The 71,021-nt window shown below is 47.5% G+C and overlaps 3 protein-coding genes across 3 annotated transcripts; 1 reads left to right on the plus strand and 2 right to left on the minus strand.

Moving 5' to 3' along the window:
* The first annotated feature begins 7,204 nt into the window (after window positions 1-7,204).
* Window positions 7,205-22,740, plus strand: LOC8041216. The gene is made up of 5 exons (XM_029982491.2): window positions 7,205-7,301; window positions 17,902-18,040; window positions 18,987-19,132; window positions 20,434-20,563; window positions 22,384-22,740. Exons 1-5 carry the CDS (start codon window positions 7,268-7,270, stop codon window positions 22,622-22,624), a joined length of 690 nt encoding a protein of 229 aa, XP_029838351.2. The 5' UTR covers window positions 7,205-7,267; the 3' UTR covers window positions 22,625-22,740.
* Window positions 22,741-26,113: 3,373 nt separating this feature from the next.
* LOC8041212 lies at window positions 26,114-34,608 on the minus strand. Its single transcript, XM_042288604.1, has 6 exons — window positions 34,569-34,608; window positions 31,902-31,930; window positions 30,082-30,136; window positions 27,455-27,495; window positions 26,714-26,801; window positions 26,114-26,233 (listed from the first exon to the last, which is right to left on the minus strand). Exons 1-6 carry the CDS (start codon window positions 34,606-34,608, stop codon window positions 26,127-26,129), a joined length of 360 nt encoding a protein of 119 aa, XP_042144538.1. The 3' UTR covers window positions 26,114-26,126.
* A 3,543-nt stretch (window positions 34,609-38,151) lies between these two features.
* On the minus strand, window positions 38,152-43,206 carry LOC121047796. The gene is made up of 5 exons (XM_042288605.1): window positions 43,158-43,206; window positions 42,385-42,520; window positions 41,085-41,230; window positions 39,819-39,951; window positions 38,152-38,410 (listed from the first exon to the last, which is right to left on the minus strand). The coding sequence occupies exons 1-5, from the start codon at window positions 43,204-43,206 to the stop codon at window positions 38,152-38,154; spliced, it is 723 nt and encodes a 240-aa protein (XP_042144539.1).
* Between the last annotated feature and the right edge of the window lie 27,815 nt (window positions 43,207-71,021).

The raw sequence follows: 71,021 nt of genomic DNA on the forward strand, positions 1-71,021 counted from the left end.
TCTTGATTAAAGCATTCACTTGTCTTCATTTGTCGTTGGCGACCTTCCGCAAACAGTCGTGACAATCGACACCAAGCTTTTTCCGAGTTAGAATACCCGAATCGTTCCTTTTTTGAGTCGTTCGAGGAATTCTAGGTGAGCGCCACGGAACTTCATGCCGATTTCGAGGATGTTTATAACCTCGTATCAGAATGATCAAGGGAAGGCGTTTTTTTGGAGGACAATAAGGCACGCCGATTATCACAGAACGTGATAACAAGTCTCTCGTCTGCCGGAATGGCTTGCCGCGGAACGTGGTGTCCTACTTCGTGTTGAGAGGTCTTACTTTGGTTAGTCCTCGAACATGAGTGGGTATCCATCCTGATGCAGGGCCGTAGACCTCGGCGTCTTGAAGTACCACCTCACGCACCAAGTTTTCGCGAGCAAAACCAACCACAGCAAATTCCCTTTCGCAACCCGACCGCCCGGCGCAAGCAAGCAAGCCGCGCCCGCGACCACTACGAGCAATCGAGGGACCGGAACTGCGGGAACGAGGAGTGGCCGCCAAGGGCTTTTCTGAAGGTCGAGCGGCGAAGCGAGCCACGGGAGGAACGGGAGGAAGGGTAGAAGGGTGGGAAGGGAGGCAACAGAAGGCACAACCGGGCGAGGAGGATGCGTTTGTCTCCGAGACATGTTCCTCAGTGGGACTGCTTGCTGCGTTTCAACTCCAGCGACAGACAAGGACTCGTCCGTCGTCGATCGTTTGTCGGCGCGTGTCGGCGAATGTCGCGGGCATTGGTCGTTGTAGTGGGACAGCATCGGCGACACGGAACTTTGTGGTGTCGTCGGACAAAAATCGGTGTTTGTCGCTCTAGTGGGACGAGGCTATTAGTACCACGCGGGCTCTGCAAGCGTGGTACCAGTACCAGCCGCTTTGAGAACAGCCGCCGAGCGAAGAATCAAGGCGAGCACCAACGAACGAGGAGAATGCGCGAAGGCACCAGGGGCGCTGGGAGCGCCGAGAATGCGCACGTCAGTTCCGCTACGCCTGCTCTCAGAAGGACTCGCTCGCGCCGGCGGCTTCCGGCCGAGGATTCGCTCTTAATTCAAAGAAATACAATAATTCGGGCCCCATCCGTCTTATTGAATGTCGTTTTTAGGTACGGTACCATCCCGTGAAGCCCGCTCGGGCAATAATTGTGAGATTTCAAATATCGGTTCAGCATCCCTTTAATGAGGGCAAATAGTTCTGCTTGGTTCTGCTGAACATTCATTTCGATCTGGCTGTTATATTAATGACTCACCATCAACCTATTAGCACGTCAAGCAAAGCGATAGTTTAGAGGGACTACTAAACTAACCGACGGCAGCATTCCGCGAACGCATCACTCTTCAGCTGTCCGGGATCCAAGACATATGACGGTACATAAGCCTTGCTTTTTTATGGTGAGTAAAAAAAAATGTTTTGCGAACGAATGTTGGTACATATTTATACTAAGGCGTTTAATCTCGTACACTATGCACGCCAACTCGTGAGCAGCGATTACTTTGCGGAGAAAGGGGGTTATCCTCAATAAAGTCTTCGTTCCGGGTGAACATCTGAGACATTGTACTGTTTTTTGTTCACAGTGCGCCGACAGTATGCCGACAGCATTGAGGTTTCTACATATCCCCGCTGGCCAAAAATTCAACGGTGACGAGAAGCTTAGCTTCTCGTCACCGGTGAATCGGTTGGGCAAACGGAAGAGAGGGCCAGCAGTTGAGATCAGCAGGAATCGCAGAAACGTGCGTCGCAAGGAACGAAAACGAGACTACAGCACCGGCGTTGCCAGACTGGAAGAAACACGGGAAGTTATGCGTTGTTTATGGCGAAACATATTGAAGGAAATGTTTCTTACATTTTCGAATATTCGTCGACAAACTCTAGCATAGTAGCTAAAATTTCTTCGTACCATCGGAAGCAAATAAATTGGTCTTCAAGTACAACATTACTACATTTTGACTTAAAATACCATACTAGATCGATGACAACCACCGCAAAAAGAGGATAAAAAAAATGACTGGCTTGTTTCACCGATAGATGGCGCATCTTATTGCCCAATCAAAAATCATTATTGTTGTTCTATATCCAGCCGTTTATTACAGTACCTAGGTACTTTTCCCTTCCTAGGCACCGTGGTTTACCAAATTGGGTTTACCATAGCTTCGAGAAAACCGGCCCAGAGCTGTGTGCGCGACTGCCGAGCGCGTGCTGACGGCGAGGTTCCAGTTTTTTACAGAGTGGATTCCGCACCATCAAGATTGCCTGTCTTCGTAGCCTATTAAGGTTAGCTCGTTCCGAGCATGCGCTTTGAACAGCGTCCTCGAACGTGGCGTACAATTAATAGGAGCATAAGTTCATCTGCTTCTTTTGCTTGTGTTGTGGTGACGCCAGACTGCCGAGCTCTGATTGGCTCTGATTGAAATATAGTGGGTGTAGACCTCAAAGAAAGCCGCCTTGAGGTCTACCCGCTATCCTTTCAATCAAGGTCGATCAAAATTGGGCGTCCTGACGTCAGCACCACGCCCCGCCAAAGAAGCAGACGAACCTGCGCTTCGCATACATACCTTACACCGCGGTATACGGACGCAGCCGACGGTACGAACCGATGGGCCAGTCAAACAACATCAAAAGCGTAACGTCACGATGTTCGCCATGTTCCTATTTGTGTTCTATATTATCGAAAAATCAGTCATGCGCATGAAAGATACCGGTGAGTTGTGCCGATAGTACTTGTGTTGGCAGTTGTGTGTGTTCACGTCTTCGACTGCGCCCTAATGCAAAGGATGAAACAGCAAACATACAACCTCGTTCTGGACAGTTGATTTTCTTTTTCGTAATTTTAATAAATGAATTGAAACAAAGGTGGTAGTCTAATGTATACATAAAAAATGAAAGCCGTTACAACTCCCTCTAACGCCGGATTAGAGCGCAGCTTTTGAGGAGGAGGAGGAGAAGGTACTGAGAGAGGGCTACGCCCCTTCTCCTCTCCTGATCGCCCCCCTTTAGGGAAAAAGTTTCCGCTAAATTTAGCGGAAAACATTCTCCGCTGAATTTAGCGGAAACATTTTCCGCCAGATTTAGCGGGAAGTTTTCCGCTAGATCTAGCGGGGAATTGTTTTCGTAAATTTAGTGGGGAAGTTTTTGCGCTAAATTTAGTGGGAAATTTTTTCCGCTAAATTTAGCGGGGAAAATTTTCCGATAAATTTAGCGGGGAATTTTTTACGCTAGATTTAGCGGGAAAATTTATTCGCTAAATCTAGCGGGGAATTTTTTTCGCTAAAGTTTGCGGGAGAAAATTCCCACTAATTTTAGAGGGGAATTTTTCCGCTAAATTTCGCGTGGACAATTTTCCGCTAAATTTAGCGGGGAAAATTTTCCGCTAGATTTAGCGGGAATTTTTTACGTTAGCTTAGCGGGGACAATTTATTTATTTATTTATTTATTTCAAGATTGTTAACCCCTCTTGGGGTCATTACAGGAGAGGGTAAAAAAAATGTACGATAATAAACAAGAGCAGCAAAACTAGAAGACCGCATACATTAAAGGAGAGTGTAAAAATGCACAGAAATAAACAGCAGCAGGAAAGTTTGCCGCTAAATTTAGTTGGAAAAATTTTCTGCTAAATTTAGCGGGGAATTTTTCCGCCAATTTTAGCGGGGAATTTTTTCCGCTATATATAGCGGGGAGAATTTTCCGCTAAATTTAGCGGGGAAATTTACCCAGCATGCACCGCGCTGTTACGCCGACGCCGACGCTGCTCAAGCTGGAAACGGGCGCCTAAGAGCTGCGCTCTAAAAGACTTGTGCAACTTTCATACTCTCAATAGTGAAATAAGTATGCATACTCCAGTCATGTATGGTGTTCCTTCTCATATATAATACATCATACAAAAAGAAGCTTTCGCTGCAGACATGTTGACAAAAGTACACTCTCAATCGTTTCAATCATGTTAGCAGCATGTTTGCGACGTACATACGCGCATGCTTCAAGCAGGTGTACAGACACTTTTGTTTGACCAATGTTACAAGACTGACATACAATGGAGAAACACGCCCGAGATGGGGTCTGTAGGCTGCCTTTCCAGTGGTCTATAGTCACTTTACACACGCGCCAAATTACAGCCGCCATTGCTGACCATCTCTTGTCTTACCGAAATGCCGAGCAACTGAAACGGTGGTTGACGATCCTCTACAAAGGCCGATGCTTTAGAAAAGGACACAGTTGAATCTAATGTGGCAATAACCTGGCCTGCTATGGTAATGATGAAGTGAAATAGACGAAATAAGAGGAAACAAATACTGAAGGTCAGTTATGGCGGCGTCCATGCACAGCTGCTGCAAAGCGTCTATAAGCAGCGTGATCTCGGTTTTTACCCGACACAGGTGCATGCGGAAGAAACCGCTATCTTTGCTCGCTCGGCGCGTGCTACGCGAGGAACTTCACCTCTGGTCACGGTGCCGCTAGTATAGGAAGTATTCACTGGACGACATATTTGTGGGTGCTGTTTAGAGCGCATGCTCAGAACGAGCTCACATCAATGGGCTGCTAAGACCGGCCCTCTTGATGGTGCGGAATGCACGTTGCAAAAGAACTGTGGAAGCAGCCATCAGCACGCGCTCAGCGTTTGCGCACACAGCTATTGACGACGTGCGCGATCGAAAGCGTCACGGTGGTCGGCCTTCCACGATTGGCCGAATGCTGACTATGACGTCAGCAAAGGAGTTCTCATGGACGGAAATAAGAGGAACGCGAGGACTTCAATTTTGACAGTGTTGACAGTGTTGGTTCAAGAACGCTATGATTTCAAGCTTCCGCCGTGCTATACAAACAGCATCGAACTTGCTGTTCGCAAGGTAATGACGTCACGAGAGGTAACCATACGAGGGCGCCACCGAAACATCTCGCCGCTAATGGCCGCCAGTGAATACTCCCTATATATGCAGCTAAAGCGCCCGCTCAGCCAGCACGTGCTTTAGCTGCGACTAGCGGCGAGCTTCCTCGAGCCGCACGCGCCGTGTGAGCAAAATAGCGGTGATAGCTTTCAGCGCACCAAGAGGTGCAATGCCGAAGCCTCTGGAGCGCCGAGCGAAGGGCGTAAACACATCGGAGTAGGCCACGCACCCTCGCCCTTAAGCTCACTTCCAGGCGGCGCAGCCTGTACCACGAGCCACGTGCTCATCTGTTCGCATTTCGTAATTCCCCGATAGTGCATGATGGGGATAAACAACGCAAAAAAAGTTTTGATAGGAATAGACAGCTGAAGTTTCCCCTGAACTCCGAATCCATCGCAGAAGTGTTCCTTCGTGTGCGCATTGAGGCATCCATAAATAATACCACTACCCTAAACAGAAGGACATTGAAACACCCAAGGATGCTACGAGTGCGACTTCATTTGCACATTGAGGCAGCATAGGTAAGGAATGTCGTCACCGTAAAAAGCATGACTTTGAGGCACCCTAGGGTACTACTAGTGTGCCTTCGTGTGCACATTGAGTTAAAGTTAAAGAATGCCATTACCATAAACGAAATAACACTGAGGCACTCTAGGGGAGTGCGAGTGTGCCTTGTGGGCAACCTGGGGATCCAAAGCGTTGGCTCAGGTTGCCCGTCTGCCAAATCGTCAATGGTCATTTTCCCCGTGAGGGGGCCAAGGGCGGTTGGCCACGCGAGCGACGCTCCGCCGCTGATAAAAGACCGTCGCAGCATACGTCTGGGGGCTTGGGATCACTGCGCGGAAGATGAAATAAATAACTGCGTGTTGTTGAAGCAGTGCGTTGTGTCATCCTTCGAGATGGATAGCAGCAAGAGAATTCCTATAGCCTCCACGTGCACAGTGAATCACCTAAATAAAGTATGCCGTCGCCATAAACAGAAGGGAATTGAAACACCTGTTAAGTTTCGAGGTTTTTTTGTTTGTTTTTTGTGTGTGTGTGTGCTTGTTGTGCACGTTCTGTGGGTGATTTCTTTTTTCTGTGCCGAAGGGCGCGGGGTAAAAATTTTATTTGTGGCAGATTCCCTATGAAGCGAACGAGCTCTCTTCTATGGGTCTTTTGACGAGGGCATTTCTTGCGGAGTATCATTGTATTACAAGCCGTGCATGACGCAGTCGGCTGTTGTTTCTTTTCTTTTGTACTTTCGGCACGCATTGCATAGACTTTTATACTTGAACGCAGCACGCCATAAGGCACTGGTGTCTTCTCACGTAGGCACTCGAAATGCACCTGGGTCTGGGCATGTACTCTACCGTGGTGTAGAACACGTGAGCGCAACCCACCTTGAGGCAGCGGACCTTACTCAAGTCCGTACTCAGGATGTTCTGTGTCCGGTCACGTAGTCCGCGAGTGCTCGCTGCTGTGGACTGGGGTGCGTAGGTCCTTACATCTGTAGCCTCTGGGCCTGAGTGTGTGCTGCTTAGAAAGGATGAGGATCCTTCGCTCGCTTATAAATGAGTGCGAGAACCTTCAAGGCGATACGGCTCTGGAACCAAAAATGGCTCAGGGTTTATGCTTTTAACGCAAGTTTTTCTTCTTCTGTGTCTTGTTTGACGTTCTAAGTAAACGTGACTACACTGTTCACTAAATGTCTTTCCAGTCGTAACGTGTTCAGAAGGACCGAATTTTTTTTTTTTTCGTACAACTTGCGACGATTTTAACCATCCTTCGGTTATCATCATCTGAACCTGAAGAAGAAGGAGTTCGCCCCAAAAAGGTGACTACACCCTAAGTAAGAAATGTCATCATCTAACAGAAGGACATTGAGGCAATTCTAGGACACTAACAGCTAGGCAGTCTTGCGGTGCTCATTGAGGCACCATAGTAAAAGAATGCCATCACCCTAAGCAGAAGTACATTGCCTTATAGGTCTGACTTGCTTGCAGTCTTCCCTTCGGTGCACACGCCTGCAAACGCAGGAAATCGAAGGTGAGCGGAGAGAGCCTCCCTCGCCTTCTTGTTAGCATGCAGCTCGCAACAAAGCCACCGTCGCGTCACCGGAGCGCCGACGGTGAACACACACACACTGGGGACCCCCAAGCGTGCCGTCGCCGAAGGGCCCAGCGAAGGTCGGGACCTTGCGCACTTCGAACACGAGACGTCATGCTCGGAGACTCCTCTCCCACCCTCTCGCTTACCTGGCGGTCAAGTAGGCGCGGGGGGTAGCTATATAAGGCGTCGCGACGTTTCTTACCGCCACTCGTGTCTTCTTTCTTGATCTACATCGAGCTCAAAAGGTTTACCAGCAGCCAAGATGATGCGAGTCGCGTGTTTTCTGCTCCTCGCAGGTAAGTGTTGCCGGCGACTGAATCCAAGAGCGCAGAAGGCCGGGGTGGCCCTGAGGCAGTGGCGGCATACTGGGTGACTTCGGAGATAGGCCGGATTATTTTGGGAGGGGAGGGATCGACTCGGACGGAATGTCTAAATAACCGGTTAGAAGCTCACAAAAAAGAGCGCGACTGTTTACCCAAGAGCTGTTCTTTTTCCCTTTGTTTTATCTAGATTTTTTTTTCTTCTAAATGTTAGTTTCTCACTCCTCAGTTGCAGACAGGGAACGTTCTCGGTATCTCCGGAAAGTTTTCGAAGAAACTTATATGAGATAAAAGTGATATTAAAAATAGCTAGTCGCAGATGGTGCTTGACAAAATGAAATATTTATCGCTTGTAGAGGCGAATGACGAAAGTGAACAAACAAATGCAAAAAGGGGATTGTTGTTGTTTTTTTTTTCTGATTGCCACGATTTTTCTTCGTTGATTCAAGAACGTTCAAAGACCTGATATGGTCAAAAAAATAGTAAGGTTGAACTTTAGGGCAACAAATAAATGATACATATCATGTTTACTGGCAAGTTTCACCTACTAGAGTATGTGTTTTCCCCTTGCACTTTATATCTACCAATCGCTCACTGAGGTCGCATTTCGCCTAACCCCGCGATATCACTTGTCTGTAGCGGATGGGTACCGAAGTGGCCGCAGGTTTTTATATTTGATAATAATTCCTTACAGCTGATGAAACGCGAGGTATTTGAGCCTCTTATTATGCGTCCGTTGTCAATGAGGTTACGGCAATAGCCAATAAGAACGCCAAAGAACAAAACACGAAGCAAGAAGTGCGGTCAGAATAAACCACGTCTTTTAAGCTACTTTTGACTATAGATAAAACAAAGAAATTAGAAAGTATACGTTGCGTGTTGCATCTTGCCTAACCACAGTTCCTTTACGCAGATATGCATTTTAAACAAATGGTCAGAGCAAGCGAAACGAATATATGGGGTATAGCTAGCAAACAACCACAGGTAATCTGCTACGCTCCACGCGAGGAACCGAGGGTTAAATTACTAAAGCAGAGGTTAAGGAAAAAATAATTGTATTGTGGGCATGTCTAGAAAACGGGAAATTAGTCGGCTTCAATGGGCGTCTAGTATCGCCCCTATGCATGAGAAATTTAGCTAGTGCACTACTACCACTGCTAGCCTGGGTCTCGAACATGCATCACGCAGCAGACGTGCAAGGGACACAACTTTACTGCAAGGTGCCTACGTTTCATGCTATATATATAGGGTTCCGTGTTTTCGGATAAATCCGTTAAAATACGAAAAGTCACTCGCCAATTACATTATGTCAATACCGATTTATCCCAAAAGCTCTGAATATTGATGTCATAATGGCAAAATGAACATAAAAACACAAAACCGGGATATGAATAAGCGTTTGTTTGTTTTTCCAAAAAAAAACAAGTGGGATCGAATGACCACCAGCATAATTCGTTCACATCACGAGCAAGTCATGTATAAGAACGAAGAAGGACCGAGATACACTGCTAAATTTCCGCGAAGAGGGACCATTTTGGATTCGAAAGTCTTGAAGCGCTGGAAGACAGCGAGGGAGAAAGACATGAGACAACCGCCATCGCGTTGTGTGTTACAAATTCGAAACCGGCAGCTCTCCTAATTTTTATTTTTTCTGCGGAAAATACGTTAGCGTGCCAACCAAGTTCAGTGCGACGAACATCGGCCACACATCCCAGCAAGGCCGAAGTGCTGGATTTGTTACATCACTTACAAGGGGTCAGCGCACCGGGCACGGGTTCGACACTATACTCCGTTTCATCTTATGTTGTACCGCAGCGAAGGCTAGAAGCGCGAGCTCATAGCATTGGCGGCTGCCCTTAGTGCGCGAGAGCTTGTGCCACCGAGATGCGCCCTTGAGCGAGGAGCTCGCGCTTGTAGCCTTTCCTGCGGTACATCATAAGGTGAAACAGAGTATAGTGCTACGCCAGCATTCGGCAGGGACTCGCATTTAATCGGCGAGAACACGGGTCCCGACTGAACGCCTACGCTATGCGCTATGCGACTCCAATTCACAATAGGCGGCGCCACTCGTTTTCCAAAATGGCGGGTTTAGTAAGGGTCGGAGGTGCGTGCCGCTGCTGAACCTGTCTAGTGTGCGGGGTTTACTGTGTGACACAAATTATTTCTGGTAATACTAGAAAGCAGGGGTGTTATGAGCGCAGGTCACCTCTTTATCCTGAAAGCAAAAACGGTATTTAGCGCAATATTTAGGCCAGGAGGTACGTTTTAATTCCGAGCGAAACCGAAACTAACCTTTATTTTGGATTTCATTTCTTGGTATAGATTTAATTTCAGATTCTTTCATAACTCAAAATGTGTCTCACACCGTAATTATTTAGTTAAAGAAGTTGTTCGCGGAAGATTTTCTCCTTTTAAAGGGCTCTTGATTTTTTTTTTCATGCTAGGCGTTGAAATCGCATGTCAGGACATTACAAAAAAAAAATTTCACTATTAAAATGCGTAGCTTTTTCCTTTTTTTTTTTTTTTTTAAATAGAAATACAGAGGCTCAATTCAAAGTTCCCGCCAGTGCACTGTGACGTAACAGCGTACCGCAAGGTGTCGGGGCGGTACACTGTTATGAGCGAACACAAGCGCTGTGTGCTTTCGTTAGCTTTGCGTGTTCCACGCTGCGCGTGCGCGGAACCCAAAATTGCGGTCTTGAATCGGAGCATGGCAACGACGCGCACGCGCAACGTGGAGCACGCCCCCTATAACGCAAACACACAGCGCTTGCGTTTGCTTTTATACGCAATACTCAAACTCTCTACTAAGGTACAATCTCATACCGGCTGCAGCACGCAGCACCACGTTGGGACAGTGAAGAGTGTTGTTTTCATTCGGAAATGACATTTGGCGAGCAATGATCGCGAGCAGTTCCGCCGTGCCCGCTGAGCAGAAGAATCGATAGGACACTCTCTAGAGCGCTTCCCGTTTCCGCCGCGGGAGGGCGAGCGTCGAGGTGGAGACGCGAATAGGGTTCTTGTACGAGACGATGATGCAACGCCACTTCCAGTTCGAAAATCTCACCGGAACCAGGCGGACTTCATGTTGGAGACATTCGTCACTGTTACACTATGTTTAGTGCCCTTTTGGGTCGTGCTCGCGCTGTAGTTTGTCCGCTCACTCGAGGTTTAAAATGGACAGTTGCGCCGTAATTGATTGTTCCAGCCGTGAAAATCGGCGACAAAATGAGGCGACAGTCAGCAGTATTGGTTTCTTTTAAAATTACTGCGATCATTAGGAACCAGGACAAGGCGGCGGTCAAGGGATCGGTTCGGAGTCATCAAGAATGGCTCCGACGAATACGCCGTCCCAATCTCGACCTAAAAGCTTCGTACCAACCAAGGCTTTGTGAGCTGCACTTCGTGTAAGGTGAGGAAACTCTTTGCGATTGACTAAGACAAGGAAACCAGACGAAATTACTTGTGCGGCAGTTCTTGTCTCTTCTGTGCAGCTGGTCAAAAAGGTTGGAGGACCGGCTACAGTGCTTACAAGTTTTGCACAGTATCCCTCAATGATTTCACGTATAGGTAGCGGCAGTAAATTTCTCGTCAGTCACCGTAAATAATTAGCAGAGGACGGAATTCTCGCCGTCCGACGGCACCGTACGCGTGCAATCAAGTGTCGTCCAAGGATGCTAAACACAAGTCACGCTTATTCTGACCAGTGCTCCATCGTCTGCTCGACCCCCCCCCCCCCCCTTTTTTTTTTTTTTTTGATGATCAAACGCGAGGGATGTAAGCGCCAGAACTCTACACTGCTGCCACAATAAGACACCGAATGCCTCCAATATAGCGCCAAGGCACTGATGGCCGACGACAATGTTGGTTTCGATCTTGAGGCTAACCGGAAGTGACATCAGGTACAATGAGCCTATACTTCCTATTTACACTTTAGCTCCAGACGTAGCCGACGCTATTCGAGCTGAAGGCACCAATATCGAACCACGTGAAAAGCGCAAGTCACTGCGTCCTTTTTTTTTCTTAAATGATTGGTTCAGCGATGATATTACACGTAAACACTAGACGAACGCCACGTCGCTGCACGTTTGGAGCTGTTTGATTGGTTGCTTCGGTTCATGGCGTCGGCTGCGAATGTAGTTCGTCTGCTTCTTCCGTAGCCGTCAGAACGCCGAGTTATGATTGGCTCCGATTGGAACGATAGTGGGCAGCTAGCACTGAGGTTTATCCACTATCCTTCCAATCAGAGCTACCCTTAGCGAAAACTAATACGTTTGAAATATACCACATTCTAATTTGAGTGTATTTGAAATACAGTTCATAATTTTAAGTACACGAAAAATAGACCGAAAATATAAACTTCTCTTTTTTTTACTTAGTACTAAAATATACTTCTGAAAATCATTTTAAAATACATTTACTGAAACTACATTTGAAGTTCCCTACATGCGTTTTGAAATATGTAAATACTAAATTAATAGGCACAAAATACCTTTCACATATATTTTTGAAATATTTATTTAATTCATGCAAAATATACTCCAACCCTAAAAAAATGGAGCAATCAAAAATACGTGCAGAATACTCCTAAAATACCTGAAAATCATAAATACTGTTGTGTGATACTCTAAGTACCTTCTGACTGCAATACTTTGGTAGTTTGACTTAAACTACCAAAATATAGAAAAGCTCGCCTTCTAGAAGTTCGCTTCAAGCAGATATGGAGTACACTGAAGCGCCTAAATACAACATTTGATTAGTTTGTCAACTGAATTGCGGAGCATCGCACTGATAAATCAGCCCAGTTTATGTTATTGTTTCCTTTTTTCTATCAAGAAAACACCTGATCAGTTCCTTATACACCAATCCCAAACGGGGTTCGGGAACTACAACCACAACATTTGCTGATGCTGGAAAGCTTCAGCAGGTGCTGTGAACAGACACGTTTGGCGTAGTTTTGTTAGCACAATGTTAGTTCACTGAACGTGTATACTCACCATTGTACGTGATGCGAATAGTGACTTTAATATAGTGATATTAACTACCATATCAAATAGTCAACTACTAAAATGGAAAGGCAAAACAACTACTGTAAAATATTTTTTTTTCGCGGGCTCAATATTTCGCGATTTAGGTCAAAGTTGGAGTTTTGGAATAATTCGCAAATTCTAATTTTCGCGACGCGCTGGGATCGCATTATAGATTTTAATGTTTTCACATTTTGCCGGAATTGTTCACGGGACCTATTTCTCGGAAACGTAGGCGATTCGCGAACTTTGCGAGAATTAGGTCCTCACGAAAATAAAGTTGTTTACAGTATTTTAAAGGGAAGATACTGCCTTGATTCGCTCCGTCCTGAGTGGTGCTACGCGGAGAAGCAATAACATGTATATTATGAGCCGTTTGTGTGGATATTGTTTTAGGGACTGAGCCGAATTGTTATTAGTCGTACCAATGCTTTTTAGTAAGAGATATCGTCCATGACCTTCAAAACACTGTTTCCCCTTTGACAGACTCCCGAGGAGAAGATCGAATACTTGGAACCTTAATAAGCGCAGAGGTGGTCACCGAAAAAATGATTACCTTCAATATGTAGGCTATATAAGGCTCTAGAGCAGTCAACGGGACTGTGAATGAGCTGTTCAGTGCGTCATGGTGTTTGTGTCTGTGTTCGTTTCTAATGTAGCTTTGTGAGATGTATTTAGTAGTGCCTTCAAACACCACAGGGACGCCATTTGCTGACAAAATCGAAAATAAAAAAAAAATTGTGTAACCGGTTTTTAATGCACAAATTGCATCTTGAGTGTGAAGGGATAATATTTTTGGTATTTTAAAATATTTTTTGATTCATATTTATAATGTATTTTGAATACCTTACGCGCGTATTTCGAATGCGGCCAAAATAATACAGAATAAATACAAAATGAATATTCGTACAAAATACATTTCAACTTCGTTTGAAGTACGGCCTCTTTTTGCTAAGGGTAATCATAGCTCGGCGTCGTTTTCACGTCACCGCTTCAAGAAAGCAGACAAACTTTCGCTCCGCGTAGTCGCGGAGAACTCGAGAAACGCAGGGTATGGCTTATAACATTCACGCACGTTGCGTCGCGATTGGTTGTTCGGTTTTCTCATCGGGCAATACCGCAGTCTTATTGGCTGCGGAGCGAGAAAACGAGATGCTCCGAATTCTTCGCGCCCTATTTTTATTTTTTTTTTTAACTTTCAATGATTAGAGGTTTGAAACTCTAGCACTCCTGGTTATGGAGATATAGGACTGCGTTAGAATCACCTTCTCGTGTACACCATCTGGACCCGGGAGACGTCGCGGCGCCTTTTTAAACATCGTTGCAGTGTCTACAAGTTCACGGTCTTTCGCGCACAATTCTTCTTATCTGACTGGAAAACGCCCGCATTAGAAAAAAAAAAAAAGAAAGTAGTCCGGTTTTTTGCGGAGCTTTAGTAATTTCCCCTTTTTGTGGAGAATTGAGAGATTTGTAAGCGCATTTTAGATAAGACGTACGTTGCCTTACCAAGTCGTAGACGTTTTAAACGCCAAAAGCACCACTTCAATTCCTCCGACAACCAAAATTTACAAGAACTCCTTCGCAGCGGCGTATAAACAATGCGCAAAACGGCGCTGGAGCTGCGCGAACGCGCGGGCGCCTCTCAGGCTTTGGCTCTTATTGCCAGAGAAAGTGGTCCCGCAGAGTGTGGCGAAACCTCGGCCGTAAAGTTTCCGGCACGTGGCACCACTCCGAAGCAACCTTGTCGCGCGAAGGCCGTTCGCGCACTCACCGCACCCTCGCCGGCCGCTTTCTCGGTCTGCAAACAAGTCCGCCATCAGGGATTCCCGCTGGCACGACGCGCATTATGCTCGAGCGAAAATAGCCACTCGTAGTGCCTATAAATTGCACGGCTCTCCGGTCATGAGAAAGAAAACCAAGACCGAGGCGCGATTAGGGAAAACAGACATGTGAACCGACAGTCAATGTTTTACTGAGCCTTAGGCAATTGTGTTTGTGTGTTCTTCTTCTTTTACTCGTTCAAGGGTTTTCGTAGTGTTCCAAGTTCGCCGCCTTACCTGTAGTGGAGAGGGGTCTAGCGCACACCAGCTCGGAGCACGTGGAGCGAAAGCTCCCGCTGCAGGACCCAGGGATCCTGGGTTCAATCCCCGCCCCTGCCAGTTTTGATCTGGATAAGCATCGTACCGGCGTGCGGTCGTGTATCACTACTGTGTGGTGCACGTTAAAGACACCAGGCTAGCAGTCGTACTGCACTGGTTAAATCGCTTATCTACAGTGGGTAACAATGTCGCCATGTCCTGCACTCTAAAAAACGGTTGTGCGTCTACTTTCACGCACAACACTGGGAGAGCCAATCACCGCAACTTACGGAGGCAGCTCACCGAATGACAATGCCGAAACATCTGTTTAGACCAAAAAACGCAGTCTGAGTTGTGACATTAAGCAATGCAAAACGTCACGCTTGCATTGCTTAATGTCCCAAGTTAGAGTGCGTTTCTTGGTGTAAACCAGAGGTGGCCAAGCTGCGGCTCGCGAGCCGCATGCGGCTCTTCGCGTGTTAACATGCGGCTCGCGGCTCCCTGGCCAACCCTCCCCCCCCCCCCCCACACACACACACACACACACTTCCCCGCCTCCCTCCCGGTCACACGAGCACTTCCCCCAAAAGAGAAATGAAACGCGGTTTGAATCGAAAGTCCGGTTGCGGTTTGGTAGCCTTGTGCTACTGCTACCTTACGTACAGTTGGATTGCCTTTCACTCGGATAGATTGAAAGTAGTTCGAGTTTTGTTTATTCCTCTGGGAAAAAAATTGCCCGCCCCCCGCTTTTGGAAGTTTCGTGGTTTTGTATGCGGCTCTTAGGCCGGGTCAGCCTGGCCACCCCTGGTCTAAACGTATGTTTCGGCATCGTCATTCACTGAGCTGCCTCCGTAAGTTGCGGTGATTGGCTCTACGAGTGTTGTGCGGGAAGGCAGACTCACGGGCTTTTTTTAGAGTGTGGCAGACTAACCTCCTGCTGTATAAACAACTAACGACAAATTTTAACCTCTAATAGAGTGCGTTTGATTTTTTTTTTTTTTTTTACAGTTCTTTACCCGTATTATACAAAACGGTTGGGAACGTAGGCATCTGCCGTGAAATCACTTTAGAACGGTTCAATTGTTTTGGTCAGGAGGCGTTCCTAGCGCCACCACGACACCGGCAGGATCAAACGAGCTTGCTGCTGTCACGAAGCCAGTACATAAACTCGTATCTTTGATTGGCGTCACTTGACGTTGGTTGAGCTTTTCCTACGTTTCATGGGTAAACTGTGGCCGCTTGGCTCGCGCCTGTGTGATTCGATGGGCTCAGGGAGAACAAGCAAGTCTCCTGCTCACCAGCCCTGCGCGACGTGCTTGGCTTTTTTTTTTTTTTTCGTTTTAGGGGCGAAGCTTTTTAGGGTCTAGCCTTGTCCGTCCGGCGTCTGTGCTCACATCGATTGCCATCGCATCTCTCTTAAAAAAAAATGTTTGCGCAGTCGACAGGATTTGAACCTGTGCGGGGAGACCCCAATGGATTTCTACTCCATCGCCTTAACCACTCAGCCACGACTGCAGGACGAGTAGGGAGCTCTGAGATGTGGTAGTAACTCAAGAGCTGGGGATGTCATGGATGAAACGTTGCATGTAGCCGCTCAACGTCTATACAGGAGAGGGCGCTGCGGTCAAATACGTATATAATCGCGTTAAACTTTGCATGCATTGGCTCAACGTTTATAGACGAGAGGGCGCTGCGGTGAAAAGCTCAAATGCGTATATAGCCACGTTCCATACCACACATTCTCTTTCTGACATGGACCGTTGACTTAAGCGGTGGAGATGCGTTCCCACGGCTTCCAGCGGATCCGAGCTGATCCGCTAGAAGAACCACTGGCTCTGCATTTCACCGATCATAAAGCAGTAATAATGAAGTCGAAACGCAACCTGGAACTCAGCACTACCTATGAGCAAATAAAAAAAATCAGCACCATCAGCACTACCTATGAACAAAATCAGTATCATCACCATCACAAGAGCTTCGCCCCAATCAACATCATTCACCACGTAGAGATGCGGTCTTTTCTTCCTTTTTTTTTTTCAAGTATTTATACGTATTCTAAGCCTCGTCAATCGCTGCGTCAGAGACTTTTCTAGCCTGTGATGTAACCAATTTTGCATATACCATGTGGGGTGCCTACAGTTTTCACAAACCTCTACGTCTTTCCGGCATCTCTCACTCACTCACTCATTTACTCACAGTTTACACGTGACCGCACGCTTGTCTATCAAAAATGAGTTGGTGAGCGTATGCAGCGGCCTCCTCGAGCCAAAAACGAAGGATCAAAGCACGGGACATGTTCCTGCAGAAACTGTCAGCTCCGAGGACACCTTGTCGTGCGTAGGGTGCCTCGATGTCCTTCTGTTTAGGGTGATGCCACCCTTTGCAGTACCCGATGCCGACAGCACGCGCCCACGGGTAAAATACAAAAAAATCGACGAAAACAAAATGTCGCCATAGCACAGTCAGCGTCACAAACGCGTGCAGTAACACGCTCTTTGACGCGCTTCTAAACAAAAAAAAAAGAATAAAAATAAAAGTGTGGGACAAAATGGCCAGGGCCCGTTTGCTCGAAGCGGTAACCGCGGCTAAAATTAGCCGCAGTACATAGGGAAGGATTTTGAAATCACGTGACTGGCTCGGTAGGGGATGCGGGGAAACATGGCGATGCCCCGGTGAGTGATGGCCACTCGCTTTGGAACCAATATGTCGTTGTAGCCGCAATATCGGGCGCGTTAGTCAGCGACGAATGGTGCAGGAGGCTTTCGATTTGCCTTACCTCACTTAAATCGCAAAGCATGAGCAATGATCTAGCCGCGTTTTTTAGATACTCCTTCGATTCTGGCCATTCCTAAGCCTAAATGAACGCGATAATTGTCGCCATGGCAACGTCTTTGGAAAGTGGATTGCCTTAACTCAATCGGCCGGGTAATGATAGCACACAAAAGCAGACAGCGTCCCAATATACCTTTTTCTAAATTTCCAAAGAACCGATGTGCATGCTACGAGTGTGGTTACACTCGTTGCACGTGCTGGCGTCTGCAGTAGTAATTTTCAAAAGCAACAAGTCCAAAAACAAATTTTGCCTGGCACGCGCGTTAGTCAAAGCCTTATTATGATTATTTACTTCAAATCTTTTATAAGAGCAAGGCCAGCGCACACAGACCGTAGAATTAAACTTCCAGCGTTCTCCTCGATGCTTGGACAATTTAGAAAAAGGTATGCTGGGACGCTGTCTGCTTTTGTGTGTTATCAATAGCCGGCCGACTGAGTCTAGGTCATCCCCTTTCCAAAGACGTTGCCATGCCGACAATCATGGCGTTCATTGAGGCCTAGTAATGGACAGAATCGAGACTATCTAAAAAATGCGGCGCACAGCTTTGGCCGCGCTTACCAAGCTGTGCGCTGAAATTTCGAATGTGGGTTTGGCTCCGTTTGTCGTGTCTGAAGGCGTGCCGCGTTCCCCCGTCACAGGCCTGCTGGGCCCGGTCCGCGCCGCGCCGAAAGCCGGCTGCGATGTTCTCCAAGTGGACGGCTGCGCCGCTGACGTCTTCCTCTTCGCCGCGAAGGATTCCGCGCCCAAGGACGCCGCCGAACTCGAGTCCTACTGCAAGTGAGTTGCCCGCATCGTGGGTTCTCAAGCTGAATTTCTACTTCCTTGGAACCCAAGGGTTCCGTGTACGCAGTACCCTTGGAGATTCGCCCAGCTTGTAAATAGACCTTTTTTATTTTCAAAAACACCTCGAGAAACGTTCGTGGTCGCCATTTTTGGTGTACGAAGCGTCCGATTGGACCCGAGTCCTCGCCCAACGTTGGCGTAGCCCTCGCGTCCAATACACGGTCAGAGGCCGTGCCCAAACTGTTAACTCACTCGGCTACTTGGCGAGCAGAACAAACTACAAGGGGTGCTCTTTCAAGTTTGTTTACTTCAAATCTCGGTGTTTACCCAACACAAGTCCTGTAGACTTGACTCCTTACGTAATGTAAAAAGTGTTCACAATAAACGGAGTTACGTTGGCGGGACGCGACAAGCCGGATTTCTTCCTAAATCAATCGTCAGAGGATGTGAACTCGATGCACTTCAGCCTTTGCCGAAGAGGTGCTGGAAACATGCGCAGTGCATTGCAGCATTGTTTACGCAGGCCTGAATGGCTACCCCAGAGCACATCGTCGAGTCACGAGAGAACACGAGACCCAACCGAGAACTGACGCAAAGTTTGGCAACATCAGCCGAGCGCTGCGTCATGGTCGTTGTCCCGATAGGTGTCGTTCTAAAGTTGACCACTTGGGGTTCCATACGAGACACGAAAAGTCAAACTCCCTCAAGTCACCGCAGCGGGTCCCCCTTCCTTGTCCCTAGGGGCTGTTGTCCACTTGGAGAGGCACCATGCTACTTGACCTCTGTTTAGCAAAGATAAAGAGACTCTTCGGTAGATGCTGGTCAAGTTGCCTCATGTACATCCCGCGGTATAGTTGTAAAACAAGCCAGGAACAGTCCGAGTTTTCACGTCGTAGATGACTCTTCCGAGCCTGTTCTTACTGTGTACTCTCAACTGCAGGGTCCAGAAGGCGTCTGAAGAATGTTCCAGGAACTACGTCAAGAAGTGCACAGAGAGCGTCGTTCAGGGCATCGCCACGATCTTCCTCGACGACATCAAGGACGAAATCGACACGCGTTGCGACCCAACTCAAGATTACCACAAAGGTGAGTACACCCTGCTATGAACTACCCCCTCAATGAACTTTGTCAAACTTGTCTTCTTTTTTATTTGGGTAATCTTTTAAAAGAGCCATATATAGGTAGGAATTAGAATACTCCTGGGACGATATTAAAAAAGAAGTCGGCTAAAAGCTAGAACGAACACGAAAATATTTGGAACATATAGCGGGCTATACATCAATCAACGTTCCGCACACCGAGATGATTGTAGTGTACATCACTACAATTAAAAAAAACTTTAAAGAAAATACATCTTAGGTCTCTCACCTTAGGGCGATTTGAATATTATATTAAACGTCCAAAAATTTAGGTGATTTTCTTTCGTACAAAGCAAAAAAAAAAGCACATGTTAATTTTAGGTGTCCCTTTAGCGCAACTCCTCCCAATTGCATTTCCTTGCTGATCATGAAAGAGCACGAGTAAGCCTATCACTACCATTCCAATAGACTACTTTCAAAAATCCCAGCATGCAACACAGCGCGCGTTGCATTATGGTACCTCTTTAGCCATGGAGAGGAACGGCGTGGTTTTCGATTTACATTGTTGTAGACCTCAAAGCAGGCTGCCTTGAGGTCTGCCCACTATCCTCCACTCAGAACCAATCAGAGCTCGGCGTTCTGACGTCTCCGCAACCCCGGCAAAAAGAAGCAGACGAACTTGCGCTCCGCATAGGATTCCTTAGTAGGAAACGTGTACAAACAAAAGGTCGCAATTACAAAGGTGAGGGAAAATAGCTGCGGTTTCGAGTAAGTTTAGTACTTACAAAAGTAATCAGATCGTTCTTGTGATTACTTCCTAATAATCGTATTGAAATGATTACAAATTTACTTGGAAAATAATCGATTACACGTAACTTTTTGTTACTTCTGATGAGTACCGTGCTGGTATGGTTGTAAGCAGTGAAATGTGTGCGAAGCAGCCTTCAGGAGTGAACGGTGTATACGGAGCGCAAGTCCGTCTGCTTCATGCACAGGGGTTGCGATGATGATGTCAGAACGCCGAGCTTTTATTGGCTGATCAAAACATATAGTAGCAAGACCTCAATACATCTAGCATTGAGGTCTACCCGCTATCCTTTTAATCAAAGCCATTCACAGCTCGGCGTCTTTCTGAAGTTACTGCGACTCCTGTGCAAGAAGCAGACGAGTTGCTCTCAGCATGGCTTTAGTTTCTCCGCTTTCCCGGGAATGGGCGCGGGCCACGGAACCCACGGATTCGGGACGTCAAATATCAACAGTTGCACGAAACAACGCAGCCACTTTCGCGCATCTATTATTCTTTTGCAGAATACCTCAAGCACGTGGGCTGCATGAACAGCGTCGGCCCCGGAATCCATAAGTGCATGAGGGACCTGGTTGTGGCACTCGACGTTGCTGCTCAGTTGCCCGTCAAGCAGAGGATCGGCGGTGCCTGTTGGTAAGTTCAATTGCCTTTTTTTTTACAGCCATAGTTGCTATTGATTTTTACCACCACTGGAAATGACGTCTGTTCTAGGTGTTGTAGTTTTTGATGTTGTAGATGCAATTTATGCTGTAGTTGTTGTAGTAGCGCGAAGGGTGTCCGTCGTCGATGTTGCCAAATCCTTTAAAAAGATCGCTCGCCACCCGCGGGATTCGATCCTGGGTTTGCTGCGTGCAAAGCGGGCGCGTTTGCACTGAGCTAGAACACTTTTTAAGGCGAAAGTCTTGTTGTCTCATCATTGAGTCGACCTTCAAAGTCCTTGAGCGAAAACTCGACAGCGACACGTAAGATACGAAAACCGGTGACACGAAAGGTACCAAAACCCACGGTTCAGCACTGGACCACGAGATGGCGTTACTTGTGCCAGAATCGGCGGTGGCGCTATTGGTGACTCAAACGAAATCTAAGTCGCGTAGCGGCAACGCCGAGAAGCTCAGTAGAGGGGGTTGTTTCGACTCTTTCCTCTGCTATCGCTGCTTGGTTCTCGTAGGCAGCATGAAAACAAACATAGTTACTAGTAACTATTTTTATGCTTCCGCCGTGTCATTCCTACGCACTGACTAGAAGAAGGCATTTACCGTCGAAAAATTGCTTTGCTTTTATATGTAACACCGATCTTACGCTACAGTGCAAGAAATTTATGGTGGTCCGCGTGCTGAACGATGTAAACGACCTCCTTTCTTCCGCCATTTCGACTGACCAGCGAGCCCCCATAGTTCGCTGGAGTCGCGTATATTCCTCCAAAAAGACTTCTCGCCCTTTTTCCTCGGTTTTTCGTGGTTTTTCGTTGGTAGTACGACGCAACATCCTTAAATAATCTGTCTTTCTTTAGTGCATCTGCGCTTGGGCTTTTGCCTTCAAGTCATCTTACGGATAACATAGGAGGCCATGTGAATTTTTTTGCTTCTTTCTTGATTGAGTTACGACACAGCATTGACTTGCTTCGACTAGGTTGCCTCTATATGTCCTCTTTAGGGAGATTCCATTTGTCGTAGCGATTACACGTGCTTTCGGGAAAAATACAAAGCAATAGCCGGTAAAAAAATGCTTTCGTAGCGTTGTCAGTTCCTAGAGCTTGTGCAGGAAAAAGCTTTTTAGGCGCTCCGAAAAAGAAAAAAAAAAAAGCGTTCGGAACAAAATGGCAAGGTATTCATTTTGTTCCGAAAGCTTTTGTTTCCTTACCCCGGGGTTTGTGAATGCCCAACGACTTCGCCGTAACGGGTCGCAGCTGTCGTTGCGACTGTACGTGTATTAGCATAGGACTGCTCGCCTTTTTCACACAGAAAATTTAATTTCAAAGTGTAACAACAAAAAAAGTGGAATAGAAGTGCAACGAGCGTAAAGACGTGGTCACACTGCTAATACAGCACACACAAAACAGTCTGTAAACACTGTCTGAGGCGTGTTTTTTTAGACTTAGGCTAGGGGGCGCTACCTACCGTCTGTTACAGTTACAAAAGGTATAACCATTAACATCCATCCACCTATCTTTCTTGTATGACTGTTTTTTCACATTGGTCATAGAAAAACTGTCCGCTGACATATTCGAGGCACACATATGTACTAGCAAACAGGCTTCGAACATGCTTTGAATCCGTGTCGGCAAATAATTCCGTCATATCATGTCTGCAACGAACATTGCGTGCCTCGTGTCTGGTGTATTCGCAGCGTGAATGCGGGTTAAGAGTTGGCTACCTCCACGCTGTCCAAGCATAGACACTAGTAATCGAGCAGAGAGAGTTCACCCCCGTGTCCGCCCTTCTTGCCTCTCGCAGCAAGTTCGACGGCTTCGAGAACTGCGTCACCCAGCTTGTGCAGAGCAAGTGCACCGGCGAATCGACCACGTTCGCAAAGGGCCTGCTGAACAAGTACGCCGGAGAACTCCTGGGCACGGTCTGCGGTGCCTTCAAGGGCAACGACAAGTGTGCCGCCATCAACTACGGCAGCGCCGTGGGCGACGCCAGCCTCAAGTCCATCCTCGCGCCCCTCATCAAGGTCTCTGACGCCCTCGGCTAGACGCTCAACGAAGCGCCACTCACGATATCTGGTCAACAATGTAGTCTAGTGTTATGTTACTGTGAAGAAAACGCGTCTGGCCGCGGTCACTCTTTAGTAAAACCGCCAGAAAGCCACCTGAGTGTCAGTGTGTACTTTGGTGCCTGTCTTCACTTGTCTTCACAACAAAGAATGTCTTCACCCTATAGACCTGTCGATCGGTCTCAGGGTGAAGACGTCCTTTGTTGCAATGAGTACAACGTGTGACGCGCTGGTGCATTCAGTTCTATACTTGTGCGGTAAAATGTCTACTAAGCATTAGCAGAGGTTACGCGTTTGAGCTGAGTCACACCAGTTTGTGCGCACTTCAAAAGACACACACATAAAAAACAATTGGCCAGAAGAATGGTTGATATGTCACTACTCAAGCAAAAGCGCCTATGTGTATGAAGGCACTCTGTGTGTATTGGTGAGTCAAAACCTTATATAGAGAATATAGCTTGCGCGCCCGCTCCGTGACGTCACTGTAACTAGACCAGCGAGCGGAAAAGCGAAAGTCTGCTGGACGCTGGGCTTCGCTCTGTCTACGCGCTTTGCGGGCTGGCATGTGGCTTCAATAGGATATATTATACGAATGTCACTTACCAGTGCGTGACGACGAGGTAATTAATTGAATTACAGCTTTTATGATGAGAAGTTCATATAACAACTCCGACCTCTTGGGTTTGTCTATTAGGTAACTACGACCGAAAACACTCGTTGTAAATATTCCCGACTCTCTCTACACTTGTTTAACTTGATCTTCTTCATAAAACAAGAACGCCGCTCTGCGATCAAAAAGATATATTTTAATTGAAGCATTTTTCGGACGTCCATGCCTAACACAAAATTAGAAAATACGTGAAATAGTATCTTAAAGTGGGATTTTTATAAGGCCAACCAAGCTCAGGAGCCACGTAAGCACTAAATGTGTCTGTCGATCGGTCCGTAACCGCTAAACGACCTTGAAGGAAGCAGCCACCGGTGCCAGGGAGCAAACCCCGGTCACCCGCGTGGATGCCGAGTGCGCTGCTAACTGAGCTACGGACAAAGCGGCAGGAACAGGAGGAGCAGAAGCAGGTAGAGTGAGGATGCCCGCTGAGAGGAGAGGGGTGGAAAGACAAGAAAGAGAGGTTCAGAAACAGCTGGTGTAGAAAGAGAGCGAGGAAGAGTATGGAAGGGGCAAAAAAGCGCGCTACCCCTCTCTTTGTGACCCAAAAAAAAAATTCAGCGCAAAAACGTTTGTATCGAAAAGGCTTTGGTGCTGAACGGAAGCGCACACAGCACCACAAAGAGACAATATGGTCTGACGTAATAGACCGATCTCATCAAGCGTTCCACGCATGCGTGACGCCGCCATAACTGTAGTTCGTACGAGGCAGACGCCAGTTCACGAGATAGCTCGTGCCGCCTCGTGCTTTGCTCGCGCAGACCTCCAGCGGGGTTGTTGCGCGTGCAGAAAGACTACAGCTCCCACGATGCATGTCGGCAGCGGTGGCGTACTCAAACTAGCTGTGAGATCGGTCTATTTGTTTCAATATAAAACGCTGCCCTAGGAAGCTCCTAAACTAAGTGCACTACCCCACCCAGGCATTGATAGACTAAGCTTCATCCTGCCCTATAGTCGGTTTCCCCTTTCATTCTTCACCTGTCACCAAGATGTGCTCCAATAGGAAACCGAAACGTTCCAAGAAACGTGTCCAAATCAATCACTTTTTTCTGTATTTTTTTAATGATGTACGATTTTTTGGATAATTCTTTATTTTGCTGATTTAGTGGTCTCCTATGATGCCCCAGAAAGTTCCCATATTTCCTTTCAGCTGAAGTCCTGATGTTGACGAGATTACGTGCTAGTGTGAGCCATCAAGGAGCGTCAAAAGTACGAGTCATTGGGCCTTTTTGTTTATGACTGGTTCACGACAATATAACACGTACAGACACAGAAAAAACACCTTTATGGGGCACTTTTGTCGCTGTCTAATTGCTATACCATCAGCTCGTGGAATCGGCTGCGTCTGAACCAACGAAGTCTAAGTGAAACCGCGCCCTAAAATTCAACGACTTAATAAGTTAATTATTCGAACATCGTTAATGACCTGATTATTCCGGACTGTATTAATTTTCCTAGATAGGTCCCTGAGGAGGGACCAAGAAGACACCAACCTTGCTTTTGTGTGATGCGCAGTTTTTGCTCAACGTTGCCGGAGTTTCGTGAAACACCTGTTGTTATAAATCGCGGGGCTCGTTTTAATGTCAGCCGGCAAAAAAATTGGGCTTTCAAGTAACGACCTCAGGCATTCGCAGAAAGAAAAAAAATTGCGGTGCAATTTACTTTCCCGTGAAAAAAAAAAAAAAAAAGATTCAAAGGACGTTTACGCTAGAGGACCGAGTTCAACCGTGAGTAGTGTGCTCAGGTTTAAGAGTGGTTCAAACTGTTCGATCTCGGTCACGACGTTTGCAACGCAAAGTGAGAGGATGTGGCGAAAACGTCGAGCGTGACAACTTTCGAGCTTTGCTGCGTATCCTCGCTCAAATTCCTCTCGCCACGCGACAACAAAGGCATGCGCGGGTGGCACGAATCTTGGCAGGAGAGGTCCGTCATTAAATTGCAACGCTTTCCTCGGATTGACTCGCTCCCTCTTTCGAATCAACGGGCGCTTTATCCGAGAGTCGTGCATCTGGCGCCATCTCCATTTAGGCGCAACAAGTAGAAGACAACACTCGGTTGAAAGCGCACGCCGCCGTCTGCTTGCGGCGACTATCGGAAGATAGCACCACGAGCACTGGCCCCTTGCGTAAGGCTGCACTGGCATCCGCCGTTGGAAGTGTCATGAGAAGAAAAAAAAAAATAACCAATACCCAAACTCTTAATTTTGGTATCCTCAGTTTCTTAAAGTCGCTAAGTAACATCGCGGTAAGATTATCACCACGCATAACAATTCAATGCCAGTGTTATTCCTTCCCTCCGTCCAGACAATTTGAGAGAAAGCGTTCGCGCATTGCGGGTCTTGAAATACTGGCAGCTTATCTCAAACTCCAGCTACATTGTGCCTAAATAGTATCACGCACGGCCATATATATACATATATATATAATACGCCGTACAAAAGGCAGTCAGCAGATCTGGGGCATGTTTCGTTCGTGTACGACAGTGCAGTCACATTCATCATAGAAAAACTGTCTAAAGACACGTTCAAAGTACACATACGTATCAAGTAAACATATTTCGAACAGCTTGGAGATGTGTCTGCACATAATTTCGTCATCCTGTGTGCAGCGAACACCCATTGTTTTTTGTGCGGTGCATGAGTGGTATACGAGATTAAGCGAGATAAAAAAAAAAGAAAAGAAATTCAGTTCAACTGCCCTTGCAGGGTTTTGCTTTAATCAACTTCGCGAGACACTATGTTCCGATTTCTTGCCGAAAATCGCTGGCCCGAGGAAGCGAGCGGAAAGATAGAAACTGCCGTATGAGTGCCGGTCTTTAACCGGTGAGCACGCTCACTGCCGAAGCGCAATCCAGACAGACGGTTTCATTCCCGAGCTTCCTCACAATGCTGCCTGGGTCGCACTCCACCGTCTTGGGGATACCTGCGAAGGAGGAACATCGTTTAATTCATCAAATATGCACAATGAGCACAGCATCCGCTTCCGTGGAAGGGAGATTAAAACTGACACGCATACAGGCCCCACAATACGTCAAGCGCCGTTTGACTCCGTATACAGAAAGGGTATCGAAGTAAAGAGATAGCGTCCCGTGGGATCTACTCAAATTGGAGCCAGGCCTAAAAAGCAAGGCCTGCGCATGACGTCATGAGAGGTTTTGTTTTCATCTCCGGCCCGAGCCAAGCGGCAAACGAGCTGAAAGCTCCATGAAAGACGCCGCCGGAAAGCGGCTGACGGGTACGCATCTTGGCGTCACCGCGTGGTTGCGGCTCGCTCATTGCGAGAAGCTGGTGGGACTGCCAGCACAAGCGGATCATTTCTTGAATGAAGCTTGGGTAGCGTTGCAAAGGAGATGGATGATCTAAATAGACGCTACCGGTATCAGAGAAATAAAGGCGCACTCACAGGTCGCATTGTGTGTGCCGTAGCAAGGACACTTGTCGCAGAAGACATCCATGAAAAGGTAGGCGCAAAGCTCATCTTCCTTGCAGACCTGAAAGAGCAGATACAAATCAACGCGCAAATAACACTTAAGCGCCATTAAACAAACAACAAAAAACACTGCAGTAGCACATTGATTTATTGCGAATGCGAGAACCGAGAGTTTGGCGATTCCTTAGATAAAAAACGGAACAAATTTGAAATGCTTAATCCTACGAATTAAACACGGACTGTGCAGTGTGTTTCCAGTTCGTCTCATAATTAGGAGATAGCGCGTCTGCGGCATTACGAGTACATATATAGAAGCAATAACCGTGATAATCAAATCAGGAAGATATAGTGTATTGAATTAAAGAAGGAAAGGTCGATGCTTCGATTCCCGCCGTGGTGCACCACCTTTTCTTTTGGCAGACAACTGGCCATGTTATCGGATTTTCGGTACAAGATTTCGTGGCGCTCTATACGTTTTGAAGCCAGTCCCAAAAACAATTTTGCGTTATTATGGAAGTTTAGCTCGCATTGCTTCCAATGATCTTCACCAAAGCCTCCCCAGGTAGCGTATTCAGATCGAGTCTAAGGCGCTAGACATGCAGCATGGCATATACCGCAGGTGTAATGCGGTCCATCTGTGGAGGTTGTCTCTCGCTAAGATGTATGCGATTCTTTCGAGATCTAAAATTGAAATCGCCTGAAATCCAGACCTACCACGTGCTCGCATCTTGTATCTTCATTCTCTATGATGATACCTGCAAAAACGTTAAGATAACATGGTAATCATCGGAATATGTATTATACTCTTCTTTAGCCGCGGTCACCACACTGCTAATAGATCATACAAAAGACAGTCTGACTCCACAATCTGAAGCATGTTTTTTTTCTTTCCCTTGTATGAATGGTCCTGTCACAGCGATCATACAAAAAAATTGTCTTCTGCAGACATATTCGAAGCATACATATGTAATGATGCAAACATGCTTTGAAGTTCGAAGATATGTTTGAGGTGCATCCGCTGATAATTATGTCATAGTGTCTGAAGCGAACGCCGTGTCCCTTGTGTGATGTATGAGCAGCTATGAATGCGGCTTTACGTATGGGTATGCGCAGCGCAAGTTCGTCTGCTACTTTTGCAGGGGTTGTGGTGACGTCAGAAAGACGCCGAGCTCTGATTGGCCCTGATGGAAGGATAGTGGGTAGACCTCAAGGCAGCTTACTTTGACGTCTACCCACTATCCTTCTTCAATCAGAGCCAATCAGAGCTCGCCGTCTTTCTGACGTCACCACAAGCCCCGGCCAAAGAAGCAAACGAACTTGCGTTCCCCATTGTTTTAACCAACTCTCTCCTTGTCTCAGCCGTCCTACACTATATCTGCTCGTTTGAGGTGCTATAGTTCACGATTTCTTTAAGAATGTGAGATATGATCTGGCGAAACCACATTAGGGAATCCTAAAACAGGCTAATCCGTGCTTCCTACAATTCTTCTGTTAGTTCTTCTGGCTCACGGGTGTCCGATAGCAAGCCGAAAGAAGTACTTGTCAGAGGAAGTGTGGCTAGACGGCGAGCATTTCGACGCATCTTATACGGACATAAAAAGAAAACTGCTGGGTATTAAGTCCCTCCATCCATACCAATCGCATGGCGGGATGTATTGACTCGTCTTGGATATCATTTCCGGGCCAACGATCCAGCTCTATATGCTATATATCATTCTATAGAAGAAAAGCTGCAAAATAAAACTTGTCGTCTTGATAAAAAACAAAAAACACGCAGTCTACAAAAGCTTTTTTTTTAGTATATAAACGTTTCTTTGTTGACAACTTGCCAGCCGTCACAGTTAAAATACAGATACAAAACTGCCTGTCCTCTCGGTACGTTCCAAAGGAGCAAACCATTTACAAATTCTCTGTTACGGGATGTCGTCACAACGTTGCGTGACGCGACGATGTCACGCGACCGTCAGGAAAGCACGGGGTTACGTGACCACATGATGTCGCAGTGTTAACGTGATATCGTCGTGTCACGTGACGTCGCCGCGTCATCTGACGACCGCCACGCTGATGGCGTCACAGTGAACCTTTCGAGCCGCTGATTATGTCACCTGAAAGCTGTGTGGTCACCATCGAGGCTACGTGCCACGGACACGAAAACGCTAAGGGTTGGGGCTATAGGTGACTTATATTAAAAACTTCAAGGGCGCCTCGTGTACTTCTTGTGAAGATAGAAAGCAAGGATAGTCCAGGTTTATGACCCTCGCCTTTATTGCCATTTGTGGGTTCAGCACAAGAAGTCATATGCCGCAAAGTTGAAACCGGCAAGCTCTTTTGAAAAACAAGATAAATAAATAAATAACTGATCTAGATCGTATTTAAAGAATCATTTAAAAGAATCTGCTGCATCTGATGTTATGTTTTTATATTGTTCACGGCGCCGGTCTCTTATCGCGGCCGCGTGGCGTGTATCCGACCGCCTGGTCCTAAAGCCCCCTTATACCTGGTCTCCCAACGCGGCGAGAGAAAAATAAGGAGGAAAAGGAGGACACCCTAGCAACGGCGCTCAAGCAGGATTGGCTGACTCGTGGAGAATGACGCTGCCGCCGTCAACATAGGCACCGGTTGAAACTAGTTTCTGAATCGGTAGCGCAGCTTTGTGGTAAGGCGTCTGCTTCTTGCGCAGCTGACCCCGGTTCAATCCACAGTGTGGGCTTAGTTTTTTATTTATTTTTTCTCGAACATTTTATTTTGTCGAGACATTTGCCGATATTTACGACATTTCTTTTTTACAACTAACACTGAAAAACACGAAAGTTGTCGACGAAACTTCGCTGAACTAAATGGTATCGGACTCCCTTTCCGGAGGTGCATGGGGAACAGCGGGGCTTAGGTTGCCGGCGGACACCGCGAAGCGGCGTGTGAGGGGGGTCCAAGTGGGTTTATAGTTCTGTAGCGAACAGCCGCAGACTGTCGCCGCGAAGCGGCGTGAACGCAGGTGGGGGCTGGGTTAACACGCTCCCCAGTGATAGACGCGCCGTCCGAATCCAAAATCCAAGTTCCCGCGCCTCGTCAACCGCCCTGTCCCGGGGGCATAGCTCTCGTTTGGCGCCTATTTAAGCGGCTGCGGTGACAAGGCATGCTGCTCTTGGGCCGGCTTCCGGAGAATAAACGTTGCCAGAGTTATGCCAGCGTCTCCGAGGCGTCGACCCCGCTGACAAGGTCAGAAATTTCCCGGTTCTTATGCTCTACGTTTGGAGGAAGCAAAGCGAGCTTCCAATTATGTTTTCGGCCGAGGCGTTTAAAGAATGCACAAAAAGTCAGGTTTGAAAACTGCCTTCACTTACATTCCCAAGGATATAAGGGGCAGTTCATGTGCCGGGAGACGTAGCCCTCAACGCACTGGAGAGGGAGAGAAACAAAATAAACACATAAAGGTGAATGTCTGTCTTGGGACCTTTTGGTAACTTTTAATGCACGCATGGTACATGGTTACAAACAAACAAAAAGTTTTGCGGTGCCTGGATATCTACTACATCGCTAGAGACAAGAAAGCTCGCCGTTTGACGTGATCGATGTCAAGGGCGGATGCCAGACATCTTCAGTTTTTGCTTATGTACGACAATCGCGTGGACCGACTGGGATGCGCATAAGATGACCCTTCTTCAAGCACCGGCGGCCAACAGAGTGCCTCAATCGGTCTGTTGCCTCCCGGAAGGCGTTGCGCACTGCTGGTGAACATCCTCCGCTATTTTGTTTATTGGTTTCGGTTTCGATAAGTCTCAGAAGCGTGGCGGGCGTCCTCTACGACGGCAAAACACAGGAGGAACAATTGGAGACGTGGTGGTCACGGGGTCAGATGACGCAGACACTGCAGTCGCGTGGACCACCGTGGCCACGTGACGCGTCACGTGACGCTTGCTAATGTGACTCGTTCGCTTTTTGTGTCGGTCATTTTTCTCTGTCGCCGTCTTACGTCTGCTTTTTTTTTTTTTCATAGCTAGAAACGATTGCAAACAGGCTGTCGGGCCACCACCATGTTCCTGTTCATGCAAGGAAGCATGTGCAATTGCAAACCCGACATAGTCACCTTCACGCGCATGCCGCACGTGCTTCCACTCATGGGGCACCAGTCCGTACGCCGTGCTTGCACTGGCGGACATAGTTGTGTGCGCAACAGGTGAGCGCGTGTTGACAGCGAGCTTCCACAGTTCTTTTGCAACGTGCATTCCGCACCATCAAGATTGCCGGCCTAAGCAGCCTATTAATATGAGCTCGACCTGAGTATGCGCTCTAAACAGCGCCCTCAAATATGGCATCTGCTAATACAGGCAATCTTGATGGTCCGGAATGCACGTTGCAAAAGAACTGTGGAAGCTCGCCATCAGCACGTGCTCAGCATCGCGCACACAGCTACGGCCGCCATTGAATAGTCCCTATATGTAGTATTCAATGCCTGTAAATATGAGTTTGATCCGAGCGTGCGCAGTAAACAGTGCCCACCAATATGGTGTCCAGTGAACACCCTTTATAGTTTGTTGCAGGTTATGAAAAGTAGCACAAGCTCGACCTACAAAGCCCTCCACTCTTTCCACTTTAGTCGAGCGGACGATGCAGAGGAAGGAACCTCCGATCCTGACGAGCTGAGAGCTTTGCGGGAAGCGCCTGTCCCGCTCTTCTTCTCCTGCGACAGACTAGGAATACCTGTTTTACGTTACAAAGACTCCTTGCTACGGAGACATTATATAATATTTATTTTAAGGCGAAAACCTTATATGTCCCATTACGGCAAAATGCGGCGTCGGCGTTGTGCCCGAAAGACGGCCATAAAAATACGTCACCAAGCACGCGCCGATAAGGCAAAGCCGACGCGCCTCAGAAATAAAACCTAAAGAAAAGCACAGCAAAGCAGATGCTTCGTCACGGGAGCCGTGAAGCCGGCGGGGCGCCGCGCATGCGCAGTGGGGGAACGTGATGTCACCGCCGGAGCGAAACATTTCACTCGCGGGACTATAATGCTTCCGTATTCCTACACGTAGGCAGTCTTAAGAAGTGTCTTTTTCACATTTAACATTTGGTATTAACATATTGAACGAGATAAAGAAAAATTTACGAAGTGAAACTTATGGCTCTACAATTTAGACTAATCATGCAGGTTTGAACTCACCGAACAGTTAGTGTCTGTGGCGTCGATACCTGAAACAACAAAATACGCGTTAAGAACAGTCGCGTCCCGCGAGGAGGACACGAACAAGTGACGTAGGAGGTAAACTCACAGTATGACTCAGTTTCGCAGTTAGACGACGGGGAGTAGTTGTAGTGAGACACGCAAAGCTGTCCCTCAGAGCAGTCGGCAGTCTACGAGAGCGAAGGGCGAGAAAAAATCAACACGAATCACGATGAACTCAATTATTCCTGGAAGGACAAGGAGCGCGTTCCTCTTAAAATATATGCAAGTTTCAAATAAGATCGCTTTATGACAGATAACGTACAGTGGCACAGATGGTAGCACTGACGTTTGCGTTCCCGTCGCTGGCTACGCAGCCAACTGTAAGGTAGCCTGTAAAAAGAAGAAAAGAAGAGGTCTGTACATGTGCTACTGTAAAAGTCACTTCCAACTTCAGAATCCCAGGTTGCGGCAAGTCCCGTGCATCTCATTACCACTTTGTAGCCAATCCGATCGCAGCATTAGTCAATCAGAATACCAAAGGACGAATCAGGAGAAGAGAAACGGGAACATAATATGCCATGCACTGTGTTTCTTAAATATCAGTAGCTATGATGAGAATGCGTATCTTAGCCGTGACTCCCGCACAATAAATGTAAAAAGATTTTTTTAAATAAATGTATTATGTTTGAGGGTGACGCTATAGCCTCCTATATAATGACAAAGCCACTGGGAGTGGCCGCCAAAACAGGAAAGGAGGAGCGGAAGACAACGGATGAGAGGAGAGCCACGTGACTGGCGCCCCGCTGCGGCGAGGCGCCGAAACACACTTGTCCCGAGCGAACAAGTGTGTTTCGGGTCCTCGCCGCTGCAAAAGCTGTGCGCTGACGTCCAGGTTCCCCGATAAATGGCTCTGATTCTCTGTGCTACCAGATCCTCGCGCTCCAAATCTGCGACCAGACACTTTATGGCTCCGTCGTCGAACTGCCAGGCTTTGTGAGTATAAAGGAGGCTATGGTGAAGCATATATAGATTATCATGATTATACCCGGTGTCTTTTTTAGACTTTACAAATATGTTTTTAAAGAAAACCGTGAAAGGAGCTACACTAATCCGGTTTGTGCAGGTTAGTTAAGCGGTCAGGGGGACACAATAGACGGGGCTAATCTTCACGAGAAGTCGACCAATTAACTCTAAGTTGTTTATTAACTTTATATTCAGTGAAAATAAACGTATGGGTCTGATTAGAGACTTGCCGAGAGTCGTCGAAAATCACTAAATCAGGTATTTTTAGAAAAAAAAAAACTTTGGGCGCGTGGGAAGCGCAGTAATGCCCTGAAGTTAATATATTCGTAAAACAATCACAAAGCTGGCGATGAAAAATAAAAGAAATAAAAAAGAAACGCGAACGATGAGAGAAGAAAAAACCCGCAGGTGCGTTATCGCACTGGTAGCCTCACCCCTGCTACACGAGGGGGAGGTTTAGCGTATCACCGTACTTTCCACATGCTTCAAGACTTTCTAAAACACACTAATTTAGTGGTTTTCAATTACTCTCAACAAATTCCCAATTGAAACCATATGTTTCTTTGCACAAAATGCAAGGTTATTTAAAATATTTTAGTTAATTAGCCGTACCATCGTGATGATTATACTTCTCTACCATGTCCGCCTGGATGGATAACTGTCTTGGACCAACCGCATTGCTTTAACGGGGTTTTTAAACAAGATTTCAAAGTACGCTCTGTGTGTTTTCATATTCTGGGCAACAGTTAGGAAAAAGCATGACACTTTCGTAACCTGTCCCGAGGTCGAACCTAATTTTTAGATCGAATTGAAAGAAGGTCGTATAAAGATAAAATTGGTAGTTGAAAGAATATTTTTTTCGTTGCATCATTTGAAGTATATACTTCATGGGAAGCATTTCTGAAGTTTAAAAGCTGTTATCAACTAAATTAATGTTATTGTGTTCTACCACACAACCCTTGACACGCACTACGCAATGTTAAACTGGCTAACAAGCACATTTGAATTTCAGTAAAACCTAAAAAAAAACTAAAAAATTCCGGGCACTGCAACATTTGTTAGCAGCGTATAATAAAGTAATCTAAAAACGCACTAAAGATTTTTACACATTACGATGAAATTTTCGGTTAGAATAACAAAAAAGTAAAAACCACGATATAAAATGTTGAACTTCAAAATATATTCAATGGAAATTAAAAAAAAAAACATGTGAGTATTTTTTTTTTTATAGACAATCGGCCCTGTTCAATCATCTATACAGTTAACCGCACAAATATGTAGTATGACTATTTCAGCGGCGCGAAGTCTGCCTCAAGGGCGCTTACGTGTATCCAATGTTCAGACTGGAAGCTTTTGCGTGTTGGCAAGGCATGATTAATTAAAACGTACAGCGAAACATACAGGGTGGAGAAAAGGAGACAAACTACCGCTGAATTTACTTGTAATTTCAGTGGTTTTTTGTCTCCTTTCTTCCGTCCCGTCTGCTTCGTTGTACATTTTAAATAGTATCCATTGTAAATGAAAAAAAAAAGGCTTAGCCATTTTGGCCAGTTTGCAGTGTATCGGAATAAAATTACTCACGGGAATAATACGTTTAGAGTAAACTGTAGAAGGAATCTGGTGGATAGGAAGTGTACTCACCAGCGATCGCTAAAAACGTGATGGCTAGAGATCGGAGCATTATGGGCGGCGTAAACCGTCAGCAATTCAAGAACAGCACTGGTCGGTTTCAAGAGCGAACTGCTGAAGGCATTTGTGTCCGCAGTGTGTGTGTGTCAGCTTCCGAGAACCGCAGTGATCAGGCAAGCAAACAGCTGCAACGGCACGTGTACAGCGACGGCTGATTTTTGGTATTTTTCGTGGCAACAACAGGGCAGGAAATGTGCGTTGCCTCGTGGCAATCGTTGCCTCGTTTCATTGTTTTTTTCTTTTCTTTTGAGGTACACACTCTATGCGGTTTCCGGTAGTAAAATGAATTCGAAGTTTCTAGTTCATACTCAACAAAAAAAATATATAGAAACAATGTGTGAAACATCGGATGTCTGGTACGTCATATTCTCTATGGTATACCTGGCAGCAGGGAACACGTTTTTTGAGAACGTTTCTCGGAGCCGCACCGACCAGGCTTGAAACGTTTGCAAGCAGCCGCATTTCAACAGCTAGTCCGGCCACCGTGGATGGAAAACACTTTGTTTTGGGTGCCAGTCTGGAAACCGTGGGTATACGCCTAGGCAATGCTCGACTATCAGACGATCTACCTGCACCAGCAGCAAGATGGCGGCGTCGGAGGCCGTACTTGCAAACGTTTATAGACCAACTCAACTCTCTTATGTCACGTCGCTGCGGTGACGCTGCGGTTGGCACTGCGCATGCGCAGATGCTTCGCCTCACGCCACGAATCTGTTTTCTGCGCACGCGCGCCGTCCACACCCGGCGTGAGCAAACGCGAGGTCGTCTCGTAAACAGTGTCGGCCGTCGCTGGAGTCCGATGGAGCCGATTCAAGCAGCGGCATAAAGTGCACCGTCACGGCGCACGTCGTCTTTGTGCGTTTGATATATGAAGACCTCCTCACACACTCTCCTCGGTTTTCGTGAAACGTAATCCCACGACGACGGCGCAAACTTGGCGATTGAGCCCGAACCCGTCGCGCCGAGCGTCCGTCGACGCTTTCGTTGGCCACGAGTTCCGGCCGAACTCTGACGGAGCACTCGGGTCCAATCACGTGCCCGCCCTCGGGGTCGTGGTGGGTTGGTCTCAATATTAAAATGTTTGTGCTTCGCTTTCTACGTGTTGCCGGCCGAGGTTGTGCCGCTAAGCGAAGTACTCGGTCAATTAAATACTATAAATGAAAAACACAAATTATTGGAATATCTTTCCTAACATTTGGGGGAACTGGGCAGCCCATGGATTTCATGATAATGCAATTAATGCAAAGGTGCAAGCGAGCTGGACAAGAATGACGATAATAATCCCTGGAGAAGGGGAAAACATAGCCCAAAGGGCCAGGCGGATTTTTTGGAAGCGCGCCAGTGACCTAGCTGTGATTGCCTTTTGTCCTTCCTGTTCCCCTTCTTCAGGGATTATTATCGTCACCCATGTAATGAAGGCAAGCCAGCTGGTTAAAGTTAGACATTTCTAAAGCCTAAGACGGAGGCTACAAAGAAGGGACAAGCACAAGACGTCTCAATTAACACAGCTACTAAAATTTTATTCAGGATTACCCATGTAATCCCGGATGTTCACAGAGTCCAGAATAGATGTTCGTTTCCGTTTACGCGTGTTCAATTCTACAGAAGGAAAACAACGAAAATCCGACATATGGCTTTCCTCCTCGTCCCTCCAGCGCGAATGAAGTATCGCGTTTGTCGTGACAGCTGGAGCAACACCTTCTGGATACCAAGGGCCTCATTGCTGAATTTTTGACGTCATGTGTCGAAGGCCAGTGCGGGGCACGCAACGGACCCAAGAGTTGCATCAGAGCTACGCGTGGGCCCGCGTCCCCACTCATTGAACACGAGTCAAAGCCGAACACTGACGTAGCACTGGTGTTTGTGCCGGCGTTGGCCTCCAGTAGATGACGTAACAAAACACTTCGACAAGGCATTGTTACGTGGAAGCTGTTGGTTTGTTCGAACAGACGAACCGATTCGGTGCACACTCTTCTGACTCATACCCAGAATTAGCTGTCAGATGCTCTTTCTCTGACTTGCGTTGCCGGTGTTCATCACAGTCGTGCTCCAGGCTTGTCAGTGGTTATGGCTGATAATGTGCACGAGCATTGATAGATGTCTTTCGTCTTTCGTGAATGTGTGTCGATGGATGTTAATAAGCGCAATTCGAGCGCCACATGCAGTGTTCGTACCTAATTCGTGAACTGGGTTCGACTGGCGTGGTTGAGCACTGCAAATTTATCGCCGAAAAAAAAGACTGAAACGTCTGCCACCGAGAAAAACAAATAGTCCGCTTTTGTTTTCAAATTTCAGATCGAATACCAGGTTTCTGACACCCTGCACTAGTTTGAGTTTGCCCCACTACGCGACATGTGCTCAGTAAACTTCAAAACCTATTAATATTGTTTTATGGTTCCTACCCAGCTTGCTTGTATTTTTGGGGTATAAAAGCCTTTGTCCTAGGCGAGAATTATATCATCATCAAATTATTAAGATAATAAAGAAACTGTAAGGGCGGAAGCCGACTCCAGTGAAGGTTGATCACCATACACAGCATCTTGAAGCCGTCGAAGCAAGCACAAGAAAACACACACGAGTTTTCAATTCGTCTCTGTTGGTTTGTTGCGCTGTTTTCAGTCTCACGGTGGTGTTCGTTACTGTAGTATGCTGGCGCAGATGATGACAAAATTTCTGTTACTTTGAATATTTAAAATAGCTTAATATGAGGAGGAATTAGTAACTTTCCAGTACCACCAAACTGCAAGAAACATGCCATATCTACATTCGACAAAATGATATTTATTTTCCGTGAACACATACATTAACACTACACTTATTCCTAATTTAAGAACGCACTTATTCATCTCCGATCACATCACAGCCGCACATTAGGATCGTCATATGTCAAGGACCATTGCATCAGTGCATTAACAAACCTGAGAAGGTGAAAGCAACATTAATGAAACGCCTAATAATAAAAACAGCATGTTCATCACTCGGTAGACACTGCTGCCTTGTGCCTCTTCCGTGTTCATCCGGCAACTGCGCCTGCTGTATATGACTGAGTACTTTAAAACCTCTTTGGATATCTTACAACGAGACAGACCACTAGTGCAATCTGGCGGATAACACTTGGCATCTCCATATATATTTTTTTTTCTTTCGTGCATCATTGTTTTTACGGTTGAAAAATACTTGTCAAAACGTTATATTTCTTGTAAATAGCACGTAGATTTGGTGTCGCAAATACCACATGTCCTTCACTCTAGTGAAATGTAGTTCCAGAACCACTTCATGGATGGCTTTAGCGTGCCAGTATGTTCTTTCGTCGCAAGAGATCACAATAAGAGCTCGGTCGTAAGCAAACGCAAGTGTGTGAACGGGCCTTCAAACCAGAAGTAGCCGCGTCCTCGTCCTTCATCGACGACGTCAGGGGAACTAGCCTTTGTGCCATCATCATATACATAGAACAACACATTCGTACGAACAGAACATCCCATCCCTTTTTGGTGTTTACCAGCTGACTTTGTTCCCGAAATTCTCGTCACTAGGCCTACTTCCCGCCCTTTAGGGAATTGGCAATGTCGATGATGGGCTCGAGGAAGTTGCCGATGTCGGCACCCCCTGGTGCCACGGGTGGCAGCGGAGGAAGCTTCTTGCAGGCGTCGGAACCGCGGCTGTGCACACCGCACACCAGACTCAAGACCTGGCCGAAAATGTGCTCGTTGACGCTCGTCAGGAACTCGAGCGCGGGTGTGTGATCGCAGTCTTTCACGGCTGTCTGAAGGCAGTCCAGGAGGTTGTGGTAGTGGCTGAGTACAAGAACAACAAACGCCGTGAGTCTTCAAGAGAGAACGTTTTATACGCGGTCGAGACAAATGTCCGCTTTAGTGTTTTGACATGTTTTGGTGGTTTATTAGCCCGTTTTCACGCCTCCCCCCTGCTCTCCGCATCGAAGACGCCGCTATATTGAGGTTCCGCCTGTCTACGGAGTTCCGGTTTTTTCAGCGGGTACCAGGAACAGTTGAGGAAGGGAGAAAACGATCAACAAAAGCTTCAAGTCGGGAGTTTTGGTAGCTCGTTTCAATAACTCAGATAACGATACACGATGCTCCGCCGGCGCCTTTGCGCATGAGTCGTATTGTTATCAGGTATCGTTATCGGAGTTACCGGAACGCTCGAATACGACTTCCTATTGTTACCAGCTAGCACGCTATTCATCTTATAGCTGTCCCTACAGAAATGAGGTCTTCCGGCATTGGCAGTGAACTTCTATTCTTGACAGAACGAAGTGAAGTTTTCTACCCGCATCGTAAACACGTTTTTTTTTTTTTTTTCATTTTCTCACTTGCTTTTGATCAAAGAAAGAAAAGCATTGTGTCGCAAAAATGGCTGTGTGTCCCCAAAATCAGGTGGGGACACAACGCCCCTCAGGTGGACTTCTGTTTGCGTTTCAAAGTGTAGCGGCTTAACGACGTTCGCCAACTTTAGGGGAAAAAAAAGAATCTTTTTCGCGCAGTTTTGTGGGTCCCTATAAGTACACCACACCCTCCTATACATGACACTGGGTTTATATGAGAAACAATCTTTACGAAGAAACTTTCGCAGTCATAAGCGTTTTTCTTTTACTGTGCCTCGGTGCGACGAAAGACCCGGTTGGCAGATATTCGGGCCCAAATGCAATAGCGAGTTTTAGAATAGGGGGCCCCAAGCTATCTGGGGCACCCAAAGCTGTGCGGCCCCCTATTCTAAAACTCGTTAATAACCAACTATAGCGTTATAACGCTACCCCCAAGCAGTATAAAAACTCATAAGCTCCCTTAAGACGGGGCCACATTGCTTATACATTATACAAAAGACAGTCAGCAAATACGAGTCACTGCAATATCCGTGGTTCGAATGCCGCGTACCAAGTTTTCTCCTTAAACATAATGTATTGCAGCTTTCAAAGCGCGGATCTCGGGGTGACTCGCGTTCGAATCTGCATGCAGACTGTCTTCCGTATGATGTATGAGCAATGCGAACCAGTCTTTACTGATGCCCAAAGAAGCGAATGGCAGGCGAACCACGCTCGGAAACGCTATCGCACACCAAACCACCTGTGGTGGCAGCCCATCAGACGGATGCATACTAATTCGGATGCATACTCATTAGTAATGAATGCGTAAATATAGCAAGCACACCTCTTTTTAAATGAAGCTGCGGTGACGGTAAACTCACCAGCAGGCGTAGTTGATTTTTTCTTTGCGGGTGACGTTCGCCACGATGCCTTCAAAACTTTCAAAAGCAGTCTTGAGGCAAACGTTCAGCTGGCCACCTGCAGCGTTCATGCACTGGACGCTGTCCTGGTACTCTGTGGAAGACAGCATGAACAAGATGTGAAGGTGAGTTTCTTGCGGGGAGTAAAGGGTAGGAAGCCGCCACACACTAGATGATCAACTGACGCAATAATACCGTTATAGAACAAATTTTGACAGCCTCAACTTAAACCCCCGAAAAACGAGATCGATTCCTTACCGAAAATAGTACGTGCGCAGGGCTACACAATATTACTTTTTTTTTAAATAAATATTGCTCTATGGGTTTAATATGCTCTGAAAAAGTGAGAAAAAAAATGAAAATAATAAAAAAAAATATGTCAAGCAGGTTGTTTACTAGTAGACTGCATCTGTTGACAGATATATTACTTTATATTTTGGCATTCGTTCGTTTAATGGGGCTTGAAATACAAATATATAACACTGTATGCGCGGCTGGTAAGGTCCTCAACACTGTAAATTTATCGACAACTGAGTATTGATTAGGTTTTGGTTGGAATTTAAAACATTCCATTTACTGCGTCCTGACAACATTCTATGCAGCTTCATCGTGGGTTTGTGCCACGTCGTTAATGCGAGCGTATTCTCCATGGTGCTGCCAAGGCTATACAAGGCTATACTTGCGCGAGCGCGTGGCTTCGTTTGAAGTCTCCTTCGCACAGTACAGCGTGCGTGCCAGACACATACAAGGCGATGCAATTGGCTTACGCAGCAGTGGATGTCTGCAGCACTGTGAGCACTATGCTATCCTTGACAACGTCGCACAGCAATATTGAGGCTGGGTGTCTATGGCTCGCACTGGCGTCACACATCAGCGGCTATTGATGGTGGCCTTTCTGCCGAGCGCGTCTGTGCAGCACACCTTTCCCACCACCGAACCTGCTTCCCTCGGCAAGAACAAGTACGCGGAGCAAAAGTTCATCTGCGTCTTGCTCAGGGGCTGCGATGGTATGAGAACGTCGAGCCCTTATTGGCTGATCGAACAAAATAGTGGGTAGACCTCGAGTCATCTAGCCCCAGAGCTAGGCGTCGTTCTGACGTCACAGCAACTCATTCGCAAGAAGCAGACGACTTGCCTTGCGCACAGGAATTACAACCAGCATGATGCGATGACGTAAAGTGCAAGCCACGTGCAAGCGATGGGGGCAGCGTTGTCGGTAGTGCTTACGTTGCCTCATTTCCGTGTCCGGGGTGCAGATGGCTTCGATGTCTTCCTCGGCCGCATGGTACGCCAAGAGGCCCACCACGCGCGGAAGCTGTTCCAGGCACCTGCCGGCGAAGCTCGAAGTGCATCGCACCTGCGTCAATTGCGTCCTGCAAGAACACCAAAAGAATGCCATCAGACCTCTCTTCAAAAGTACGTGCCATCGAGTAGCTGCTCCGTCATTGCCTTTGTACACATTTTTATGCCTGAGTCCCACTAAAGCGACGAATAGAGAAGCAACCGACACCAAGACACCTCAAGAGCGTGCAGCATGCACATAAAGGCGAACTATGTGGAGTATAAGTGCGCCTGCTTCTTGCGCAGGGGTTGCCCTGACGTCAGAACGCCGATCTCTGATTGGCTCCGATTGGAAGGATAATGGGTAGACCTCAAGGCAGCTAGCATTGCGGTCTACCCACTATCTCTTCATCAGAGCCAATCATAGCTCGTCGTTTTGACGTCAGGGCAACCGCTGCGAATGAAACAGACGAATTTGCACTCCGCATTGACAATCTTGTCGCCCCTCGGTGTTCGCGAAGTATACAGCACGCGTGATGTGAAGCCTGCCAAAGGTACCTTCGCGTGCGCGTTGCACGGGCTTGAGACCTGCCGCTGTCGGTTGCTCCTGTTTGTAGCTCTATGTGGGATTAGGGAATTAGCACGTATTAAACGCGAGGGCTCCATGCGCGTACGGCAAAAACTCCGATCCAATCCCACGCTTCATGACCAAGAAATGGCGACTGCCAGTTTTGCTTGATGGGGGTTTTGTAAAGGGTCTGTCAAACTCGGAATCGATGTCTGGTCTCGGCGATTAATGCGACCCGTGGGCAAGCGCCGTCCGCTTCGATCACACTATGGCCACTAGAGTCACAGACTGCTTGAAAAACGCGGCGTAAATATCTTATCATCGCTACGTAGCCAATCATATTGCAGCATCGGTCGATAAGAAATCCTAGGAACCAACCACGAAGCAATAGGCCTGATCATAACAAGTCACGCCCTGCCTTTGTTAAGACGTCAGGGACTATACTAAATCTACATTTAGCGGAGTTATACCCTCGGCGGCCACCGCATTATTTTGCATAGTTTTATCGCGTTAAGAACGTCAGTACCTTCTGCCGTAACCCCACTAAGAAATCAGATGAACGGTCGACCATCCCGACAAACTGGCTCTTCTCATCGGTCTCGTCGCCCGACTGCTATCAACTCTAACGATCGACTGGGTTCTTGCGACGGGTGCATCGAGAAAGGCGGAGTTCCTTACTCGCATTGGTTCTCGAGCTCCGCCTCGGTCTCCGCCATGCGCGTCGCCTTGCCGTAGGGAACGTAATCCGTGCCGCAGGAGCGCAGGTCCTTCAGGCTGCAACCGGGCGATTCGTTCAGCAGACACCAACAGCTACCTAGAAAGTGAGTAGAGAGAGAAAGAGATAGTCAGATCATATCAACGTCTCTCGTTGCTTTGACCCTAATATTGACGGTTTACTCAACTATACTTCTATAAGCAGACTTTTTCCAGCACGGTCGCTGAGCAAACTATTAACCTCGCAGAAAAAAAAACACAAAAAAACGGGACACCAATTTGTTTTATGCGTTACGCCTTGCTTTACAAATAATTTATTTATTTTGAGCAACTTCACCTAATAGAGTGAGCTGTTTGCAGTTCGAATACGCTGAGAGGTACTGAAAACAGTGACTTGTAAGCGTGTATGTCAACCATGTTCTAGGTTTCAACCAGCCTCGACTACATTCCTACCTAGCAAGAAACGAAAAGAACCAAGCACCTTGCACAACGGCTGTCTGGGATAGTATTGCGTCATTGTAAGGTCGTAATATACATATAAATGGCCGTAAAGTACACGGAGGAAAATCCAAGAGTTTTGATCCCGAAGAAATAAGGAATGATCTTGCTGTTATCCTTTAATATAGCGATCGTTGTACATCACACCGTAGTTAAGCTTTTTCCTGTGGAAGACATGTTTTTTACCTGTCTTCCAGAAAACAGTTCTTAACAAACTAACAAAAAAAAGGGTTACTTACCGGCAACGGTACTCAGAAGCACATAGAAACAAGCAGAGAAATTCGCCATGTCGAACAACTGGGTGTTGATCGGGACTGACTGTACTCCTCAGGAAGACAGTGCCTTTAAATACCTATTTGACCGCTTTCAACTCTTGAAGCTTCAATCCTCCTTTCCACGTCCAACCGGAAGTCCGCAACTCCCCCGCGGTGACGTAAGAGCATAACGTAAAACGCCGTTCGGACTGCAATGGCAGTCACATTTTTGTTCGCGGGGCGCCAAACGCGGAGGTCAAACCGAAGCGCTTGTCTGCCGTCGTGTACGATATCAACCGTGATGACATTCAAAAGAGTGCAGACGTCCCTTTCCACCGAACTGTACCACCGGGTGTTTGGCTTGCCCACGTCACTTCCTGGTGGTGACGTAGTAAACTGCGATCGGCGATGTCCTCCAGAGTAACTGAATCCCCCCGGTGAGGGCAGGGCATGGAGGTCGAACGGAGTTTGTCGTCGCGTCTTACGTCAAATGCCGTCAGACCTCAAGTGGAACGCGAGGCCTCCTTTCCGGTCGCTTCCACAGACCCGCCGAACCGCTTGCCCAATATTACCTTGGGGCGGGTGGGGAACACCAATGATGACGTGTTTAGGGGCCTTGTCTTTCAGGTGATATTGACTTGCTTAAGGCCCTTCCCGACAGTGACACGGTACTGTGTCCCCGAAGCCGTTGCTCCAGCAACCTCTATCGCCGTTGGGTGGCCATGAAGGTCGAGCCGTTCCTCTAGAGACGTTATCCCACCATACCATCAGATCGGGGCATGAAAATCGAAGTAAATGTCACGAAGTGAGGCAGGACGTGCGAGCGAAGGACGGCCAGTGTCAGGCTCGCCGACAGATAGAAACACCGAGGGAGAAAGTGCGTCAGGGGTCGCGTGCACGGCGCTTTGGTGCAAATTTTAGCTCTGTCCGACGCTGTGTAGACGGCCTCGCGAAATACTCTAAATATATGTCGTACCAGTCCACGCAGTGTTCAAGGACAACGACCGTTCGCGGTCTTTGAACACGTGACTTCGCACCTCGGCGATATTATAAACACGAGACAGATTATACTATCGCCATTCCGGCGCACGAAGTTGCCTTAATGCCGAGGTTAAACTTTATTTACATAAACTTGGGAGATAAAATATATTTTTTTCTTTTATCTATTGATCAAACCGACATATGCAGAACTGCGTTTAATAAGGAACGCAGAGGACGCTAACTCCAGTCTGCGAATGCTTTCAACACTGGTCGCTTTATGTCCTAGTTTACCCTCCAATATTTAATGCAGAACAGAACTTTAAGGCGACCGCCACAGTTTCCATATCACTCTCTTTCACACCAAACACTACTACAATATGTTCAGTCTGCCGCGGTTCTCCAAATCATCTACCTTATCTATAAACCATCCCATTTTGATTTCTATTTCGTCACTTTCAATTCTTTGGTACATGTTCAAATTTTACAGCGTCAGCTGTTAGTCGCCCGTTCCCCGGTTTTTCGAAGGCGTGAGCGTAAACGAAAAGTTTCCCCGATAAATTTAGCGGAGAAGTTTCCGTCACGGGACCTATGCACCAATTCAGTTGCTCCGCTAAATTTGGCGGGAAAATCGATGTCACCTGACTTGCGCACCTATTCAGCTTCACCGCTCAATATGGCAGGAAAAGACATCACGACCTTAAAATCATTTAGCCATTTACAACACACCGACGCTAAATCAACGCATCGTCGTTTCAACATCAAATCGCCGTATGACGCATGATTGGAGCGATATCGATCGACCGTCATCGTCATATCGTCGAATAAGCAGCACAGCTGACGCTGTCTAAACGCAAATGTTGCAACATGTTTCGAAAACTTCTTTATGTTTTGTTCTATAGCCACTAATCTATTTTTTCTGCCAAAAATGTGTTCATAAAGAGTTTTTCTTCTTTTTTTTAAGTGAGGTGAAATCACGTTACGTCTGCTTTTGATTTAAACAATTTTTTGCCACGGTCCTTGGGTCAGGATTGGACTTCACATCTCCACTTAGCAGTAGAACCATATCACATCTCAAGTGAGCAATACTTGAGGGCAGACAGCACCACTAAGAATACGCAATCGCTTTTAAGCTATGATACGTTTTGATGTCTACGTAGCTGCACAAAAAAGATGAAACGATTCATTCGTGGCTATACCACGCAAGTGCTGCCGTGCCCACTGAAGCCTGATCCGAAGGGGGCGTACTTGAAGATTGAGTTGATGCCTATGTCCCTCGGTTGTGCGTCCATGACACAAGTCATAGTTCGAAAAAAAGCAGTCTTGTACACGGGGGTTACCCTCGCGTAAAACCTCGGGTCACTGGGGTAGTAGCCAAGTAGAGACCCTGACGTACTCGTGCTCCAGTCAGATCCGGGCCGTTTTCTCAGACCCATTCCCTTACGGTAGATGGGGTTGAAGTAAAAGTACAGGCACGCTCAAAAAAATAAAAAAGGATTAATTCATGATTGCTTCACTCGCGCTCGTTTCCTTTCATAACGCGAGTAAAATGGCGTACGTGTTCGTGCTGAGGAGGGACTCCATTTCTTCCAGAGGATCCGGAGGCGAGGTGTTTTCAGTAGTTCTTAGGTTGCAGCAGTTGATAGCGTGTGGCCAGTAACAATTGATGCCATGCATATCGTTTCTTTTTATCTTGGTATTTTTATTTCATCCATTTTAATACCAGCCATTACCTTTTTTGTGGTATTTTCTCTGCATCCCAACCACTGTGGAAGAAACATTTAGGTGATGACTCTCTGTCTGACGCGGCGACCGCATTATGTTCGGCGCACCGAGCGCGTCACTCGCACGGTGATAGATGGCGCCCAAGTATCGGGTCCCTTCCAAATCAACCGCTCCGGTTGTTTCTCCCAGCGGTGTTCCCGCATTCCCTCGCTCATCGCTTCTTGTTGTGCCCACGGTGGAAGAAACACATTTAGGTGATGACTCTCTGTCCGACGCGGCGGCCACATTATGTTCGGCGCACTGAGCGCGCTTCACTCGAAGGGGGACCGATAAGGGCCAAAAACGGGATCCCTCCCAAACCGACCGCTCCAGTTGTTTCTCCCAGCGGTGGTCCGGCATTTTCCGCTCACCGCTTCTTGTTGTAGCTCACCGCCACCACGCCGCCACCAAGTCACCAAAGTCCGTAAATCTGGTAAATCTGTGTTCTCTTCTTCTTCTTCTTCTTCTTCTTCGCGTTAAGGCTCATCTTCGTGCACGATGGCTGCACCTGTGATCGACACAGCACTAAAGCAAAACACGAGGAGGCCAGCCACTGGCCACACACCACCACCACACCACCACACCGCGAAAAAGGCGAGCACGCTACGCCGCCGACACCGTGGCCGCCGAGGAGGGACCTCACACCTCAACGCCCTCCGCGGCGGAGCGGAACTAACTACTCCTGGTTCGAGACTAGCTCCGAACACGATCTGGTCGCTCGCTCCCTGCGGAAAGGGCGGCCAGTGTCATCAGCTAAATGTGTTTCTTCCACCGTGATCCCAACGCATTCCAATGCAAAGATATTACGCCTGCAGCGTCTTTTAGGGTTCAAGCGTAAGGCAATCTGTGGTTTCCTATTTCTATCCTACGACAGCCGTGACGACGTGGGGGCTTACGTCGAGGTGTACGACTGCGATTTACCGGGAAATCCGTGCGCTCTATGTTGCGTGAATTAAGGAGTTACGGTGGTCGACAACACGTCAGTAGAGGTGACCTTGCTGGGTGGTCCGTGATGGTGAACTCAACTTCTCCACAAACGTCCACCCCACCGCCTCACCACGCCGGATGCTGGGTTTTGCGCAAAACAACAACGAGAGCCTGAGACCCGCCGTCCTCGGGCTCTTCACACAGCCCTTGTTCTACCGCCGACAAAGTTAAGTCCGCCTGTTTGGCCACCACGGGCAGCATGAGCCAGTCATGGGCGCGTTACTGCTGAAAAGTATCAGTGCTACGGTTACAGTGGCTTAGGAGGAAGAAGGAACCTTCTACATTAAGTTCCAAACTTGAAAGAATAAATATAGCGTCACTTAGGTACTACAATAATGAAACACGTATGCATCTGCTAGAGTACTGATCGGCCGTTAGGTCACCACATGCAGTCTCAGCTCTATGGACACTTCGGGCTAACCAACGAAGAGCATGCAGCCTATGGCATCTATGGACGGAGCTCCGCAATTCCTCGCCTTATGCAGCGGTAGACATTCCAATGTCGGAAGTCCTAAAGTAGCAGTCACACTGCACATGCATCATATATTAAAGGTACGCTGCAGACATGATGACAACATTATCATGCGGACACGCCTCAGGCATGTTTGAATCATGTTTGCTTCCTACACATGTGCACTTTGAACATGTCTGCAGGCAGCGTTTGTTTGGATGTGACAGGCCCATCATACAAAGAATAAATGCCTTAGACGAGGTCTGCACACTGTCTTTTTTGTTGTATTATGAAAGGTGTTCCTCGTGCTTTATGATCATAAGAAATCTATTGATCGCGGAACTAGATGATGCCTATTTCGATGGACTATGTGTTCAAATAATGTATATATGCGATGTTCTCTTAATATGCTTACTCGTGCCTGATATGATTTGCCGCTTATTCTTTATTCGCTTAAAACGATCCGTCACTAGCCATTGCATATAGATCCTGTTCAATGTACGGTATGTATTTTAATTGGTATTGTTTTTTTTTTTTGTTTTTGTTTAAGAGTAAAGAATAAGAATAATGCCAAGCGATGAGGCCACATCGCTTCATCGTCTAGTTGGCCGCATTGTTACGGTGAGCTAAAGAGGGCGGCGTGGCGATCGCTCGCTAATCCCTGTGGACGAGAGCGAGCTTAAGGCTCGTTCACACATTTGCGTTCGACTACGAGGGACTGAGACAAGACCGGAGGAGGGGGGGGGGGGGGGGGATTAGGTCACTTGCGGCGGCTTACATCCGTGCTGCGGAGCAATGCAGTCGGTCATAAGCCGTCACAAGAGGCTTGAAAAACTGGTCTTGTCTCAGTCGGTCGTAGTCAAACGCAAGTGTGTGGCCCCGGTTTTACGCTTCACGCCTCATCTGTCCTTATCACCATGCTACCCTCAGTAAGCTCGCAGCATTGTCACAACAGCAACGACCAGTATATTCTTTGAAACTTTAGTTCTTAGCAAACACGAATCCGGGAAAAAGTACACATCAGGGATTGTGTTCCCGGTAAGGGCCGAACACTCAACAGAGTGAGAAAAAAATGCTAAATCTGCCCCTCTTTTTTTTAGTTTTCTCTCGCTTTCTAGCACTCGAGTCCAAGGAGACACTGCTTTCAGCATGCCATGAACCGCGAGACCGCTCTCTGCAATGCGATCTTCACACATTCTCTTCTAGTCCACCGTGACATAAAAGCATGTGTAAGGACGGCATTGCCATCTGTGAGGCAATGACTCTCCATCTACCCGCCGCGACATCCGCCGGAAAAATATCCGCGGGCCCACGCGTGGAGAGTCGCGCACGCACGCAGTTGAGCCTTGCGCAGAGCAGCTGTTGGCGCTAGGTTCCCAAACCCTGATAGGTAATAGCGGCAGGTTACGGACCTTCACCGAGCCTGCGTGCGTTTTAGTCACCGTGTGACACCAACACAAGTCATCTATGAATAGGGAGCCTCTGTTGATTGTTTCCGCTGTCGCGCAACACTCTTTGCAACCTCTTTTAGTTACTTTACGAAGTGCACGGCAAGGCCTAAAATGATCAGGTTTCGTGATTCGCGATTCGTTCTTCTGCATTATTGACAGCCGATGCCGCAATGAGATTGGCTGCGATAGTAAGACTCTCACTACGCCCTGCGCTTCTTAACAATGCGTGCTTATACAAGAACCGGAAGTTTGCAGATTAGACTAGCGGAACGTATGCGCAATGGCGGCGTCTCTGTTGTCAAGGGCGTATAAAAGAAGGGGAAACACACCGGTGTACGATAACTCCCAAATCGTATAGCTTGTCTCTAACGTTAGAAAAAACGTTGAAAAGGAGGCAGCCATTGAAAGTGAGTCACCGATTACGCAAAACGGGTGTGAAAGCATCGTGGCACGTGGGTTCTGTATGCAAAATTGTGGATCTTTTTTAGTGTAATGAGCACCGTCTGGGGGGAAGAGGTGGGGGTTGAGTGCGAACTACAAATGAGGGGCAGTGTAACGTTCATCCCCCCGTCAAAACACATTGGCATCGTGACGTTGTATCGGTTGTCATTGCCTTTTGTGTTTCATACCATCGATGCTCAAAATCAATCGTCGAAGAAGACGAAATACGCTTGAAGATGGTTGCCCTCCGACATAGGCAACAGCGGGAAGCAAGAGTGAAAGGAGAGGATGTATGCATGTGCAGAGGCTTATCGGAAAAAGGTGTATTAAAATAAATCCTTCTCGAGGCTTGGACGTTAATATATAGTGTAAAAGGTTTAGAAAGAATTAAACATAAAAGGACAGAACACGGGCAGCACATCTTTCCTGTCCTTCTTTGTGTCTTTCCTTACTTTCATTTTCTCTCTGTTTAATTCTTTCTTAAGTTTTATGCAATAATTAGTATTGTGTGCTTACACCTTTCGCTTTCATACGGGTGAATTTCGAAGGACAGAAGGTAAAAAAAACGGCAAAACTGTACCGTAAACACTTAAGAAAAAATATGATTTTAAAGGCTGTTCCGCTACGGGCTTATCTCCTGCAGTGAGCATCCACCGCAGGCTTATGCAGCCAGGCGAGAGCAGCTGCTCCGAGCTCGGTTCGGGTTTGCGCATGCGCGACCCCATGACACCAATGAGAGCGGCCATTTCCGGCAGGTGGCGCAGCAGGTACACAAGGCCACGCGCTCCTATGCGTACTCATTTTTCACGTAAATAAATAACGTTTCCATCATAATCGTCCTCGCTTAGATTCTCCGTTTTGTGTTTTTGAGCAGGGGTTCTTATACAGATGTCCCACTCAGAGCCACTAAGTAGGTTCCTGACTTAAACAGCGCAAATAAGTTACGTAAGGAAGAGACAACAGGAAGGAAAGAGCGCTGACTCACAACTGAGGTTTTAATAATAATGTAGTGAAAGAGAAGGAAGGTGTCAGGTGCGGTAATATTATTAAATTAAAGAAGGTTTCAATTATTAACCTCTTTCTAAGGGCCATTTTAACGGAATGACAATTTGCATTTTTAAGTAACCGAAGTTGTTGTTTAGCTTTACTTTACTTATTTTGTAGGAAACAACGATGGGTTGCGCGACCACGCAGGCCCGTAGGTCACCGTTGAGGGGGGAGGGGGAGGGGGAGAAAAGGATAAAAGAAGAGAAGAAATGAAGAAAATGAAAGAGAGAGTGTGACAGTCATAGTGTCGTCATAGTTGTCGTGTATGGATCAGGCGTATCATGGGCTGCAGTGCAATTGTTCGCCTAGGCGGAGGAAAAGCCGGACTGTCCCTGCGTATGGCGACTAGCACTCGGGAGTGAGGTTCTATGTCCATCTTCCTAGGCGGTTAGACCATTCTGGAACGTCAGTAATGTCGCTATATTATGTCGCATAGCCGCGTGCGACTCAAGAATTTGGCTAGCGCTGTTAGCATTCTTTCCGCCTTGGCAGCTGTTGCTGTGGGCCTAATCAGCGCTTCCAGGGTGTCACTAGGGCATCCGAGGGCGGAGTAGGTTTGTCTTAGTTCGTCTCGCTCTTGTTTGTACAGGGGGCACACACATAGAAGATGCTCGTCGTCGGCGGTTACCCTACATTTACCGCATGCGTCATCTCGGTGGTCCTTCCATTTTGCCAGGTAGGCGGGAGTGAAGGCGCTTCTGGTGCGTAACCTGTGAAGGACGGCCGTCTCGTTTCTCGTCAGACGTCCGGGAACTTTAGCGGGTAGGGGTCCATTCTCGAGCTCCGGATTGCGTGCAGAGATAATTCGCCGCGTCAATAGGCGAGCGTCTGCGAAAGCGGGGACCTCAGAAATGGTGCAGTTTGGCTCGTCGTGGGCCCGGTCCGCGAGGGCGTCAACTGCTTCATTGCCCTCAATCCCGCAGTGAGATGGAAGCCACTGAAAGGCGATCGTCCATCCTCCCTTTTGGAGATTCTGAGCCTTGGCCATTACCTCCCATGCGAGTGCAGGTGCCCTGTCGGGTTTCTCCAGGAGTCTTAGCGCCGCCCTACAGTCCGTGAGCAAAACCAGGTTCCCCGGTTGTTTCCCATCCGTCATTGCCAGTCCCAGGCGGAGGGCTGCCAGCTCGGCTGTTGTGGATGACGCGTGAAAGCTCAGCTTCTCCATTCTGCTGTGTCCTTCCGAGATCGCCGCAGCCGTAGCTGTTCTTCGTTGTGCTTTCACTGACCCATCTGTGAATGTCCGTGTCCATCTGTGGTAGAATTCTTCGATGTGCTGTAATGTGTGTTGATACGCTACTGTCGCTGGTGTTACTCCCTTCGGGCCCATCTGCGCGATATTCATTTCGATCCTCACTGCAGGAGGCTCACTGGGCGGCGGTGGAAGTGTAATGTGGGTGGTTGGGCACCCAGCAATTTCTTCAAGGAGATTGACGAGTGTCGCAAGATGTGCACGGCGAGTCGCTATGTTTTTCACGAGTGATACTGTGCTGGGAGTTTCTTGCATTCGTATGAGATGTCGTAGAGCCCGCTCTGTCGCTGCATTTTGCACTGTGTTTGTTCCCGACTCTACTAGTGTGTGACGCGATGATGCCGTCCGTGGGACGCTTAGACATATGCGCAGTGTCACTCTTTGTGCCCTTTCCAAGCTTGCCCACTGCCTGTGGTTGAGGTCCAGGAGTGGGAGTGCGTAGAGCGTTCGTGCTTTGATCAGTCCATGGTAAAGTTGAAGCATCATGCGTTGTGAGGTGCCTCTTCGTATCCCTCCAAGGATGCGAAGGATGGACGTCGTTTTCTTGTTGTTGTTGAGGACTGTGCTCACAGCAGGTTGCCACGAGACTCTGTCATCTAGTATCAGGCCCAGGTATGTTGCTTGCTTTACTATTGGTACTGGGGCCCCTGCAATCTGTAGAGACAATGTGAACTTGTACGTCCTGTGTGGCGCATTGAGCAGGGCTACCGATTTTGCCGCGGAGAGGCTGAGGCCCAGTGTCGTTAGAAAATGGTAGATGTTGTCCAGAGCTCTCTGCAGTTCCTTCTGGACGCTTTTCCTACAGCAGCCTCGGTCGGCCGCCCAGATGGCAATATCATCTGCGTAAACTGCCATGTGCACTGGGCGGATCGTCCGCTCGCCTATCCGGGCTGCTTGCGGGAGTGCCGCCAACGCCACACTGAACAACAGCGGGCTCAGTACGCTGCCTTGCGATACCCCTCGTGTCATACGCCTCACTGTGCTGCAGACACCCGCAGCGCTCACTTGTGCCTCGCGGCCTTCCAGGAACGCGCGGATGAAGGCAAGCATTCGGCCACCGATTCCCAGTCTTTTCAGCTCTGTCACGATGCTGTTGTGTTCAACGGCATCGAAGGCCTTGGAGATGTCGAGGAGAACTACACCTGTTGTTCGGTGTCGGGCCTTGCCGTCCTCCAACGCTGTGACCAGGTCAGCGATGGCGTCCGCTGTGCATCTGCCGCGTCGAAATCCTGCGTAGCACTCTGGCAGAGCTCCTACCGTCTCGAGATGGTGCACCAGCCTGCAGAGAATTATCCGCTCGAGGAGCTTCCCGACGCACGACGTCAGAGCTATCGGACGGTAGGAGTTGGACTGGTCTGACGGTTTGCCGGGCTTGAGGAGTGGCACGACGATGGCCTTCTTCCAGTCTTCCGGGAGGCATGCTGTTGTCCATACCTCGTTAAGGTATGCCAGGAGGTCCGGCAAGGCGTCCTCTTCGAGGTTTCGAAGCGCTTGATTTGTCACTCCGTCAGGTCCGGGAGCCGACTTCTTTCGAGGCAGCGATGCGAGGGCGCGTTTGAGCTCATGGAGATGAAGGTCCTCCTGTCCTATGGTCATCGCCTGAAATTCCCGCGGTCTCCATCGGATCCAGCCTTTGGGTGGTTTCCTCGGTCCTGCAGGGAGGGACGGGGTACTGAGTAGTGCGTCCGCGATGAGTTCTATCACAGCTTGTGTGGTAATATGCAGCTTGATGGCCATGCCGATGATGGCGTGTCTTGGTCCCGGTCTGCATGTCAAGCTCCATGCCATTCTCCATGCGCTTGTGCTCCCTCCTCTTCCGTCCAGTGTTTCACACTTGAACTGCCATTGTTCTCGTGCTAGCCGTTTTCCGTGCCTTTTAAATTTTGCGTCAAGTCTCCTGAACGTGACCTGGTCCTCGGGCAGCCTTGTTCTCTTGGCTCGCCGCTGGGCTTGTCTTCTTTTTGCACGAAGCTCCAGCCACTCTAGGTCTGGATTTGGCCTGTTGGTCGGCACGCTTACCGTGTGAGTCGCCAGTCGAAGTGCGTCGGCCATAGCCTGAGTGGTGAGGGGTTGACCACTAGCACGCAAGCTGGAGAGGTGCCACCGGTACTTAGCCCAGTCGACAACTTAGCAAGTCTTCGAGGGCGGTTTAGGGAGGTTTCCCACTATGATGGGTGTGTGGTCACTTCCCCACCCGTCGGGTTGAGGGGTCGTTCGTAGCAGTCTGAGTGTCCCGGCCGTGAATGTCAGGTCTATCACACTTTGCTGCGTGTCTGTCCGAAGGAATGTTGGGGTCCCTGTGCCAATTTCTTCGAAGTCTGTTGTGTCCAGGAGTCTCTGGAGTCTCCGACCTCTGGCTGTTGTCTTCCCGTCTCCCCAGGACTCGTTGTGAGCATTGAAGTCGCCGCCGATCAGCATATCCTTGTCTGTGGCAAGCTCCGCTCTCATCTCGGCCAGAACACGTGGTCGCCACTTGCCCAATGGATGTATGTATGCCGAAACTATCACGATATCTTTTCTGCGTGCGCGCACCTGCACCCCGGCGAAGTCCGCCCTCTCTGAGCAATACTTGGTGAGGTCCAACTGATGGTGGTATACACTGTTCCTCACGAGTATCGCTGCCCACGGATATTTGCCTGTCTGCTTGGTCGCGTAAGCGGTGTACTGAGGTATCTTGATTTGTTTTTGTTCCATTCGTGGCTCTTGTAGCAGTAGTATATCGAATGGATGTTCCAGTAGCCGTGATTTGAGATCCGTGAGTCTTTGTCTTAGACCGTTACAATTCCACTGCAGAATTGTCGGGCATCCGGTGTCTTGGGTTGTTCTGGTCGTTTTATTGTGTGCTGTCATGAATAGGTCGTTCCGGGGGCACTAGCCATACACTTCCAGCTACGCCATGAGGCATTTGATGAATGATAAATGATGATTTCGGCGGTGACTAGCCTAAAATAGAGACAGTCATTCTTCTCACGAGTAAGGAAAGCATAAAAGACCTTCAGAATGCCATCATAATAATGGGCTCTAGGGAAAGGATTGCCCCGATCACTTGATGAAGTGCTGACGAAGGTGAGAGTGTGTTCAATTGTCTACGAAGCGCAGTGATCGCAAGTGCAATTATGGATTTAAAAGGAGAACCATGTTCCATTCCACTTGTCTGGTTGGATGTCGGCAAATGCACCCCAGAAACCGTGTGCGAGGTGATGTCTTTGATGTTCGGCTGTTCCCAAAAGGATGATTTTTGAGAACTGTTTGTGGTGGACGCTACGCCCACGGGCTTGTCAATTGCGCCCTCCGGTGTCTTAAGCAGAGGGAACTCTTCAGCAGTCAGCGGAGGTATATTGTTGGTGGTGTTCTTAGATGAGTGCGTGTTTTTAGCAGTCGTTTTCTTGCTAACCTGTCTCTTAGCATGTACGGCTCCTTTCGCTTCGCGAAATGTGGTGTTGTGCTCGAGCTTGTACCTTATAATCTCAGTTTCTCTCTCTTTAACCGGGCAGTCCGCTGCGTTAGAGGCGTGGTCACCTTCGCAGTTCACGCAGTACGGGGCGCCATCGCACATGCCGTCATGACTTTTGCCGCACCGATGGCACAGTTGAGACATAGTCGTGCATGCAGCTGCGATGTGGCCAAACTTGTAGCACTTCTAGCATTGCAGAGGGCGTGCTCTGTAGGGAATCACTTCTGTTCTCACGAGGCCCACTTTCACGTGTTGGGGCGCCTGCTCTCCTGCAAATGTTACGCGTACCACGGGCGATGTTTTGCCGAGTCGCTTCACTTCAACTATGCCGATGGATGACTGCAGCTGTGTCTTTACGTCATTTTCGGTATAGTCCGGGTCTATATCCCGGAGGACGCCAAAACTGCCCGAGTGTTCTCTTGGTAGGTAGGCTCTCACCGGCACTGTACAAAGCTTGGTCACTTTGAGGAGCTCGGCCTTGAACGCGGGTCTTTTCACGTCGACTGCAAGGATGTTCCGAGCTTTGTTTACGCGAACAACAGTGACCATGCCTGGCGCAACGTTGTTCAGAAAGTCTGTGAGTCTGAACTTGCTGAGCGAGTCAATTTTCTGGTTGTCAGTGGGGGCATAGAGTACGGTGCATCCGACTTGAAGGTTTGCCCCTTCCTGGAGAGCTGGCGTTTTGTTCGGGCAGGTCTTGCGTCGCTTTTTCCCATGAACGGCCTTATATTCTCCGTCGTCGGATTCCATGGGATCGTTGTCGTGGGTAGACATGATCGTCGATGAGGAACTGCTGATTGTGCCGGTGAGAGCTTCAGCGGAATTGTGTACCCATCTTTTACGAGCGTGGCGGAACATGCTTGTCCTTGGTCCTCTTCGAGGGCCGCCGGTAGGAGCGATGCCGTGGTGGACATTTTTGCAAATATCCTGGCCTCCTCGGAGGAGGCCCCTTGTGCACTGCGATCGGATCCCTCCCTGGTTGTAGGACACCTCGGAATGTCAGCAAGTAGGATCGTTATACAGTTAGTTATTTAGCTGGAATTAGGAGATACAGACGAAGGTAACCCAAAGCTGTGTCGTCGTCGTCGTCCAAGTAACCGAAGTGAATATATCTACGTACATATATTCTGATGTGATCTAGAAAGTTGACGGTGACCCAACGGTTACTGGTTGTCACAGCCAGAAAAAAAGAAAAAGAACCACGATGTCGACGGTGATCCCAAGGGGGGTTGGCTTCCACAGAAATGAAAATTGAGAAGGAAAAAAAGGAGAAGAAGAAAACAGGAAGAAAAAATAATTTAGGGACTAAAATTTAAAAAAATTGGAGCTCTTTCGCCGTCAGAGCAATCGAAGGCGTACTTATACAGGCTAGGCCCTTATTTGCGATCTTGCACGCCTCGTACACCTCTCTAGTCTTTTGTTCCTTAAAATGTTTAAGCACCTTAGTCTCAGAAAACCTTGGTGTGCACCCGCAATCTCTTACATGCACAGCAAGATGGCCCGCTGGCGTTGAGTTTAGAGAAAGTGCATGTTCCCTGAGTCTCACATTGATGCACCTTCCAGATTGTCCCAGATACACCTTCCCACATGACAACGGTATCTCGTATGTGATGCCGCTGTGACATTCCACGAACTTGCTTGCATGGTTGATTTTACATAGGTCGTGTGTATCCTGCTGTTCGTTGATTTTTGGGCATAATCTTTTAAGTTTGTCGGGCGCTGTGAGGAGGATAGGAACCTCAAACTTTGCGGCTACTCTATTTAGGTTATGGGAGAGACGGTGAAGGTAGGGCATTACCACAGGTCGGATCTTTGTTCGGTTTGGACTTCCTCTTTGACGTTGTTTTAACATGCTCTCCACGATGGTGGTAATAACTGAAGTCGGGTACCCTGATGCGCGAAGTCTCTGTAGCTGGATGTTGAAGCTCTCTCCTGCTGTGTGGTCGCAAGACTTCCTCAGAGCCGCCCCCAACATACTGGCAACAATTCCTCTCTTGACGAGCTTAGTGTGTGCGGAGTCAAATTGCAGAAGACTTTTCTTTGTTCGTGGGGCGTACATCCATCATACACTGTCGTCGAAGAATGTTATTTTGAGATCTAAGAATTGGAGTGACTGGTTTTCCGGCCATTCATATGTGAACTTAAGTCCCGCGGCGTGTTTTTCGAATGTCGTTTGAACGGAATCCATGAACTGTGTCTCACATTTGGGTCGGGCATTGAGGAGGATAAGATAGTCGTCTACGTATCTGAATATACGACTAACCTGGGGAATGTCAAGGTTGTCATCAATGGTTCTATTACATTTCGATAGGTAAACATCAGTCAAAGCAGGAGCTACACAGGATCCTATACAGATTCCTCTCTTCTGGATGTAGTGTTCTTCATTGAACGTGACCACAGTTGAGTTCACGTAAAACCGTAGAAGCTCAAGGAAGGAATCCACTGCCATTCGGCAGTTATTCTGAAATGCTACATCTCCATTGGCTTCAATGTTTTCTCTCAAAGCAGTAAACATTCCCTCGTGAGCTATGGAGTAAAATAAGTCTTTTACATCGAGGGATAGGCCATATTTAACAGATAAGATGTTGTTTCCCAGATAGTCAATCACTTTCTCAGAATTGGAGACCAGGAAAGGGTCACTCCGCACACACTAAGCTCGTCAAGAGAGGAATTATTGCCAGTATGTTGGGGGCGGCTCTGAGGAAGTCTTGCGACCACACCGCAGGAGAGAGCTTCAACATCCAGCTACAGAGACTTCGCGCATCAGGGTACCCGACTTCAGTTATTACCACCATCGTGGAGAGCATGTTAAAACAACGTCAAAGAGGAAGTCCAAACCGAACAAAGATCCGACCTGTGGTAATGCCCTACCTTCACCGTCTCTCCCATAACCTAAAAAGAGTAGCCGCAAAGTTAGAGGTTCCTATCCTCCTCACAGCGCCCGACAAACTTAAAAGATTATGTCCAAAAATCAACGAACAGCAGGATACACACGACCTATGTAAAATCAACCATGCAAGCAAGTTCGTGGAATGTCACAGCGGCATCATATACGAGATACCGTTGTCACGTGGGAAGGTGTATCTGGGACAATGTGGAAGGTGCATCAATGTGAGACTCAGGGAACATGCACTTTCTCTAAACTCAACGCCAGCGGGCCATCTTGCTGTGCATGTGAGATTGCGGCTGCACACCAAGGTTTTCTGGGACTAAGGTGCTTAAAGGGACCATGAAATGACCTTTTTACTTTTTCCAGATAACTTTTACATTAAGCCATCAATGTTCACTGAATGCCGAACAGGCATCCGTTTTCGTCTCGGTTTATTAACTTTTACACAAAAAATATTGAAATATCGACTTTTTCATTCTCTCCAACTGACCGCAAAAGAAGCCGTGACGTAGACCGTTTCCGGAACCGGAAGTTCTCTCGGCAGTAGGAGAATGGGAGTGTTAGCGGCAACGAGTTGGGGTGCGCCGGTAGGTTTTACTGCGCTGATGTCACCGACGTATTTCCTGAATCGGCGCCTCTCATCGCCGCATCGCAGCTGAGCGAAATTCAATGAGATATGTTGCGCTACAGCGACAGCATGGGACTAGTCCCATACGCCGGTATGCCTGTTGGGAAGTGCAGCGAGTCTTGTCACCACCCCGTCATTGTTGGCAGAAGGGCCGGCCCGTGTCAGTCGTTTGCAAAGCGACGTAGATGGCGTTTTTCGCGGCCTCGGAGATGCAGGAGCGAGCCGACGTTAAAAAAGACACGTTTGAACTACGAGTGTCAGCAAGAGCCACGTAAATACCTGTTTACACTCGGAGCGGACGCGCGCGCTTGATGGAAGTCTTGTATTCGCGCTGTTGGTAAGCGCTTCGGGACCGTTCTTTTACGATTGCAACTCGATACTGACGCGACACTCGGCAAAGAAAGGTTGGACCGGGGTCTACAGTGACGTGCAGTCTGTCAGAATAAAAATGGCATACCAATAACAAAGTGTACATACCGTGTTACTTAGGCAATCCATACGGCGTTTATTTCAGCTCTATATCACACAAAACAAGAAGATAGAATCGACGAGAGTCCCTTTTCGACGAGTGTTCGTCAACACTGCCTCGGAAAACAAGGGGAAGAGATTGACCTCCTCACCTCTTAATCTAGAATTGAGGTCAGTGATCAAACTATAATACGGGAAGGGTCCACAAGGGTCGCGCGGGCATATTCCATTTAGCACGCCAGCCGGTCGTAGGCAGACGGTCGTGCGACGAAGCAACGCAGCGCCGAGTCGGAATGCCTGCTAGGCCTATACGCTTCGTCGGAGTCGGTGAATCCAGCGTTCTTGTTCGTCGTGGTCTGTTTTAAGTACTGTTTTCTTGCTGCTTGAAGTCGGCACGCGCGGGAAGAACACGTAGAAAAATAAACGTTCAGTCAGTCAGAGTTTTGAGAGGAAGGAAAACAAAGAAAATAAATGTTCGTCGGTCGCCGTCACCCAAGTAACTGGCGGCCCTGCCCTACTGCGCACGCGCAGTAGTTGCTTCGTTTACCACACGATAGATGGCGCTTGGCTCTCAGCATTATCAAATTTGGCAATTCTCGCCACACATCTCTAATTATGCTACAAAATGTGGATCTGAATATTATTTAACAAAACTTTTAGGAAACATTCGCCGGCTATTTATTGTTTACGATCGCGGTGCTGGTGAGGTAGGCTCTTACCCAATAGGCGATGTGGATTCGGCTGACGTGCACCGATTCTGCGTATGCATCGTAGTGAACAGGCGAAGGAAGGAAGGCGCAAAAGAGTCCAGTTTTCTTTTAAAAGTTCTATAGCAAATAATTTTTTTGGGCTCCCTATTTTTGTGTTTTTGTGTTTCTTTTCACACCTTTTACGACGTGCGGTGGATGAAACTCGATTTTAAAATCATTTCATGGTCCCTTTAAACATTTTAAGGAACAAAAGACTAGAGAGGTGTACGAGGCGTGCAAGATCGCGAATAAGGGCCTATCCTGTATAAGTACGCCTTCGATTGCTCTGACGGCGAAAGAGCTCCAATTTTTTAATTTTAGTCCCTAAATTATCTTTTCTTCCTGTTTTCTTCTTCTCCTTTTTTTCCTTCTCAATTTTCATTTCTGTGGAAGCCAGCCCCCCTTGGGATCACCGTCGACATCGTGGTTCTTCTTCTTTTTTTCTGGCTGTGACAACCAGTAACCGTTGGGTCACCGACAACTTTGTAGATCACATCAGAATATTTGTACGTAGAGATATATTCACTTGGGTTACTTAAAAATGCAAATTCTCATTCCGTTTATATGGCCCTTAGGTTAATAATTGAAACCTTCTTTAATTTAATAATTTTACCGCACCTGAAACCTTCCTTCTCTTTCACTACATCATTATTAAAACCTCAGTTGTGAGTCAGCGCTCTTTCCTTCCTGTTGTCTCTTCCTTACGTAACTTATTTGCGCTGTTTAAGTCAAGATGTCTATCCAACTCGCCCAGCAACTCATTTTGGCCACTAAGTAGGTTACACTAATACCCCTGTCAGACGGGCTAGTTTAGTGTCACTACAAGCGAGTGCACTTCGCCCTTAGTGTCATTTCTGTAGTGTGCCACACGGCTCCTTCCTGAGGAACACACTTCGCTTGGAGTGAGTTTGACGAACTCACTTCGCTCGATCGAGCGCGTGGAATCAGTAGGAGTGTTTCAACAGTAAAACATAACAACACAGAAACCAAAAGCGTGGCGTAAGTTTTATTTTATAAAGAAAAAGAAATTCGTGAAAGCGACGACTGTAAAAAAGTGGCATTTCAAAAAAAAAAAAAAAAAATAGTGGGGTGGACTTGGAGTTTAGGCTGATCTGAATCAAGATTAGCGGATCGCTGAATTCATAAAAGACGACGACAAAGTCAGTCATTCATGGCTATCTTGGTTCGCAGCGAATGATAGAGCCTACTTTTGTTTCAGCATGTAACTATTCGAAACCACACTATAATTATGATCTGATTAGGCAGTGTCAGGGCCTCCTCGTAGACTTCCGTGGAACGAAGCGGAACGCCAAAGTTGGATATGGTTCGTTCTTTATCTTGGCTTGCGATGATCGATCAGAATCATTCAATTTGCATAAAAATCGTTCATTAGTGTAACGTTGTGTTAGTGCACAGCTCCTAGGCAGCCATTTCTGGGTTGAGCGGCGTCGGCGTAACCGCGCGTTGCATTAAAGGGGTACTCCGCCGATTTTTGAGCTACCTCAACTAACTATATTTTCTGACTCCCAGGCCTTTACCCGTTCTGGAATGCTATTTAATATCGTGAAATTCATAATAGTTATTGCGAAATCGGCAAATGAAAATGATGCAAAAACAGACATTCAAATATACCCGCCCTTTTCAGGGCCGTGACGTCAGTGGAAGTTCAGTTTGCCAGTCGGGCGAGCAGTCTAAAAAAATAGAATATGCCAATTATTTGTTCCGTGCTGGAGCGCGGGGACTGGAGCGAGCTTCCAAGGCATTCATTTGACACCATGAAACTGCTTCAAATCAGTTGGGAACAAATTCTACAGTCCAAAGAGTGAACCCCTGCACTTCCAATGACGTCACTTTTTCATTGTTGCCAGTAGAGACTTTCAGTTTGAAAAACACGGTGAGGACCAAAATTGTAAATTCAATAACTTCGTGAAAAAAAATTATTTTGACCTAATATTTGGGATACTATTTTGGCGATGTTGTTTGGCGAGTTTAGCAAAATTTCAAGCAAATCGGGAACCATGAAGAAATCGGCGGAGTACCCCTTTAAGGGCTGTTTCCCGAAAAGACGTCACACGTGACGTCACGCGTGTCGTCACGTGTGACGTCACGAGGGTAAAATTTTCCCGCTAAAATTTGCGGTAAAAGTTTTTGCTAAGTTTGGCGGAAAATTTTTCCGCTAAATTTAAAGGAAACATTTTACCCGTGTGACGTCACGTGACGTCACATTTAAAATTTCAGATGACGTGTCATGTGACGTCACACGTCAATTCAGCGGGAAAATTTCCCGACTAAATTTAGCGGGAAATTTAGCGAAATTTTTACGCTAAGTGGGATGGGAACAGGAGAGGAGGATGGGAGGGTACGGAGGGGGAGCATCTGGCATACCCTCCCCTTCGTACCCTTCCTCCTCCTCCTCAAGAGCTTCACTCCAATTCGGCATTTCAGAGAATTGTAAACGTCAATTTTTTTAACGTGTCTTTATTAAGGGGTATCGAAGCCGAGTGGGCTAGCGCCCACCTGATCGGAGTACGTGGAGAGGAAGCTCGCGCTGAAGAAGGAGAACCCAGTGATCCTGAGCTCAATCCCCAGCCCTGCCCGAAGAACACACTTCCAATGAAGTGAGTTCGGGGAGCACACTACACTCGCTCCGGTAGACCAAGTGTGTAATCTCGATAGCAGTGTTCAAGGAGTTAAAATAATAGAAGAAATTAACGCTGCGTAAAATTAGTATTATTTTGATAGGACTAATATTAGATGCGCACTTGTTTCCTGTTGGCAGGAAAGTAGTGCGTTGTAGAAAAACAAGCGGCTAATCTAGTTTCCAGCCTTGGCCCCTGCACGACGGCCGACGAAGGTCAGGAGGCACCTGCACGACTCCACCAGGAATCTGAAGGTGGCAGGAGAGACGCGAAACGCTTGCTTGAAGTAGAACTCGCCCAAATGGGGCGAGGTGTCTTCGAAGTCCACCGTTGTCGACTGATCACGGGTAGGTTGTCGGTCATGAGAGTGGCTTTGGTGAAGGAATTGGCCTGCAGCTGCTGATCGATGTCACTTGAAATTCTTGTCTGTGCGTGGGCATTCAGGTCCAGCTGCCTCTTATCTGAAAGGCGTTGGGCTCTCACGGAGAAAAGTGCCCCAAACATGCGCTTCCACTGTCCAACATCGCGGATATTGCCCTCCAGCTCGTCCTCCACACACTCCGTGATGTTTCATTGTGGCGAGTGGCGAGTGGCCGAGTGGGCTCGCGCACACCAGCTCGGAGCACGCGGAACGAAAGCTCGCGCTGCAGAACCCAGGAATCCTGGGTTCAATCCCTACTTCTGCTCGTTTCGAACTGTACTCCGTTTCACCTTATGTTGTACCGCAGACAAGGCTAGATGCGCGAGCTCATAGCGTTGGGAGCTACTCTTAACGCACGAGAGCTTGCGCAGCCTTGATATGCCCTAGAGCAAGGAGCTCGCGCTTGTAGCCTTTTCTGCGGTACATTATAAGGTGAAACAGAGTGTCGTACCGGCGTGCGGACGTGTATCACTGGCTTGTAATGGCTGATGGTAATGATGAAATTGGATTTAAATATGGATTAAAACTCGTGACTTAGCGCAACAATGTGCGGTAACGTGTTTCTAGTAAGACGACGAAGTTATTTATGAAAAAATGCGTATGCACTGTATTATGTTGCATGCCCATTACTTACCCATCGTTATTGCCATCATTTTGGAGTGACACTAAGTTTTCCCGTGTAGCACCAACACACTTGGAGTGTGGTTCGACGGGTTGAAGTGCACTCGCTTGTGTAGTGTCACTAAACTAGCCCGTCTGACATGGGTATAAAACCGCTGTCATTCTACGGTGACTACGACGCGTTTCTGGGTGGTGTTGGTTTACCGCGGCCAAAAAAAGTGGCCTCGCCATTTCCTCCTGATGGCGTCATAGGAGTGACATGTTGTCGCCGGACGCGATCCTGGCGGCGTCACGGCAGCAGTGGTGGATGTGACAGACGCCTATTCTAATCAGGGACTCAAGCCGTAACCGTAAGCAAATATGTTATCTATTTTAGAATATGCCTGCTCTGTGTGGGACCCGTAGATTATTACTGTAAAGGTGAACTAGAAAGGGTGCGTGCAAAACTTTGCGGCCCGTTATGTATTGGAAAGGTCGGTAAAAGATAAAGATGCTAGTGTGTCACGTGCAAAACAGACTCTACAGTGGGATACACTCGAATACCGTAGAGCAAAGCTTCGCTTGAAGGTTTTTTATAGTATATATCATTCCCGAAACCGGAATCCTCCGTGACACCTATCTTTTAATGCGAAAGCATTAACTGTCTCATGCAGCGAGCCGACGTCATCAGCTTTGAAATCATGCAAAACGGCACCTTTATGAAACCACACGCAAAGCTAGCCAACGGCACCTTTGGCACTTCGGTCCCATTGACTGGCGCGCGTCGACGAGGCTCCTATTGGCCGCTGCGCGTCAGTTTGTGTGGTGTCATCCTGACTGTGTTATCACACTGTTGTGTTATCACTGATCACCGCATTCGCTCGCCTCTTATCGGTTGTACGTCGCGTGGTAATATATACGGCGCATGAAAAAAAAACCAAGGGGTTCGTTCTGCTGGGAATACGTTGCTGTCTGTTCCCTCCTCGCGCCGCAAGGCACACGACAGTTTGAGCGATCGCTCACCCGATGGCGCTACGTGTCCGCGAGGCATAGAGTTCCTGTATAGGCTCCCTACGGTAGCCAGAGTTGCGCGTTTGATTCCACGTGCCGCGTGCCGCCCTCGCCGCTATTCGCCGAGATCCGATCACGTGAGGAGCCCTATCAAGTGTCGTGCTGCAAAATAGATGTTGCACGCGCCCCGGCGTACGTTCCCCGGCTTTTGAGGGCGCCGCGCGCTTCGAACGCGCGGCGCTGCTATTCGCCGAATTCAGTCACGTGAGGAGCCGTATTTACATGCCATGCATGAACGCGAAACTCTGGCTCCCGTAGGGAGCCTATACAGGAACTCTAGCGAGGCAGCGGCTCCACCGTTCCACGCCCAAGGTCGGCGCGTTGTACGCCGCAGATTAAAGAAGGGAGCGAAGAGCGGCGTGCGTGCTTTCACATTCACAACTCATAACAAGTGCTTAGGTTTACCTCGAGCCTTTTTTCACCACATTATCAATACGCTGAGTGGATCACGTTCACAAGGTTCGTAAGTACAGATTTAGGAGTGCGGTTCTTAGTAGTGTTTTCTTCCCCAAAACAATTTGCAAATAGAACCGGTTATCTTCTACCATAGTATCAATCTCGTCAAACGATGCCTTTTATTCTGTCCTGGAATCGGACAAGTTGCTAAAATATAAGTTATGCAGTATGTATCGCGGATTCGAGAGCTGCTTCGATGTACATAATCTATTCTGCCGTCATTTTTTATATAGAGTGATGCTGTGTGTTGCAAGGTTGTGATTTGCTTCCATGTATATAAAAGTACTCTTGCCGTCATTTAACCCAACTGTACTTGACAAGAAGGCTGCTTTTGTGTATTCAAGTAATGTCTGGCGTATGTAACCCCGCACTGTAATGCCGAAATGCGCGGCGGGTATTGGAGAAATAAATAAATACATAGCCCGAAACCGAAAACGGTTTAGGTACGAAATTCTTTCAGTAACCGGAACCAGAACGAAACCGTTATTTGAAATTTATGAACACCGAAACCGAGACCGCAAATTATTTACCGGAAACCGATATTAACAGATACTTATTAACCGAACAATACAAATATTAGTTTTACTCCGGAGTTTGTAAGGTCCTCCTCCAAATCCCTGAGAAAAATGGCGCAACTATTATAAATGCACGATGTTTCCAGCGTCACAGAATTGTACAGCTAGAAACGTGCGCTTCTAAAACCACATGCATTTCTTTGGAAATAGCGAACATGACGTAGGTGTAACAGGCACAACAACGAATATTAGGGGAAGGAACGAACAACGCAGGATATAGTTTACAGTCATGATTTCAACCCGAGACCGGGGCAGAAGGCTGTGTAGGTAGCCTCACTTAGTTTGTTTTGTGATGTTGGTAAGGGTGCGTGCGACCTTGAAAAACAGAATGTTCGATGATTTTGTGGCGGTTGTAGTTCTATATAAGAAGGTTGCTTGAATAAAATTATTAGCTGAGTTAGAGATGCTGTCTTTCCCTGCTACTTTCCCTTTCACTCTAAAAAGTTTCCTCCTTTTTTTTCAGATTCGGGTTAAAATCATCATGGTAAACGTCTACCAGCTCGACTGAGCAGTGACCGTAATTTCTTATATTTTTACAGCTTTATGTGTTGTTCGTTCCTCTCCTTAATCTTTCTTGTTTTACGCTATAGCATTTACATTATATTTGACTTTCACCAACTAGCCCAGCTCTCACTTTTATTACTTTATCCCACTTAGCAGTAATTTACGAGAGGAGGGCTATAGTTCTACTCCTTCCTTCAATGTGGGCGAAGCCCATATTGAAGGAAGGAGCATTATAATAGTAGCACCAACACCTTAGGTTCCAACAAACTATGGTGACAAGAAGGTGCGACGGGTTCTTCCTGCACCCAATGCGAACTTTCTGAGGGTCGTTTAAAAACGCTGCCAAGCAACCGAGTAGCGATGCTTATTCATATTTTTACTGTATAGAATGCAATGATTCCCGAGTAGCTTTGGTAATATGTATGCTTGGGTGTCAAACTACAGAATCCGAATAGTTGTAGTGAACAAGTGTTGGAGCTGGAAACGTGTGTAACAATTGACCAAGTAGAGAACCAAGACGTTTTTGTGTTCTTGTTGTTGTGAATGTCCTGTTGTTGGATATCTGGGACTAGTTTAAACCGTTTCCGGCAGGTAGAGCAGCAGGTTCAAAAGCATCGCGTTCCGATGTGTATTCATTTTTCATGTATATAAACAACGTTTCCATCATCATCATCGCTTAGATTGTCCAGTTTGTGTCTGTCTATCATTTCAATAAAACAAATTTTTAGAGAAACTGAAAATAAAAACGTTTTTTTAGGAACGTGTAGCCGGTAACCGAAGCCGTAAAAATTAAAACCTTAAAGAACCGAAACGAAAACGATATCAATAGGAAACGATAATCGTAATCGAAGCGTTATATACTTTTTTTCGGTTGGAGTCGCTGGTTCTGGTGCAGGTCCCTCTCCAGCCTGACAGTCCACGGACAGTCAGAAGTTTGGACGCCGTGAGGTGAGCGACACCATAGCCTCCTATACACTGACAAAGCCTGGCAGATCGCCACGAGCAATGGCCGCCGAAATGGAAAAGGTGGAACGGCAGACAACGGATGAGAGGAGAGACACGTGACTGGAGCCCCGCTGCGGCGAGACGCGGAAACACAATTCTCCCGAGCGAACAAGTGTGTTTCGGGTCCTCGCCACTACAAAAGGTTGTGCGCTGACGTCCTGGTTCCCCGAGAAATGGCTCTTTGATGCTTTATGCTACAAGATCCTCGCGCTTCAAGTCTGCGACCGAAAACTCTGTTGCTCCGTCGTCGAAATGCTAGGCTTTGTGAGTATAGAGGAGGTTAAGGCGACACTCACGTTCGATCGTGCTTTTCGCCAGCATTCCTACAGCAAAACTGCAGGGATTGCGACATCAAACAGCATGACTTTCCAGCCTTTGTGACGTCATTTGTTGCCACCTGGAGACCATTTTCGATACATTGGAAGAATAGGATGCTAAGCAGACCAATCGGAGACACGCGTTTCAGGCAGTGTAGCCGCACTGCTCATACTTTATGCAAAAGACGCGGTGTTCTCTTCGCACATCCGGTGTACGAAGCAAGTTCACTTCCCGCATATCCGCAGGCAGTTTCTGTACGATCAATGGGCCCGCCGTACAACGAAGAATTACGCCTCGTTTCATCAGACTGTCTTCCGTATGTTGTATAAGCAGTCTGGCCGTGACTTTGGGTTGCGACGTTGTAGCACAGGTGGTGAGAGGCATCCCGGTGAAAATAACACCCATAGTTTTTTGTTGTTGTTTTTTTACGGTGGTTTTGCTGTTGTGAGCGTAGTAGGGAGAGCAATAGAAAGAACTTGTCCTAATGGTCCGAATTATACTGTTCCTCTGCTTTGAAGCAGTAATAATGATGGCCAGTCTCTCCATCGGAATGGAATCGGCCAGTTCTGGTCTTGGAGGGCAAGTAAAAAAATAAAAAGAAAAACGTAAAGACGTTTACAAATCTCTGTAATGGGTAATTAGAACGCAGCTCTTGAGAAGGAGGAGGGCAAGATACGGAGGGGAGAGTATGCCCTTCCTCCCCCTCTGTACCCCCTTCTCCTTCTCCTCCTCTGTACCCCCCTCCATCTCCGGCGTACCCTCCTATCCTCCTCCTCCATATAATTGTGGGAGGAGTCCCACAGTTTTCTCGCTAAATTTAGCTAAAAAATTGATGCCACGTTACCTCAGCACGGGAAAATGACGTCACATGACTTGGTGTCATGTCACCTACGAACAAATTCAGTTTCTCCGCTAGATTTGGCGAGAAAGTTGACGTCACGTGACCTCAACAGCAATTCCATTCCCCGCTATATTTAGCGGGGAAATGACTTGGTTTTGAGGTCACGTGACGTCAACTTTCTCGCTAAACTTAGCGCGGTTACGCTGACGCCGACGTTTACGCCGCGAAACACGAAAACGGACGCCTAAGAGCTGCGCTCTAAAAACTGTTGGCAAGAGAAGAAAAGTATAATTTCTGTGATATTCTTGTGTTTTTTTCTGATTCAATAATAAAATAATAATAAAAAGTGAGCGTCAGAACCACTGATTTCTATTGTAGTACGCTGGATCGCGGATAGGAAGCCCGTCGGTGGCACCAACGGCGGGCATTGCTTGACACCATGCAGTACACCCGAGCGTATGGGAAAAACACACACAAGTAGGAATATTGAAGCTTGTACACCGTCCTCGAAGGCAAGTTTTTTACGATGTGCTGCGACCAGAGTTTCGAGATGGAATCGATATTTGTTAAGCGTTCAAACGCCAATTAATTAAAAAAAATCAAATGCGCCGGAGCACCATCGATTGTGCTGGCGTCGCTTGCTTCAGTCGCTAAATAAATGACATATTTAACGATTGCATGACACACTCCGAGTTCCAGTTCGTCACAAAAGTCCTCACTACAGTTCAAAGCAAAAGCTTGCACCTATAAGTACTCTGCACAAGCGCTTGAAACGATGCGAATGTCCCCAGTAGGCCCTCTCTCTAAGTTATCGTCTGCTAAGCTCTGATGAATTCGAGATCATGAACGACTCGACATTGACTTTCGGCAACCCTTGTCTCGTTGAACCTCATCACAGTTTACGCCCAATAAAGTCGCAACCCTCGACCCTCAACCAGAAAACGTTTAATTAAAAAATATTGGTATTCTAACGCCTTTGATAGGTGCACCCAGGATATAAACTGTCACTCCCGGAAAGCACAATAAATGGCTAATCGTCGAAAACAACCTACCGAGGTCAGAAATTGCTGTTTTCCACATTTTTTTTCCCATAGACGCCCATGCATTAGCTGGTGTCAAGCGATGGCTGCCGGAGGTGCCGCTCGACCCCAGCAAAATAAGCCTCGATCCGCGATCCAGCCATTGCATAGCGCAAGTTCGTCTGCTTCTTTTGCAGGGGTTGTGGTGGTGGCGTCAGAACGCAGAGCTCTGATTGGCTCTGATTGAGAAATAGTGGGCAGACCTCAAAGTAACCTGCCTTGAGGTCTACCCACTATCCGCCAATCAGAGCCAATCAGTTATCGGCGTCTTTCTGACGTCAACTCAAACCCCTGCAAAGGAAGCAGACGAACTTCAGCTCCGCATAGATTTGAAGCGATCCAAAGACGCTTCATGCTCGCGCCTTTAGAGTGGTAAATACTGGCGCTTTCGTGCAGGCGCGAGAATATCTACCAAGTAATAAGCGCTCCAATACCGCTCTGAATAAGTTACCGTCGTTTTGAGCCGGACGTTTCGTCGTCCGAAACGAGGCGTCACGTGGCTTCACGCTTCCGACTCGTCCGGTGCCGGTAGTGGTTCGTTCAGGTGCATCGAGAGCCCTTCTATTCGTGGTTGTCGTGCTGCATTCGCGGTGAAAAAGGTTCACTGCTCCGCGGTACGGTGATCTCACCTAATTCCTAAAGGGCATTAGATGTTTCAGTATCCGTAAAACGAAGAACGGAAGCAGCAATGGGCCGTCGCTGTTAAGCGGGTGACTGAGCAAAGCAACCTGCGGCAGCCTATCGTTGGTGCCCGTTTATGCGTGGCCCGTTTTCTTACAGATCAGCACAACATGTTATCTCTTTCATCAGGTTGGGGCCGCGCAAAAATACGATTTCTACCAGAGACGTTTGACGCCCAGAAAAATGCCTCGGTTAATCCTCGATGAGGTGAGCAGGCCTGTCGTACAAGGGCATTCGCCAGAACGCGTGATGCGATCACGCAGGCAGTCAGTTCATCGCACGACGTTTCGTAGACAAACCGTTTCATCGACAGCAGCGGCTCTGAGATGTATTCCTGTGTTCCTCTCAAGATTTACAGCTTGGTCGCTTTTCACAATGTGAAATAACTTGAGAACAATCACTAAAATTCGGCCAACAGATGTCAACTCATAAACATGATCCTCAGCTTGTTGTAATATAAATAAATATACGCAAGCTGGCAGCAGGCAGCACCTTCATCTTGACATATAACAAAGCGGTCGTACGACCCTACGTAGCCCATAGCGAAATCGATTCACGTTTATGCATGCTTTCTTGCTCGATGGTACCCGTGACGGACAACTTAGTTGAAGTGCAAAAAACACGAGAGTGTTCAAAAGAAAGGGTTCACGCGTAATCCGATACGTCGTCGAAACGAACTTCTGTACGGAAGTGGCGTTTCAATCGCGCGAGTAAATATACGCCAAAGCTCCGATCGGACATTTCAGTTAGCCGCGTCCTACAGTCTACATTCGCACCTATTTTATTCGGTGATGTGATACAAAGTAACCATAAAAATAAACAAAATCTAATCAAGAACGCTGGCTCAAAAGAAAAACAGATTAACTAACCTAGGCTGAATTTTCATGCGAACGATTCGGAAAGTGCAACGCGAGTGTAGTTGGCCGCCGGCCGCACTCGCTCCGCGCTTTCGTGGTCGTTCTCGATGCTTTTGCGTACCGATCAGTGTTGCGGAGTTGCCACTCCGGAGTTGGAATGATTCCCGGAATCATTCCGCATTTTCACGAGTCTGGAATGGAATGGGAATGGAATGGGAATGGGATTAGGTGCCTTTTGCCCGGTA

Source organism: Ixodes scapularis, unplaced genomic scaffold, assembly GCF_016920785.2.
Source record: "Ixodes scapularis isolate PalLabHiFi unplaced genomic scaffold, ASM1692078v2 PGA_scaffold10__122_contigs__length_95168666, whole genome shotgun sequence".
Classification (NCBI taxonomy): domain Eukaryota; kingdom Metazoa; phylum Arthropoda; class Arachnida; order Ixodida; family Ixodidae; genus Ixodes; species Ixodes scapularis.

Excerpts from the sequence above, each read along its gene's own strand:
- LOC8041216 (XM_029982491.2), top strand. The coding sequence starts at position 7,268 with ATGATGCGAGTCGCGTGTTTTCTGCTCCTCGCAG. Across the intron at positions 19,133-20,433 it reads AACTCAAGATTACCACAAAG|AATACCTCAAGCACGTGGGC; the intron begins GTGAGTACACCC and ends ATTCTTTTGCAG. Across the intron at positions 20,564-22,383 it reads AGGATCGGCGGTGCCTGTTG|CAAGTTCGACGGCTTCGAGA; the intron begins GTAAGTTCAATT and ends TGCCTCTCGCAG.
- LOC8041212 (XM_042288604.1), bottom strand. The coding sequence starts at position 34,608 with ATGCTCCGATCTCTAGCCATCACGTTTTTAGCGATCGCTG. Across the intron at positions 31,931-34,568 it reads CACGTTTTTAGCGATCGCTG|GTATCGACGCCACAGACACT; the intron begins GTGAGTACACTT and ends TTGTTGTTTCAG. Across the intron at positions 26,234-26,713 it reads CGGCACACACAATGCGACCT|GTATCCCCAAGACGGTGGAG; the intron begins GTGAGTGCGCCT and ends CCTCCTTCGCAG.
- LOC121047796 (XM_042288605.1), bottom strand. The coding sequence starts at position 43,206 with ATGGCGAATTTCTCTGCTTGTTTCTATGTGCTTCTGAGTACCGTTGCC. Across the intron at positions 41,231-42,384 it reads GAGCTCGAGAACCAATGCGA|GACGCAATTGACGCAGGTGC; the intron begins GTAAGGAACTCC and ends GTGTTCTTGCAG. Across the intron at positions 39,952-41,084 it reads GGACACGGAAATGAGGCAAC|AGTACCAGGACAGCGTCCAG; the intron begins GTAAGCACTACC and ends TGTCTTCCACAG.